The sequence below is a fragment of the Lacerta agilis genome, chromosome 3 (genome assembly GCF_009819535.1).
Source record: "Lacerta agilis isolate rLacAgi1 chromosome 3, rLacAgi1.pri, whole genome shotgun sequence".
NCBI classification, from domain to species: domain Eukaryota; kingdom Metazoa; phylum Chordata; class Lepidosauria; order Squamata; family Lacertidae; genus Lacerta; species Lacerta agilis.
The window spans coordinates 87,529,894-87,601,982 of record NC_046314.1 but is presented as its reverse complement, the minus strand read 5'-3'; the positions used below and the strand labels follow the sequence as shown (position 1 = coordinate 87,601,982).

Genomic DNA, 72,089 nt, shown 5'->3' with positions numbered 1-72,089 from the left:
TCAAGGGAAACTTAGCATCTAGTAGAAGGGGCTGCGGAACCAGTAAGACCAGTTTCTTTTTCCCACCTCACCTGGTTGGATGGAAAATATTAGGCCAAAGGAGGACTGTGTGGGAGACATTTTTGGCTGATGGTGGAAGCTGGAGACACAGAGGCTTGTCTTGCTCTGTGCTAGACCCAAAAGTATGACTTGGGGAATCTCCCTGGGAACCTAAGGGGGAGGCAAGACCTATCAGATGTTCATAAAGTCATAGAGTATAAAGGGGACACAAGGGTCATCTAGTCCAACCCTCTGCAATGCAGGAATCTTTTGCCCAATGTGGGGCTCAAACCCACGACCCTGAGATTAAGAGTCTCCTGCTCTGCCAACTGAGCTACTGTGCTGTGGCCTGCTCCACTGTGAACCTGCAAAGCCTCTTGTGTTTGAAGAATCAGGGGAGTTATCTTCCAAAAATAATAAAAGCCTTTCAGTATATTTCCTGCCAAAGACAACCATAAACCACCAATTACATAACGCTTTTCCCTATCACTCACTTCTGTGTCTTCCTGAGGACACTCGGAGGAGCAGGGTTGGGAATGGCTATCGTATATAAGCAATCCCCATACATCACAAGCAAGCCATGTGATATATGGAGGCAGGCAGCAACTGTGTGGACAGCCTGTCTGCTGGCTCCAGTCATGAGGCAAACTGAACATTATCATGCTTTGGCAGACGCAGAAAATCCAGGGGGAGCAGGATGTGGATCCTGACAGCTAGGAATATCACCTGATACATTTTTTTAAGTGGCCACCACAAAGCAAGCGACAGTCAGAGCTACAGGCTCTGCCAAACCTCTGGAGAAAGGAGGCCCAGAGCCATTTCAACAGCAAAGGTTCAGCATCACAGCAAGCCTCCCTTAAAGAAACATCTTCTCCATCCACACTCAGCAGCATTTAACAAGTTAGCAGACTGCTGCCTGGAAGTGCTTTCTATTGTGAGCTATTTGTCCCCTGGAAGAGGATAGATTTAAAAAGCAGGGGGGGGGGGAAGGTCAGGATAAGAGCCTTGGAAATCCTAAGGGCTGCTCAAATAGAGAAGTTATCCATACTTATTCCCAGCACCAACCACTTATGCTTTGCATTAATCAGAAGAGGGGGTCTGGGAATCTGGTGGTCTGCCTCCTGGACCAACCGAGAAGGTCAGGTCTCCATTGGGAGGGCATCCTCATGCTTTAAGAGCCCTTGGGTTTTTAAAGCATCTTATTTTATTTTATTTTGCCAATTTCCCCCAGCACGTTTGATAGATACAGCCATTCAAAGCAGGGCAATGTTAGTCTAATTTCTTGCCAGATGCTAAATAATCCAGAGTCCCATCATCCAATTATCCAGTTTTCCAGATAACCAGAGTCCCTGGGATCATTAGGACTGTAGGATACTGTCCCCTCATTCAAATGTTTTTACATATAGGGGAAAAGGAGCACGTCTCTGAGACATAACATTCCGTGAGGCACGTAGACTCAATTTCCCAAGAATTTTCTTTTAAAATTGCTTATTATAAAAATTTCTTTAACCTATGTGAACACATACTGCCTAAAATCTACAGGTGGAATTCAGCATCACACCATTACAAATATTCTGTTTGCAAGGTGGACTTATTGACCTGTGCTTCTCCTGATCACCCCCAAGGCTATTTTTGAGGGGGGGGGTTGCAGGGGAGAAAAGCCCCATTGCACAAACAGAAGTCCTTGCACAGGGTTTCCACTGATTCATTATCATCAGTTTTAATTTGTATACTGCCTTTCTATCTTACAATACTCAAGGTGGTTTACAAGCTGAAGAAACAAAAAAATGTACATCTTATAACAATCTAATGCAATACCAAAATGTAATAAAACATAACTTCAAAATAAGCAACCTACATGAAAAGTAACATTCAACAATCATTAGAACAGTATAAAATAATATCAACATATAAAAGTTAAACAGAAATCCACTTAACAGTTACAATAAATAATTTCTAAACTATAATCAACAAAACAACGGCAAGCCACAGTACATAAAATAATATTACTAATTGAGAAGCAGAGACTAGAGGGTGGGGCAAGGCAGGTGGAAGGAGGCCTTGCCTGATGGAGTCTCTCCCCTGGGCTGGTTACGTGAATGAATCCTGCTGAATATCATGAAATGAGGACGGCTAGGATATTTGTATTGTTGGTGTTAGCTGGCAATGTTTGCGTTTTGTTTCCTCTTTGTTATATTTACATTTTTTTACTAGTGGACAGTGATGGATGGATATATAAAAATATTACAGTAATGGGGTGACGTGCTCCAGGAAACACGCGGCTTGACGAAATAGAAGGTGTTGCCACTGCTGCGCTTAGTAGCAACTTCTTTTCAAGTTGTTCATTAAGAAAAGCACTAAATTATGAGAAGATTCAACACCGTCTGGGAGCATCAGACCTGACTCCACTTCTGCACTGATGGCTATTGCTTTAGAAACCAATGCCCATGGTTCAGTGATAAACCACAAGGACAGAAGGAAATCTGCTATTTGAGTCACCAAGTGGACATTGGCTAGGCATGGCTCTCCTTACCTCTTGTCCACTGCATGTCCAAGCGTGTGGAGATTTGTGTCTTCCCTGCACATCATGAGTACGACAGCAAAGCATTTGTTTTTGTGGCATGTACATAAACGTAACACTTTGTGCGGGCGAATCAGCCCACAGTCAAATTAGCCAGAACACAGTCCAATCTAGACGTGGTGATGTTGATGTTGTGTGGTCTTGCATAGTTATAGTTTGTGGGGTGGGGGCCAGAGCTGGATCAGGACTGTGATGCACAGGGTGTGTGGCTTTAATCATTTGCTTCTGCTGCATGCCCAGTGTGAATAATCTCCCCCACCCCACATCCTACTATTTGCAACAAGCAGAAAGGATTGTTTTTTTAATCGGCAATGGGTGCTTTCTTCCCATTGCAAATAACAGCCCCCACCCGTCTTGCACAGTGCTAATCTGGGTCCACACACGGCATCTCTCTGGAGTGTGTGTCTGTAAGAGGGTGGGGTACACGCAAGGCTGAAATGATGTGAACAGCACCACATCTAGTCTGGCTCTGACTGGGACTTTTCAGAAGAATCTGATGTTGCATGAAGTATAGAAGAAAAACGGAGAGCCATTAGGTCAAACGGCAGCAAAACCTAGCCAGCAACATTTGCCCAAGGAGAGCCGAGGAAATGGTGCAACAAGAACTCAGCAGAACAAGGATTTTATTATATTCGGAGTCAGGAAGAGAGACAAGGAAGTTGCTGTGAGCAACAGACTGTGCCAGGACATCAAACAACACATCAGTGAAGCATGATGCATTCGCTACTGGTAGAAGAATCACATGCTGGCAAGTTGGTATTCTTCTCTGTGTTGCTTAAAGAGCAGTGGTGCCTTCTATATTCAGCCTGGTCAAGTCAAACAGAAGCACCTTGGCAACTTTTTCAGTTAGACTATTGCAGTATGTTCTAGGTGGGGCTGCTCTTGAAGACAGCTCAAATCTTCAGCATTAACTTCCCACCAATAGCACCCTAGTCTTATATAGATTGAGCTTGGGTTTGTTGGCTCTCATCCTGTCCATTACTGAGGTTAGGCTGACTGAGAAGAGAAGTAGAGTTGTGTGTCATCAGCATACTGATGGCAACACACTCAAGAACTCCAGGTGACCCCACTCAGCGGTTTCATGTAGATATTAAACAACATAAGGAATAAAACTGAACACTATGGAACTCCCTTTTTGAAGACACCATGGGGCCAACCATTATCTCCCCCCACCACAAGCACAACATCCTGAAACCATCAAAGTAGGAGTGGACTCACAGCCCCTACTCCCAATTCAGACAGTGTCCACAGAAAGATACCATGGTTGATGGAATCATGAGGCCGAGAGATTGAAGAGAATCTTCTGACATAGGTCATCATATTAGGCAACCAAGGCAGTTTTTGTGTCAAAACCAGCATGAACCCTGGTACTACTGGTTGATATAGACCTAAAATATCCATCTTGTTCAAGGCTGTCTGGAGTTGATCCACACTCTCAAGGGCAATGTTCAGGAAGGGGAACAAGCAGGCCTTTAGTTCTGGGTCCAAAAAGGGTTTCTTAAGGAGTAGTATCACTGCTGTAGCTTTCAGGTGGCCTGAGACCAGGGCTTTTTTCAGTCAGAACTCGACAGAACTCAGTTCCGGCACCCCTCAGGTGGGCACCATCACCATTCTAAGAACAAGGGAGGTGTTCATGGTGAGAAAAATATCAAGAAAAATTGCACAGCCTGGGACACTTCTCTCAGAGAGATTAATTATGTCCCTGCCAGATGTTATTAGCCATGAGGGCCAAGGGTTGAGAACACACAATGCCTGCATCCATCCAAGAACCTTGACCACAGCCTTCAGTCTTAACAAGTGAAACTCACCCATTAACACCTGACCAGGAAGTACTCTGGACAGCCCTGCGTGAACATGTTGGTTTAATTTGGCCTGCCTGTTCACAATTTTTATTGCTATAGATACTTCACAGGCCAGAACCTGGGCTGGTTTTTGTGGTCATTTCTTCTCTCCTGAGATCGGTAGTTCAATGATGTGTGTGTCTAGAGATCTCTAACAGCACTCTCTCTAAACTCCAACTCCCAGGATACTTTGAATGAAATCATGACAGCCATATTGGTTTTGTGCTATTTTAAGTTTTATACCATTTTAAGTATTGCAGTGGGTTAGGCAATCCTTTCCAAGTCTACAATTCTATGATTCTAGGGTAGATATGCCCAGTGAAAGGAATGGCACAATGAAAACAAAACAAAACTTGTGGGTGATATTGAACCATAGAATTGTAGAGCTGGAAGGGATCCTGAGGGTCATCTAGTCCAACCCCCTGAAATGCAAGAGTTTCAACTAAATCATACACAGCAGATGGCCATCAATTTCCAAGGAAGAAGAGCACATCACCTCCAAGGTGGAAAGAGTGGTTAAGCTGCAAATAAAAGGAGAAGGTTTTTTTTTTTAACACAGCCCACATGGGCAGCCAGCACTGCAGTAGTCAGTTTGTGTTTATTTTATTAATAGCATTGATATTAGGCAGGTGCCTTGGTTGTACTGCTTTTGACATCTGCTAAAACCCTTTTCTGCTTAAGCAAGCTTACCCAGGCATGCAATTTCATTAGGTGCATTTGTTTTTAAAACCTACTGATTTCATCTATACTTGGATAATTTTATGATGTCTGAAGGATTGTATCCAGCGAAATCGGCCCATTAGTGCAAGGATTTCCACCTGCGCAATAGGACATTTCCTCTTCCCCCATGCACCCCCCCCCCAAAAAAAAAAATTTGTTCTGGAGAGTTAGGGGAACCCCAAGAACAGACTTGGGGAACATGCGGGGAGGAGAATCTTACCACCCAGGGGGGGGGGCAGGGGGGGGGGGGAAAAAAAAAAAAAAAAACCCTGTTGTGTAATAGGATAACTTTCTTTGGATACAACCCAGTATTTTTAAAGTCTACTTTATGGTTATTTTTAAAGGAATAGTTAATACAATTTTTATGTAAGCCACTTAGCGATTTCTTTTGATTAAGTGGTATAGAAATCTTGCCAAATAAATAAAAAGAAAATTTGTTATTTGGACTCAAGCCAAAGCTATTCTCTTCTTCTTCTTCTTCTTCTGCAATCACTCATAGCCAAGTAAGCAGGGATGACAATATACAGAGCGCTGTGACTCTACTGTCCCTTCTCGCCTTCTCTGCCCTGTGCAAACAATATATAAAGCCTACTGCTTCAACTACAGTTTGGATTGTGCTCATTAGCAGATAGTAATGCACTTAAATTTAAAAGGAATGTGCAACTGGAGAGTTCAGTTTGCACACAGGCAGTTTGCACACTTTGGAACTCAGAGAAGACAACCTGGGGTGAGAAAATGAGTACACAGCAGGAAGGCTTTTAAGGGAGAGCTGGCAAAAGAGACCATCTCTTGGATCTGCAGAGAAAACGCAGTTGGATTCCCCTGGAACCAGACAGATATACTCCATTGACCTTAAGCACAGCAGGCCTCTTTTTCCTTTTCAGTTTCCAAACCCGTCTAGGAATACCAAAAACAGCTTCCCGGCCATGCCTCTACAACCTCATCCACTGGTTGTGACGCTGACAATTTCGTTTGACCCTTCACCTTGATCTAAAGCAGATAGCTCAAGATGTCAGGGAGGAAGATTGAAGACTAAACTGAGGCTCTTCAGCGAATTGTCTTTAGATGCAGCTTAAAGCATTATGGTATCACGGATAGCTACTAAAGGTTTTCAATCTGTCAGGTCCAAATTTAATCTGGGACTGGATAGCTCAGTTGGTTAGTGTGGTGCTGATCATGCAAAGGTTGCTGGTTCACTGCAGGGGCCTGGGCTAGTTGATCCTCAGGGTCCCATCCAACTCTAAACTTCTATGATTTTATATAATGCATCTTTTAATTGCATCTCTAAAGTCCTGCTTAATATTCTGAAGGACTTTAAAGGAGACCATTACCTGTCTGCTATTCCGTTTGGTATAAAAGCAGAAGACAGTGATGAAACATCAACCATGTACAATCCATTTTGGTACTAACCCCCGGGTAAAACAGTTTTACATCAGAATAGGCTACATTTTTAACAAGGAAGACTGCTGCTAACTAAGGAGCCAATATGGTGTAGTGGTTAAGAGCAGTAGTCTCGTAATCTGGTGAACCAGGTTTGCATCCCCGCTCCTCCACTGTTTGCAATAAGGAAAGTGATTGGAAAAGGCATAGGAAAAGTGTGGGATAACCAATACTTGAACCCAATACCCTCTAACCTCCCGCAAACAAATCATAATGATTTGTTGTCTGGAAGCTGACATGTGAGACTTTCCTTTGAGCTAGTGTTTTTGGAGTGTGATCAAACCACAAGCCGGAAGAATAATAACCTTCAAAATCACAAGCCAGAAACAAAGAAAACAATTAGTAGCTAAATATTTATCCTGAAAGATGAACATAGGGATACATGCACTTTTAACAATACACCCTAGTGACAATGTGTTCCCACCTGGAAGGTAAAGAGCCACCACGTTTTACCTTATGAAGGTGGTCTTCCCGGTGGAATACTGCCCAACAAGAAGGACCATAGGCTTGTTGTCAAAGTCCGCATCTTCCAAGGCAGGTGAATGAAAAGCGTGGAATTTGTAGTATTCTTCCAGAGGGAGAAGCTTGGTTTTGTATAGTTTTTTAAGACCTCCACTCACAGTCTGATATACCTCCGGGTCCTTCCTTCGCCCGTCGTCATTACCCAGCCAGCTGAACATTTTGCAATTTAGCAAGAAATGCTACCAATCGTTTCTGTCCTGCCTGATCTGCATTAAATGGAAGAAGGTGGTTTTTAAAAAATCAAATCAAATAGATAGCTCTCTAGTGGAAATCTCCAAGGTGCAGAGCTAAATCGATTGACAGTATTCTCTCCTCCTTATCGCTTCATTGCTTGGCCTAGGAGCATAATATAAAGCAAGCCAGGAAAAAAAGGAGGTGCGATTTCTCCACGTTATGTTGCTCTTCAGCCGCTGAGCAGCTATTGCAGAAAAACAGCTGCAGCGTGCAGCTCTAAGGGCAGGCTGAGTTAAAGTCTACTTGCGTCCAATTCTATGATTGTTGAAAATAAGCCCAGAAAGGGGGATGCTTTGCTAAATCAATTGAGTTCTGAGCTCCACTTGCGGCAGGCTTTCCAGTTGAAGGGCGAGGGCTGATGATGAGCTAATCTGCAAAGAATAAATTCTTCTGCCGCAGGACCAGCCAGCAGCAATAGCAGCAAGCAGCCTCTCTTCAAAACAGCTGGCTGTTTAAATGGAAATCGACCGGGAAGCAGGGAGCCCGCCGCTGGAAGTGGGAGAGCGACGGCAGCGGCCCTCATCGGTTGCGCAGATTTGTCACCTCTGCATTTTTCATAGCTTTATGGCCGCTCTCCCGGAAAGACTTGCCGCTCAGCCGCCAGCAAAAAGTCACCCTAGAGATAGAAAGCTATAGAACGCAACACCGCTGTTGGTGGCGGACTCAGCTACACCCAACGCCAACGCCAAAGGCGCGGAGCTGGAGAACGCATTGCTCCGCTAGAGGGCAGAACGAGGATTTTAGAAGTCTCATAAGAAAATACCGCAGGCAGAGAGCCTGTCTGAGGGCGCTTCTATTGATTATACACCCCAAATAACTGTTCAAGGCAGGCAAAAGAAATGACATCTTTACAAACCACATAACCTGTGGAACTCACTGCCACAAGGTGTGGCTTCACGGCCTTAAAAGGGGATTTCTTAAACCAAAGGAGAATGAAAGGGCATCAATGGCTACGAGTCAGAAGGAAATGCATGCTAACTCCGGGATGAGAAAGGGAGCGTTGCTCACCCAGTGCATAGCTGAAGTGTGGATCTCGTTCCCACAGAAGGCAGCCAGAGCCACCAACTTAGATAATAATAATAATAATAATAATAATATAATAATATAATAATAATAATATTTATTATTTGTACCCCGCCCATCTGGCTGGATTTTCCCAGCCACTCTGGGCGGCTTCCAACAAAAATCAGATACAAAAATATTACACATTAAAAACTTCCCTGAAAAGGGCTGCCTTCAGGGATAAAGCAGATAGCTTTAAAAGAGAATTAAGCAAAATCATGGAGGTTAAGGGATGAGTGTTACTAGCCATTATGACTATGCTCTGCAGGGAAGGCCTTTTAGAAGGCCTTTTCAGTGGTGGCTCCCATACTTTGGAACTCCCTGCCTAGAGAAGTTAGACTTGCTCCCTCCTTGTTGTCTTTCTGCCGGCAGGTGAATACTTTTTTGTTCCAACAGGCTTTGAGGAACTGCCTGATTTTAATGAAAAGGCTAGTGCCTGGCTATTCTTCTTGCATTATTATCTGTTGTTTGTTTGTTTTTAAATATAGATTATAGATAGATAAAATGCTATCAATCTTTAACTGTTGTAATGATTGTTTTCTGTATGTTTTGGCTGTTCTTATTTTTTATCTGTAAGCTGCCTTGAGTCGCTGTCGGGGGAAAGGGGGAAAAGGTGAGGCATAAGTAAATATATAGATTCAGGGTTTGTTTTTTAAAACCAGAACTTGCTGGAACTCAGTTCTGGCACCTCTCAGGTGGGCGCCATTGCCATTCTAAGAGAACAAGGGGTGTCATGTTCATGGTGAGTTCCGTCATCTTTTTCTAGAAAAACAGCACTGTATATAATTATCATTATTATTCTTCAGCTGGAGTCAGTAATATCAGTTGCTGGAAACCACAGAGTGTTCAGCGCCTGCTTTGCACAGATCTGGAGTTCTCTGCCATGGTTTTGGCAATTTTTTTGGGGGGGGGGCAGTCTGCTGTATAAAATGTTGAATTGTTTTCTAGCATTCAAAACTATTTCTGTAATGTTTCCAGAATGCTTTCTAAACTATTAATTTCTTAGTGGTTCTGCATTTCATTGACATGTGTTGTACATGTGGCTGGGATCACTGTCATGAGTAATGCAGTTTTAGTCCTTGCTTTGCTTTGCTTTTGTGACGTACGTGGGAGAATGGATTGTGCAAGGACAAGGTGAGCAAGTGTTTGCCCCAGACTGTTACCAATTTTCATTGTGCCTTGGTCCAAATGCATAGGCTCTGACCCTTTGCAGCTCTGTGCACAAAACTTTATCGTTGCTCCTGCTGGGCCTCACTCCAGGTCAGGGAAGAAACTTAATTCAACTCGCATTTAAAGGCAAAGTTACATTTTTCTGAATTCTACAATGCACTTCTCCTGCCAAGGAGTGTGTGTGTGTTTGTATAAACATATGCCAGGAGGAAGTGTGCAAATTAATGCATATACGATTGAAAATAACATTCAAAAACAAATTCCTTTAAGGAAAGTTGCTTTGAAAAAAAGGTGTATATTAAAACAATTCCATACACATATATACATACATACATATATATATATATATATATATATATATATATATGGAAAAAATTATTCTGCCAGGACAAGGATTTTTAACTGCGCAATGGAACTTCCTTGCTCTCTTTTCTTCCTGCCCATAATGCCCCATCCAGGAACAGATTTAGGGTTCATGTGGGAGGCACACAAGGAAAGAAAAGGGTGGAGTAGTTCTATGGTGCAGCTGAATGTCCTTGTGATAGGGTTGCCATAGTTCACAAAGTTGTTTTTCCTAATCTGGACACATAAGTCCTATGTATTTGGACCAAGGCTCAATGAACTTTTTTTTTTTTTGGCAAAGTTGTTGCGCTTTTTTTTTTAGTTTTGCCCATGTTGAGCTTTCTGGGCAAAATCACAAAAAATAAGTTTTTGAAAATCACCAAAAACAATATGTCTGTATTTTCCTGGATGGTTTTTTTTTAAAGCAATTTCTGCCTGGACACTGCTTCTGGACATATATATGGCAACCCTACTTGTGATAGCCATCCTAAATGGGAAAAAATAGAAACGTTGAGAAACCAAAATAGAGGGATTCACCCAACCCTCCTGCTGGGTGCATAACTCTGCCCCATGACCCTCGCTGGACTCTACCCGCAGAGCCACCCAGGTCCCTCAGTAGGTGGCAATTGAGTGATTGTTGTTATTTCTCTCCTTTCACAACATTCTGTCTCTGTTATTCACCTGTATGTGTTTTTCAGCATGTTTCATACTGTACTGTGCTTATATTAATAGACAGCCTTTGGTATCTTTATTATTTATTGAAGGCATTTATATACCACTTTATTATTTGCATTTCCTAGCCATGCACATAAAACAGTCTACAGAAGATGGATGGGACAGTAAAACAATAAAAAAAAATGATCATAAAACCAAGCACTACCTTGACAATGCCTGCTGGACTATGAGCCTGAAGTTCAAGGAGGAGCCTGTTAGGAGGGAGCTCCACAGGTTTGGGCCCACGACACTGACTGCACAGCTTCCATTAGTTAGAAGCCATGTATCTGAACAGAAATGAAATCTAGGAGCTAAATGGTACCTTAAACCAAGGTTATGGGTGCAACAATGGAATGTCTAGGCGCGTTTTTTAATAACAAGAATACAAAGCTGAAAGTAAATGAACTTCAGCTAAAACATTACGTTCATTTTTCACAGAGTCTAGTCCTTCCCCTGCCCACTCCCCTAATATTCTTAAGAGGGTCTCTTCTCCAGTCTTCAGAGAGTAGCTGGAAGTAGGGGGGGGGGCAGAAAAAGTTCCTCTGCAGTTTTAATCTGAAATCTAAGAAGAAGAAGAAGAAGAAGAGGAGGAGTTTGGATTTGTTGGATTTGATATCCTGCTTTATCACTACCTGAAGGAGTCTCAAAGCGGCTAACATTCTCCTTTCCCTTCCTCCCCCACAACAAACACTCTGTGAGGTGAGTGGGGCTGAGAGACTTCAAAGAAGTGTGACTAGCCCAAGGTCACCCAGCAGCTGCATGTGGAGGAGCAGAGACACAAACCCGGTTCCCCAGATTACAAGTCTACCGCTCTTAACCACTACACCACGCTGGCACTGCACCCAGAGCTCAGAAACTGCTCACGCTAATGAAATTCCTTGTCGCATAATGTGCCTAGAACAATGGGAGCTTCAAACACTGCTACCAACAGAAAGTCCCCCACAAATCTCAGTTATTTGGCAGGAATATAAGGGATCGAGTGGTCCTTAAGATATCCTGGACCCATGTTGCTTAGGGCCTAGTAAATTAATAGAAGACTGAACATGGCCTGGTAACATGGGCAGCCAGTGCCAACTTTTGAGCACCAGAGTTATGTGGCGGTGGTTGTTGTTGTTGTTCAGTCGTTCAGTCATGTCCGACTCTTCGTGACCCCATGGACCAGAGCACGCCAGGCACGCCTATCCTTCACTGCCTCTCGCAGTTTGGCCAAACTCATGTTAGTAGCTTCGAGAACACTGTCCAACCATCTCGTCCTCTGTCGTCCCCTTCTCCTTGTGCCCTCCATCTTTCCCAACATCAGGGTCTTTTCTAGGGGATTCTTCTTCTCATGAGGTGGCCAAAGTACTGGAGCCTCAGCTTCAGGGGGTGGGGGTGGTTACGTACCAGTCAATGTTCTAAGTGCAGCCTTTTACACCAGCTGGAGTTTCTGAACCAGGTGTAAGAGTAGCCCTTCATAGAGTGCATTGCAATAACCAAGTCTTGAGGTCACCACTGTATGACTCAGTGCAGCTAGGCTATCCCTGTCTTGGTTGCACTAGCCATAGCTGGTAAAAGGCACTCCTGGACACTGAGGCTACCTGAGCCTCAAGTGACAAAGGTGGACCCCAAAACTATACACCTGTTGTTTCAGAGGGAGATCAACTCCATCTAGGACAGGCAGAGGACCAATCTCCTGGACACTGGAGGCACCCACCCACGGCGCCTCCATCTCCCCAGGGTTCAAGCTCAGCTTACTTGCCCTCATCCGTTCCACAACTGCATCCAGGTGTTGTTCCTGACCATGCTCAGCCTCACCTGACTCAGATGTTATGGAGAAATAGAGCTGGACATCATCAGTGCATCTCCCCATAAACCACAATGTCTCCCGACACAGACAGTGAGGTATATGCATAAGTGCATTCCCTCAAAACCTGAGAGTGACTAACTGCTTCGTCATTATCTGCTTGAAGAAAGAGCCTCGCTACCTTTACCAGCTTCTCAAATTAGTCACCTAGGAGGAAGTAGATAAATTTTATAAAAATATTTTCTCGTGTAAGTTGTTGCGCAGTATTAGTAAAATTGGTTTAATGTCTACAAATGTGGCGTTGTTAAAAGGGTTGCTGTATTTTGAAGGGTGGGGAAAAAAGGACGCTGTGACTCCATTCAAAGCAAATAAATGCAAATTGTCTCAAATTCTACCCCTGAAAAAGAGGACGTGTGCTGGAAAAAGAGGACACGTGGCAAAAAAAATAAGTATAATTCCTACTGCTGCTGTATTTCTACACATCATTTTTGGGCAAGCTTTCACAAGGCAGCTTACAACACACATAAAAGTTTAAAGCAATGCAGCAATGATTTTTAAAAATACAGCACCCAATAAAACTGTATATTGGGGATGGGAAAAGAAATTAAATCAACAAAAAGCCTGGCAGAATAAGGCAAGTGAGAGAACTATGCAAAGTTCTTGGGATGGTATATTGGGCCCATCACAGAAAGGGCCCTGTCCCTGGTACATACCAATCTGATTGCTCTTAATGGGAGCTAGAGCAGCCTTTCCCAACTTTGGGTCCTCAGGTATTGTTGGACTACAGTTCCCATCACCCTGACCATGCTTGCTGGGGGCTGTAAATCTGTTGGTTAGAGTGTGGTGCTGATAACACCAAGGTTGCAGGTTCGATTCATGTATGGGACAGCTGCATATCCCTGCATTGCAGGGAGTTGGGCTAGATGATCCTCAGGATCCCTTCCAACTCTGTGATTCTGTGACCCACAGTTTGTGGAAGGATAGGGCACCTGAAGCCAGTTGTAGGACCCATGCTGATTTCCATGGGCTGTAGTCAGTGCAATGAAACCAATAAATTTAACCAAATGAATTCAGCCAGAGAAGCTATTTGTTTTACTTGACAAATGATTTTTGGAAATGCTGGAACCTGAGTTTTCCATTTGCAACTTATTCTTACCTGCTGCAAGATTTCTCTTTCCACATAGAGTAGTGTAAACCCCCCTCCAAAAAGTAATGCATATTAAACAAAATGTCTAAGAAGTAATTGGTAGTAGTAGTAGTAGTAGAAGAAGAAGAAGAAGAAGAAGAAGAGAAGAGAGGAGTTTGGATTCGATATCCCACTTCATCACTACATGAAGGAGTCTCAAAGTGGCTAACATTCTCCTTTCCCTTCCTCCCCACAACAAATACTCTGTGAGGTGAGTGGGGCTGAGAGACTTCAAAGAAGTGTGACTAGCCCAAGGTCACCCAGCAGCTGCATGTGGAGGAGCGGAGATGCAAACACGGTTCACCAGATTACGAGTCTACCGCTCTTAACCACTACACACCACAGGCCATATTGCCCTCATAACAGCAGCAGCAACCAAGGCAATGCCTTTTATTGCACTGATTAAATTGCAGAATGAGAATGCAGTAATCCCCTACAAGGAAGAAGAGTTTGGATTTGATATCCCGCTTTTCACTCACTCACCTCTGTGAGGTGAGTGGGGCTGAGAGACTTCAAAGAAGTGTGACTAGCCCAAGGTCACCCAGCAGCTGCATGTGGAGGAGCGGAGACGCGAACCTGGTTCCCCAGATTACGAGTCTACCACTCTTTTTTTAAAAAAATTTTTTTATTAACTTTATTGCATCAATACAGAAGAAAAAGAAAAAACCACTAAAATAGAAACATTAACTAAAGAAAAATAAAATTTGAAAGTTACAGATTGAATTCTTCCTTAGGTAAAACCTCAAGATACATACAAATAATACATTCCAATATACCTAAAAAATAATACAAACCCACATAATAACATCCAATTCAATATTCAATATTCATATAAATCAATTTCTACTAACCTTTAGCAATACTTCTTTCTTCCGTTCTTCTGTCCATTCTTATCTATTTCTTTTATATATTACCTCCTCCTCCCTCATGGCTTCCACTTGTCACCATCCCAGGAAATCGATCTATCTCTTCTTTTTTTACTACTCTGATACTCTTTATAATCCCTCTATTCTATTTCCTTCTATCTTTCCTTTTTAACTTTTATTCACAATACAGAGTGTCTAGAAATGGAGCCAGCATTTCACAGTGGGGCATTGCTTTTTCAGGTATTCTCCAAATTTCCCCCAGTTTTGTTTAAATTTTTGATCACTACTTCCTCTAATTTTAGCAGTTAATTTAGCGAGATCAATATAATTAAATAATTTTCTTGCCAATCTTTAATTCCTGGCATTTCTTTCTTTTCCAATATTGGGCTATCAAAGTTCTAGCCGCAGCTGTAGCATAGTGGAAAATTTTTCATCTTGTTTGTTTAAAAAATGATGAAATATATAAAGAAAAATCCGGAATTATTTTATTGGGAATTTTGGATGGAGAAATAAACGAGTCTACCACTCTTAACCACTACACCACACTGGCATTTGGGGCTTATTAGTTTAGAGAAAAAGCAAGCAGGAAGTGATACAAGTTTATACCATGTTCATATTTTTATGTGCGGGGTCTTGGCCTCAGCTGATGTGCAGATATGTGGCAACTGTCACAACCTAGTTGACTTCTTCACATGAAAACAAAACTCTAGTATTTTGTGTACTGGGCCCAAGTTAAATAAGCCCATCCATCATGCTGTGGCAAGAGGCGTTTCTGTCCACAGAGTCACCTGTTTACACTTTAAGGTTTGGACGGAAAAACAAGCCATAAACAGAGAAGGAAGTGCTCTTTCTTTTGGGCAACAGCTGTGTCATTTTCTGTCAAGCTGCCAGGTCCTTTCAGGTAAGATATGTGATTGATGCCAAAAATGCCTACTGTTGCAACACTTTCAGCAAACCGATTCCGTTAACATTTACCTTCCTTGAACTTTTGCTGGTAGGTGGAGATTCCCTGTTAGATTTGCATAAGCAGGATGTACGTACACATAAATATTTAGATGAGAGAAATCGCCGGAGCTTTACTGCCAGTAAGGGCAACAGATAAGGTGCCACTTGAGACTGAGACTGCTGCTCTGCTAGGATTTATTGCTAATCTCTTGTGAACAGAGGAAAATACTTGGAATAAGGTAAGATGTTTCAATGTTCTTTTGTGCTACAAAAACCAGAAGTCTAGAAATTGGAGCTGCGTTGCTTTTGATAGTTTAGATTTAAAGATGCCTAGGGCCCAATCCACCAGTGGAACTGAAATGGTTAAATTTAAACAGATTATTGTCCAGTTGAGTTGCCCATCAGCTTAATCCAGAAACCTATTTGGTTTCCACCCTATTATCATTATTGGCATCTTAAATGCCAATTATTTTATTACATACAGTCTGGTGGCTGGCTTCCTGGGCTTTTATACTAAACAAGGTGATGGAGAAACTTGCTGGGATCCTCTATCTCTTTAAAATTTGGCAAATCAATTAGACGTGTGTTTCTGTTTGAGAGATGGTCAGGATGAAACACTGGAGGAAGTGGATTTAACACTTTCCGCTGCAGCTATTTGGGAAAACTATATATCCGTGTAAGCTTCCCTAATGGAACAAATACCTTGGGGGAAAGTAAACATTATGGGGGAAAGCTGGACATGGGTATGAAGAATGTAAGCACCTTCCAACCTGTGTTTAGATCTCATTGATTGACAGATCTTGTATATCCTTGTATATTTCCCTAATTCGTATGAACGACAGATATGCCGCATACTTTGTTCATTTGATTATCTAGCTTAATTTGGTTTGCAGAGTTCTCCCTGGTATTCTGACCCTTCTTCATTTTGTAACTGTGCTGGATCATTTGTTTTCACACGTGACTGTTGTATATATTACTACCGCCCCCCCCAAACCCACTACTCAACATAGTGTTTTTTTTAACAGTGCAGTCTTAGTGAACAGAATAACAAATTGTTTGAAATGGCCGGAATAATGGTAGTGGGTTTCTTTCCGAAATTATTTCGTACGTAGAATACCCAGGAAATGAAACAAAATGAATGAATGCCCAGGAAATGAATACCCAGGAAATGAAACAAAAACTCCCGCTTCTACTTTCAGTTCTTGCATTCTTCCAGCTGTTGTTATATTTGTGTTTCACTGGCACAGTTGCCTATTAGGGAGGGGTAGGTCTGAGTGTACAGGAAAGTTGTTTCAATGAGGACAAAGTAAGTGAATTGACTGGAAAAGAGAGGACATGTTTACCACCTCAAAAATTAGATGGGAGAATGTTTTTAACTGCACAGTAACTACTTTTAAAATGTTTTTAATAGTAGCTACCTTTATATGTTTTTAATTGCAATTAGTGTTAGAATATTTTAACTGTTTTATAATTTTTGATTTCTTTGTTTTTAAATTGTGCATCTGTTTGCTGCCCTGGGCTCCTTGGGGAGGAAGAGTGTGGTATTATTATTATATATTGATGATGATGATGATAAGTAATCTGTTACAATATGGGATTTTAAGGCCTGGAGGCATTTATTTAAGCAGTTTTATACCTCTTAGCCACAATAGTCTCGAAGCAGTTTAGAAGGATACAATACAAATTGTTTTTGCTTTCTTTGTGTTAAATTGTGCATTTGTTTGCCACCCTGGGCTCCTTGTAGAGGAAAGGTGGGGTTTAAGTTCAATTATAAATAAATGAATAAATAACCTGTAACAATATGGGATCTGAAGGCCTGGATACGTTTGTTTGTTTGTTTACTTAAACAATTCACATTGCTATCTACAATGTCTCCAAGCAGTTCAGAAGGACGCAATACAAAAAGTAAAAACCCTTGGATAGTTCAAATAAAGACTTAATATAATTTGTTTTATGATATGAACAGTTTTGGTATCATCATTTATTTAATTTATTTAAAGCATTTCTATATCCCTTCCTGCTGCAAAAGGAATCTTAAGTAAACAAACAGATCATGTCAAAATATCAAACAGATACAAATACACTAAAGGCTGACATTTAAGGCAGCATACGTTACAGAAATACAAGATATTATTTTCTTGAAAATTATAAAAGAAAATATTTGTGAAAGATAGTCCTTGGAGCACCCCACAATTGCCTAACCTTGACTCCCATAAGGTTCAGGTCGGGGGTCACAAGCAAGAGACTTTAGCCAGGTGATAGAGGCAAAACACCAGCTGTAGACCTGATCTTTATTGTTGCAACGAGACTTTCCACTACCACAAAGACAAAGAGCCAAAAGCCCCGATCAATAGTTACATCAGGTTTTCAAAAGTTTCCCAAACCTTCCCATTATGCGTTTCCAGAAGCATCATCAATATATCATAGATATGTCACAGAACAGGTGTGGTCCAGGCATGCCCTGTCAATCAAATATAGTCTTTCACATTTAATCCATCACTGTACAAAGGAAAGTACAGTGGTACTGTGGCAGTATGAACGTGATAATGTGAACCCCTATAAATCATTGAATATGCTTCTAATAGAGAAGTTATAGTAACCTGTCGCTTTAAGAAACTGATGATTTGGCAAAGATGCCTTCCCCACTGGGACAGAAGGACAGCCAAAACATCAGTCACAAAGATACAGCTCATAAGCAAAACATAAGTTGATACATGGTACAAATGGCTACATGTAACACAGGTTCCCAACATGCATACTAACACAATGTAACAGATCACGGTGAGAATCAAAGTTTAGTTAGCAATGTTTATTGCACATGTGTATTAAACATGAAATGAGGTAATGGTGTACATGATTGGTTAAAATTGAAATTCTTTGTTTGAAATGTTATAAATACCCCTGCCCGGACCCTTGGGTGGGGTTGCAGTTTTGTGAAAAGATTGACTGTAACTTATTGCTTTGCAATAAACAACAATGGACTCCTAACTCCTCTTGTTTTATTGGCTTAACTCAGAAGATAAGCCATTTTGGCTTACAAAAGTACCTTGGTTCTCAAATGCCTTGGTACTCAAACGACTTGGAATCAAACACTGCAAATCCGGAAGTAAGTGTTCCGGTTTGCGAACTTGTTTTGGAAGCCAAACATGCTCCATTTGAGTTTGAGTGCCTCACTTCCATTATGAGTGCCACATTTCCGTTTTGAGTGTTATGCTGAGGTCTGTCTGGTTTTGCTATTTATTTTGCATTTTTGTGGCTCTTTTGTTTTTGTTTTTGTGACTGTGTGGAACCCAGTTCAGCTACTGATTGGTTGATTCTGTGACAGCAGTGCGTTTTATTGCTTTCATTTTATGATCAATGGTCTTGTTACAGAGTAAAATTCATGTCAAATTGCTGTTTTAGGAATTAATCCATTTTGCATTACTTTCTATGGGAAAGTATGCCTTGGTTTTGGAACGCTTTGGTTTTGGAATGGAGTTCCAGAACAGATCAAGTTTGAGAACCAAGGTACCACTGCATTTACAATTGCTTGGTCCCTAAGTCAAGTCAAATGCACCCTCTGTCTTGTCCGGTCTCCATCCCACTATAGGGCGGTAGGCATTGTGATTCCTTGGAGAGGACCTGGGACATGACTGTATCTCAGAGATCATGGTGGGCTCACTCACCCCTCCCCTTAACTCACTTACCTGGGCCTTAAATGCCACTGGAACTGAGAAGATTGATATGAGTGATTTCTTAGGAATTTCTTTAAAAAATCCCATTGAGCCAGTAAAGGTAAGGCCAGTCGTGTCCGACTCTGGGGTTGCGGCGCTCATCTCGCTCTATAGGCCGAGGAGCCGGCGTTTGTCCGCAGACAGCTTCCGGGTCATGTGGCTAGCATGACAAAGCCGCTTCTGGCGAACCAGAGCAGCGCACGGAAACGCCGTTTACCTTCCCGCTGGAGCGGTCCCTACTTATCTACTGCACTTTGACGTGCTTTTGAACTTCTAGGTGGGCAGAGGCTGGGACCAAGCAACGGGAGCTCACCCCGTGGCAGGGATTCGAACCTCCAACCTTCTGATCAGCAAGCCCTAGACTCTGTGGTTTAACCCACAGCGCCACCTGGGTACATAGATACATTTATCAGCTACATTTGGTATTGACGCTTTCCCTGCTTTCCTTTGTTGGAGACATAGGGCTCAGCCCAGGAGTCTGAACTCCTGCAAACTGGGCTTGAGCATCCCTTGCATGATACAATGCTTTTGCTGTTCATTTTGCTTGACATTAGGGGCTGCCATCAGGGGTCTGGAGCTTCTGATTTTGGCAGGCACTTTGTGAATGGAGTTTTGAACCTAAATGAATGAGCTTTGGGTAATGTGCAGCGAAGACCCCCCTGTCCTTGCCCCAATGTGAGGCAAGGCTCGGGGTTGGGGTTGGGGTTGGGTGGGGCGCCTCTCCCGTCCAATTTCCCTGCAACACATTGCAAATGAAAACCAAATGCAAAAATATGAGAAAACATCCAACATTATTAATGACTCGGCAAAAAGAAGAAGGAGAAAAAAAAGAAGTTGCACCCACATTCCTCTCGACAAAAGTTCTTTTCTTGTTGCAAAGCCATTTTCATTTTGATGGAAAGCTGGTGTAGAAATCTTTTTAAAAATGCATTTATTTGACAATACCATAAATCTGGCTGCTTTATCAAACAAAGGCAAGTCCAAGGGAAAGCTTTATCCTGATGCCTAGGGGTGCAAGAGGCAACTGAGCACTCCAATAATGTTATTTTTTGTTTCTGGTGTATTCCCTTAACATCCAGACCTGGCTATTGTCAAGAGACAAGAACGCTGGGTGAAATGGTGCTACTGGCCTGACCATTTTAGTGGTTATCCTGTCTTTTGGTTTCTGGCTTCCGGGGAAGCTGCTATTGTGCCACAACAATAAATTTAGCTCATTGACAACAGCAATAAATCTGTCCGAATTGTTTGACTTGCTTAATCAGTAGCCCAGTTTCATGAAGCCACGGTGCTGTCACACAATGTTGTATATTTGATGCAGAGTTGCCTCCCAAATAGTCAGTATTTCATTATGTCCTGTGAGGCATTTTTACAGTTTGACGTCTAACTTGTTTTCATTCTGTGTCACAATAAATCACGGCTCCTGAGGATTCCCTCTTCCGCCACCCTTCTCAACCCTCCCGCTACATGGATATTGCCCAACAGAGGCATACAGTTAAAACATACAGTTAAAACTCTCTGTTCTCAAACCCAAAGAAAGATTGTTTGTCACAATAATGTTTCAAATTTATTTATTTTTAAAGGAACAAATCTTTTTATTATTTGTATTTTGTCATGTGCAAGTAACACGAAATGTTCTCATCTCACTTACCTACCTGGCTGGCTTTTATTTATTTCAATAATTAATAATATAATAATAATAATAATAATAATAATAATGTTATTATTTATAGCCACCCATCTGACTGGGTTGCCCTAGCCACTCTGGGTGGCTCCCAACAAATATTAAAAACACAAAAAAGCAACATCAATTTATACATTGTTTTTAAGGTATGTCCAAGTATTTGGATTTTAAAGCTAGGATATGATATATATAATATATATATATATATATAATCCAGAAAACAGATTTTAGCTGTTAGAGGCAGCCCTGTATTGGGACATTTTTAATGTTTGATGTTTTATTATGTTTTTTCTGTGTGTTGGAAGCCTGGGGCAAACCAGTCAGATATTGATTCATTAGAACAGGACCAGTTTTTTCCCTTCCCATATACAATCTAGCTTGTTTGATTAGAGATTGGCTTTGCCCCTCATCCACATTTCAGCTAGGAAATATGTAGAAACTAGGAAACCATTTTCTGGGTTAGTGGCACGGGATATGATGGCATAGTTGCTGTCACTTAACCATGCTGGGCTTGGCCAGCTTGCTTGAATCATCCTCACTGACTACTCTGCGGTTTACTTCAGTGCGGCACATTTGCAATGTGGCACAGTTGTGGCTTCCCTGAAGCTGCTCCGGTGACGTTTGAATAACAGATTGCTTTAGAATCCTAGGGAGCCGTAATTCAAATTTTTAAAAAAGGCCCAGCACCAGGTTTTTGGGGAGCCCTTTGCTATGTTATTGGATAGTCTCCTGCTAAAGCAGACATGGGGAACCCCAGAGCTCCCCGTAGGCCACACCCCTCCTCACTGGCTCTGCTTCATATCCTTGTTTTCTCATCTGGCCGAAATGCATCCTTGAACTCTGGTTGACTCTTGCTTGTCTGAATGGATGGGAGAGGGAGCTGTGCGAGTGTGTGTAGAAATTTTGCAAAGGTAAAACATGACATTCACCGCTTCACACATTTTTTTCCCCCTTGGCCCCATCCACCACTGATGTCCAACACGTTACCCAGAAGGGCCTTGGTGACTGCTGCCTCACACCCAACACACATAGGCAGAGGTTTTTATGTCGAAGTAAGAAAGGGATCTTTATTCAGAAGGTAACAGTGGACAGGTTTGACGGTGGACTCAAGAGTCACAATTCAGGAGCACAGGGATCAGACAAGATGTTCAGGACTGGACAGAAGCCACTAAGGTTCCTCAAGAATTGTCACTTCCTGCCCACCAAGCATTTAAAACGAGGCATGAGGCACTTAACTGGTGAGACTTACTTGCTTTGCGAGAATGTTGGGATTTCAGGGCAGGTAGACCTGTTCCCACCAATGGAGAGCAATGTCTAGTTCTAGGACACAAATTTGTCCCTCTTCTGAGGCCATGCCCCTCAACTGTCCCAATTTGATCAGGAATACAGAAGCCATCCCGACTCCTGATTGGATCTCAGAATGTCCCATTTTTGGGTCTGGCGCGAGTCAGCTGACTGGCTGCCGCGAGTGCTCAGGACCAAAAAAGAAGCAACCCAGTTTTGATCAGCAGGATGTTGGAGGGTGTGGCGTTCATACAGAGCCCCCGGTCGTTTCACGGAATATTGACCTGTACACCAATGCTTTATTCTTTTGCTGCCACCAACCAGGTTTTCTTCTGGTGAAATACTGAGTCTCAGTCAGGTTGTGAAGATTAAAGTTTATTGAAGAACAAACAAGTTTTAAATATGTTTAGAACCGTTTCTCAAATGTGCACCCTTAACTAGATGCCACACTCTTCTCTCTCAGTTCTATCTCTGTCTCTCACTCTAACTGTCACAACTGCTATATTTGTCTTTTATTCGCTCTGTCTGACTCTGACTCTCCTATCTCTCAGTGGTAAAACCCCTGGGCTGAGCCTCAAAACAGGTAGGCTCCGCCTCTGAGCTTTCTCATTGGTCAATCTACATTAACCATTCCCACCCCCCTGTACAAACATAATCACAAGGAATGGGCAAACGCCACAGAGGGTATGTGAGACTCTGTTGGAAGGTGGTGATGGGGGGGGGCAGAGCTGGCATCCCTGCTCCCCCTTCTGAAGTGGTTGAAATTGAGGCACACCGCCCCCCCTCCTCTCACCCCAGTTCCCACTGATGTTTGGCATCACGTGAAAGAGATGTGCATGCCTCCTGATGTACATGCATGTTCAGATGTATGTGGCCCCTTTACCTTGATGCTCAACATGCAGACGGCAGGGGGAAGTGCAGGGGCAATACTGGGTTGTGGTCCTGTTTGCTGTTCCCATGTTCATGAATTCAAACAGTCCTGCATCTGTATTGGAATTGTTTTTGGCTGGTTTTATTGCTTTGCTGCTTGTGTGTTTCCCACCTTGGGCTCCTTTGGGAAGAAGGGTGCGATATAACATTTAATAGTAAGAATAATGAGATACACTTCCCCTCTGGAAGTTGTTTTAAGTTGCCCATAGGAATGTGAACTAACACAGGACCCGCCTTCTCTGGTCCAAGGGCCAATATCTTTTCTACATACAGTGGTGCCTCGCAAGACGAAATTAATTCGTTCTGCAAGTTGCTTCGTATTGCGAAAAAATTCGTCTTGTGAAGCACGGTTTCCCATAGGAATGCATTGAAATTTAATTCCCATAGGAATGCATTGAAATTTTCATCTTGCGAAGCATGACCATAGAAAAATTCGTCTTGCGAGTCACCTAAAAATCACAAAACCCTTTCGTCTAGCGAGTTTTTCGTGCACGAGGCATTCGTCTTGCGAGGTACCACTGTACATCCTAAGTATAAAAAGGGTGATATTTACTATTAGTCATAACCCTCTGTGCCTAGTTACAGGTAGGTAGCCGAGTTGGTCTGCCATAGTCGAGAAACAAAATTTAAAAAATCCTTCCAGTAGCACCTTAGAGACCAACCAAGTTTGTTATTGGTATGAGCTTTCGTGTGCATGCACACGAAAAGCTCATACCAATAACAAACTTGGTTGGTCTCTAAGGTACCTCTGTACCTAATTACAGTGCACAATAACTATCAAGTATGTGACAGTTTTTTACCTGATTATATCCGTCAAAGTATTTCCTCTAAATTTTTCCTCTAAATAATCAGGTAAAATTAAGAAAAAGCGGACGAATGATGTATCTTGTAAAACTAATGTAGTGATGGAGGGAAGTCAAAAAAACTCGGCGGAGGTTATGCTACTTTGTAAACCATATAGAATGACAATAGTGTACTTTTGTTATGTTTTTCTTTTGTTCTGTTTTAAAGATGCAAAAACAATAAAGAAATTTAAAAAAAAGTATGTGACAGTTTACAGATGCACAAAGGCACACACTGTGATGATTATGATCAAGTCCAAACAAGAAGCACTTCTTTTTAATGAGGGCTGGGTTCCTTCCAAGTGCTGTAAAATGAGATACTCACCCATAAATTTATTAGAAACATCCATTTAAAAAAAATGGTTTAGGTCTTGATAATTTCTGGCAAAAGCCAGACTCTTCAGGTCAAAAATGAAATGGAACATACATGACCCTACACGTACAGCTGCTGCTAGTAATGCAAAATCTATTTATAATGCATTTGGGGAGGGAAAAAATAATAACAATAATAATAATGTAGATTTCTTACCTACCCTTCACTATGTGGCCCCAGGCTGGGTTACAACAATTAAAATCCTTGAGGTTACAACAGGATTCATAGAATCATAGAGTTGAGGGTTTTCTAGTCCAACCCCCTGCAATGCAGGAATCTTTTTGCTCAACATGGGGCTCAAACCCACCACCCTGAGATTATGAGTCTCGTGCTCTAGCAGGTGAGCTATCCCAGGAACTGATACTTGGAACTAACATAGTCAAGAGTCGAAACAAAATAGGAAATTCTTTCCAGTAGCACCTTAGAGACCAACTGAGTTGTTCTTTGTATGAGCTTTCGTGTGCATGCACACTTCTTCAGATACCTGAAGAATACCTGAAGAAGTATCTGAAGAAGTGTGCATGCACACGAAAGCTCATACCAAGAACAAACTCAGTTGGTCTCTAAGGTGCTACTGGAAAGAATTTCCTATTTTGTTTCAACTATGGCAGACCAACACGGCTACCCACCTGTAACATAGTCAAGAGTGTGGGGGCGCCGGTGGGGAGTTTGGAACTGAGTATTAAAACATCCAGCAGCTAAAGTAGAACACATGCTTAATAAATAACCAGTCTTCTTTACTTTGCTTTTTCTTAAAATATTCAACTTCTTGGCTATATTTTATGGAAAAGTTGAATATTTTTAAGGATTAGCAGACACATTCTATTTATTTATGATCTAAAGAACTGTAATTTTTGTGGGGATGCTCTTGAGTTGTGTGCCAGCTTTTGCTCGTTGTACAGATGCCCTTTACTCAGTAACAGCCACACTCCCTCTCCAAACTGACCTCTATAGGCTCCTGCCAGTATAGGTCTGTTAGCTTGTTCCGCTCCCTGCAATATAATTGTGGGTTGGGTTGGAAACTGGACTAGTAATACCTATGATTTAACCAAACGTGATCTCAGCAGCAGCTGCCAGCCAGCAGTTTAAAAGTACTCCTTGTACAGCCTAGAATTTTCCTCAGGATATCCTTATTGTATAATATTCAACATTTGGAGGCAACTTATTTCCTTGGCAGGGGCAGGGGCGGGTAATTTATCCTTACGACAACCCAGCGGGGTAGGCGATGGTGACTGGCTGAAGATCACTCTGTGGGCTGAGTAAGAGCTTGAACTGAGGGCCTCCTCCCAAGTCCTAGGCTGGATCTAGACACATCAAAGAAGCGTTTCGGTTAAATGCGCTGTAAACTCGTACAGGGAAATCCGGTTGCGAAAGATGGGACTCCACAGCGCCATCTGGTGTCACAGTGTTATATCGCATATACAATGCATATAAAACACATTTTCTTTACCTATCTAGTGCAACACTCTTAACTACTATGCTGTAAATACACCTCTTGCTTTTTTAAAATTTCATACCTAGGTTGTGATGGTTGGAAAGAGATAGTTTGCAGTTCAGGCCATGATGGCTCTGCTCTGCCTCCACGGTCAGAGGCAGTAATGCTTCTGAATACCAGTTGCTAGAAGCCAAAGGCAGGGCGGGGGATCTCTTGTGTTCAGGTCCTACTTGGAGGTTTCCCATAGGCATCTGGTTGGCCACTATGAGAACAGAATGCTGGACCAGATGGGCCGTTGGCCTGTTCCAGCAGCCTCCTCTTATATTTCCTTTCCCATGAGGTGTCTGATTTCTCCACAATGACACAGTTACATCCCATGTGGATTACTGCAACGTACTCTACGTGGAACCGCTTTTGAAAAGTGCTCAGAAACTTCCACTGGCTCAAAGAGCAGCAGTCAGATTGTTGACCGGGGCTGGTTAGAGCGAGCTTGTTACAACAGCTCCGCTAGCTAGTTTCCGGGCACAAGCCAAAGTGTTGTTTATAACCTATAAAGCGATGGCTTAGGTACAAACGACCTGAAAACCCATATTCACTCATGTGAAACTGCCTGGGTTTAGTTACAGGTAGGTAGCCGTGTTGGTCTGCCATAGTCGAAACAAAATAATAATAAAAAAATCCTTCCAGTAGCACCTTAGAGACCAACTAAGTTTGTTATTCAGATTCTGAAGAAGTGTGCATGCACACGAAAAACTCATACCAATAACAAACTTAGGTGGTCTCTAAGGTGCTACTGGAAGGAATTTTTTATATGTTTGCCTGGGTTTGGAGATCTTCATGGGGCCCCTTCTCTCAGACCCGCCACCCTCACAGGTGGGGACATGGGAGAGGGCCCTCTCGGTGGCAGCTCCCACAATTTGAAACTCCCTCCCTAGAGAGAGAGACTGGTTCCCTCCTTGCTGTGTTCTGCTGGCAGGTGAAGAATGTCTTATACCAACAGGCTTTGGAGAACTGACTGGTTTTAAATGAAAGGGCTGGTGCTGTGCTATTTTTATTGTAATTATCTGTATTTTTTTAAGCAGATGAGAGAGAGTGTGTTAATTCTATCAGTGTTTAAATTGTTTTCTAATGGTTGCTTCCCGACCCCAGCAATGTTTTTAGCTGTTCTTATTTTTAATGGATTCTTACGATTAGTTCTGTGAGGATCGCTTACACTGCCAAACCACTCACTGGTTCGTGTATACTTATGAAATAAGTTCATCTTTCTGCAAATCCAGCTAGCTTTATAAGACGTATAATCGAAAAATAACTTAGTTTAGTCATTAATGCTCTATCCTGTACTCTTTTGATTCACATTGCTGACCTTTTACATTGTTTCCCATAGGTGCACGTTGCATTGAGGAAGACTTTCCTCCTCAGAAGTAAGCTAGAACGAAATATCCCGTCTCTGTAGGGACAAATCCTGTCAGGTTCCCTTGTCCACCTCTGCCATGCCTCTTTTGCCTTTCCTGCACCCATGGAGGAAGAAGAAGGGTCGTCTGTGGCCTCCGTGCGAAGAGGAGCCGCTCAGAAGCCCAGCAGTCTTAGCCAGCAGAATTACCAACACTTTGCTGGAGGAATGCTTGAAGAAGGGTGCCTGTTTGAGGATGAGTTCTTCCCAGCCGATATTAGGTCCATTGGAAAGGGACCTTGCTCCAGAAACTACCTCCAAGGTTGCTGTGGAAAAGACCACTGGTAAGTGATGAAAATTTACGTAAAGGGTTGGTTTGGAGAGCTGCACGCCACATTCTCAGAGGGATTGATGGGTGGCCTGTGGCTCATGGGTAGAACACATGCCTTGTGCATAGAAAGCGTGAATCAGGCTGCATTTGACAACACCTAAGACACACAGGGATGGATAAGCAAACAGTAGCAATTTCTGCTCCCGTTTCTGTTGGTATTCTCTGACATCCCTACTTTGCACACCAAGGGAGCACTTTGTACAAAACTGCCATTAGGCCATAGGGTGTTATTCTCACAGTGGTTTTTACAGGCCTTGTTTTCCATTGAATGGCATACCGTCCAACATCCTGCTGATCAAGATTGGGATGCTCGGTTTTTGGTCCCAAGCTCTCATGGAAGGTAACTGACTCATGCAAGGGCACTGGACAAAAAATATGGGACATTCTGGCATCCAATCAGAAGCCGGGATGGCTTCTGTAATTCTGGGACAACCAGCTCAAATTGGGAAGGTTGAGGGGTATGACATGGATGTATGAAACCTTCTGGCTTGGCATTTCCTTTTAAGACGGCTGTTTTCTTTTAACCTTTCAGGAACTGCATAGGACCCCAGTGTTTTACACTTCGAACAAAAAAAGGCTTGCTCTGTGCCAAGGAGTGATAGGTAAGGGCCTTTGTCTGTGTGTCACTTTGGTGCACGAGTATCTCCTGGAATCCTAAACCCACTTACTAGGGAGTAAACCCCATTGAACACAGGAAGATCTGCTTCCAAACAAATATGCACTGGATTACTCCTTGGGTTTTCTGCTGTATTTTGCACAACATTGCCTGTTCTCAGGCAGACCCCTCCCCAGCCCTCCTACCTGAGACACCAGATTGAACATCAGACCTCAATCCATAAGCAGCTAGACAGAACCAGCAGAGCTAATCTAACAATACAATTTCTACATTTGTTGCTTTTGTTTATATTTTATGCATGCTGGAGTGAAGTGAATTTAAAGAAAAACCCCTCACTCATGCCCTGTTGGGTTCCAGGCCAAACATTTCAACACGGATATTTGCATGGATGGAAATTGTGCAGCGGCAGAATAAAATTTTAGGTGCTGGCACATAATTCCAAAGTGCTCTGTTTCATGGAAGGTTTGCTCCCTAATCTAATTTTAAGTGCAATAAAGAAGTGGCAAATTCAGCCTTGAATGTGAAATCAGGTCTGCATAATAAGGGAGGCACCCAAACAAGCCTGTTCTAAATTATCCAGTTATAGTACATGCTAACAATATAGTTAATAAATATGCAAATTTACATTGCTTAAGTTCTCTGAAATAGGTTTGTATTTTATTCTGGTTTTATACTTGCTTTTAATGTTTGCATATAGCTTTGTAAGTTGCTTTGGGTCACTCCTTATGAAGTTAAAAAAGATGGATAAATGCTAATAATAATATTAACAATGCTGTTTACGTGCAGTTATTTTATGTTGTCATGTTTTGAATAGAGGACTGCTGGTTTCTGGCTGCCGTGGAAGCGTTATCATTTCACCCAGATATCTTGTCTCGGGTCGTGCCCACGAACCAAAGCTTTGAGAGGAAGAAGTATGCTGGGATATTCCATTTCAAGGTATGCAGCATCACCCTCTGCAAAGTTGATATGGCAAAGATCTCCTAAGGTGCTTTCAGGTTTCGCTGTTTTCAAGTGGGATCCAACCCATGCTGTCCGATTTGGGTTGTGCAATGACATTCATAGATATTCTGAACATTCATACGCAAAACCACCTTTGTGAGATGCAGCGCCTTGTGTCTGAATTTGAGCTATCCATTTGTGGCCATTCAATGAAGTTCAGTGCTCCTGTTTGAAGCCAACGCCCTTTCCGCGTTTCGAAGCCCACGCCCTGATGGCGCAGCTGGGGCTTGTATGATCCGAGCTCTTCTGCTCTTGTTTTGCTCTTTTTGTCTCTGGTCTGCTTCTCTCAGTCATCCATCTATCACGCTGAAGCAGTAAGTGGGGGAAAAAATCTCCTCATGCTTTCCTAAAGCACCATCTGATGGGCCGATGATGACTCAGCGTGAAGGCATGTCAGGGCTATAGCTGAGTCATGGTTTCAGTCCTCTCTTTAAGAATGGCTTCTTAGAAATGTGATCACCCGCTGAAGAAGATTCATGCCCTCTTTTCTTTCCCAGTTCTGGCATTTTGGCGAATGGGTTGATGTGGTGGTCGATGACCGACTGCCAGTAAACGAAGCTGGACAGCTTGTTTTTCTCACTTCCGTTTATAAGAACCTGTACTGGGGAGCTCTTCTGGAAAAGGCTTATGCCAAGTAAGTGGGCCTTCCTGCATTCCACATTGAATCTCGCTATAAAATGGGGTCCATACATATATACGTATGTATGTGTGTGTAAATATGTGTGTGTGTGTGTGTGTGTGTGTGTATACACACATATACAGTCATACCTCATGTTGCGGCTGCTGTGTGTTATGTTTTTTCGGGTTGCGCTCTGCGCTGAACTAGGAAGTACCAGAATGGGTTACTTCCGGGTTTCGGTGCTCAGGCATGTGCAGAAGCGCTAAATCACACTTTGCGCATGTGCAGAAGCACTGAATTGAATCATGCGCGTGCGCAGACGCAGCGGCGCAGGTTGCGAACACTGTGGGTTGTGAACACACCTCCCGCACGGATTGCGTTCGCAACCTGAGCGTCCACTGTATATGTGTGTGTGTGTGTGTGTGTGTGTGAACTCAAGGACTGCATTCCCTTCTGGGCAACCTCCCAAGGGCCACAGGCATAAAGGTGGGTGGAGCCAGCATGAAAAGTGGGCGGAACAACTAATGTGAATTTTACCTTTGTACGGTAGGCTAGTTTCCACACCCACCCATCAGCAGGAAGCATGATCAGAGTTCAAGAATGCATTCCATCCAGGCAAAAACACTCAAGGAGGGCTGCATAGGGGGCATGGAGGGCCACACTTGGCCCCTGGGTCTAAGGTTCCCCATCTCTGCCCTATTGCGATAATCAATAGAGTGTCATATATCTAAAATGCTTGGCATATTTTTCTTGTCAGGCTGTGTGGCTCTTATGAAGATCTGCAGATTGGGCAAGTGTCAGAAGCTCTGGTGGACTTCACAGGTGGAGTTACTATGACGATCAAGCTGTCTGAAGCTCCGCCTGACCTCTGGGATATCATGACAAGAGCAAACTACAGCAGATCTCTGATGGGTTGCCAGACACAGCCATCCAGGAGAGTGGCAGATAAGGGATTCAGCGTCCAGGTCAGTTTATGTGGGGAGAGGTGGCTGGAGCCACATAAGGCTTTATAGATCAAAACCATCACTCTGAATTGGGCCCAGAAACTATGTAGTGGTCAATAGAGTTACACCAAGATCGGTATTAAATGTTCAGACCACCTTGCCCCAGTCAGCAAGTGAGCTGCTGATTTTTTCACCAGCTGCAGTTTCTGAAGTATCTTCAAAGGCAGCCGCATGTATAACACATTATATTAATCCAACCTAGAGATTACCCAGTGAACTTCTATGCCAAGCATGGATACTAACCCATCTGTCCTCGGCCAAAATCAATGTACTATTGACTACGTTGGGTTTCATTTTGCTGATATCAAAATGGGAAACAGATTTGGCCCTTTCCCAGAGAGAATTCCCTCCTATACACATTACTACCATACTTTTCCATGTGTAAGACGCACCCATGTATAAGACTCTTTTTTGGGACTCCAAATAGAGAAAATGGTGGGAGATTGCCCAGACTTGTTGGGCTTTTTTGGGTGGGTGGGTGTGTGCCAAAAATTGCTCACCTACAGGAACGCAACAGCCAATTAAACGCACGTCGGCGAAGCCACCAATCGTCTGCATGCTTGCCAAAAGCAAGCACCAATCGCCCGCCCAATTGCCGCAGCAGCCAATAGCCAGCGGACCTTGCAGCACCCACCAATCACCCGCAAAAACGCCACAGACAATATCCTGCTCGCGGCAGCCACCAATCACCCGTCCCACCTCTCCACTATCCGTGTATAATTTAGCACAATATTTTAATAAAATAACCTAGTATAAGATGACCCCAAGTTTTTAGCACAATATTTTAATAAAATAACCTAGTCTTATACATGGAAAAATATGGTAAATCCCCCCTAATATAGAATATGGCCCTACCGAATCTTAATTGCTATTGTTCCAATATAGTATACACTAACTCTCTTTTTCAACTATTTTTTTTGTCCGTCTACTCTTAACCTAATTCAATTAGTCAGTTCTGTCATATAATCAGTTCCATCATACAAGCCATATGTCACACCATACTTAGCAGCAAATCAATGGAAGGTGGAGAATGGCATTTCTGATTCTGGTGTATCATCAGTTTCACTTCTGTTAACAGATGGATTGGCATTCTCCTTTACTATATACTGAAGGTACTGCAATACCACTTACTGGTCTCTAGAAATATTTTGATGAGTCTACTAAAACATTCTCCCCAAAAGCTTTCAGCATTAGGCAGTCCCACGTAACATGATATATATTTGCTTTCGGGGATGTTTCTTGCAGAAGCACCTAAAGCTGTTTCGCTTTATTATGCAGCTTCCCTTTTGACCCTCAGTCTTTCATTTTGACAGAAGGAAGTGTCTCTCCATAGCAAGCACCATCTTGTAAACCTCTATTTCTGTGCCTCACCTCGATAATCTGTTGTTTTTCTTTCCTGAATACTTTTCTTTATATGGAAGGTGAGTCACCCCCTAACGTCAAAATAGACAAAGCAGGAAGTTTGCTGAGGTGTTTAGTGCAAACTGAGTGGGAATTACAGTAAGCCCAATGCAAACCACTCCTGCTGTTGCTTTAGTTTTCATATACTGAGTAGCATAAAAATGGTCTAAATAAAGAAAAAACATTTGATTTGCAAATGGGCCCCACAGGGTTGGCGCTCCTTAGTTTACAGCATAGCTAAATGTTTTTATGCCCTTCTCTCCAGCGAAGAACAGTCCTGTCGAATGGATTAGTGTCTGGCCATGCCTACACTGTGACTGGCATTCGAAAAGTAAGTTCCACTTTTTTTGTAGTTTCAGCTATTGTTTTATAATCAACAACAACAACAACAACAACAACAACAACAACAACAACAACAACATTATTTCAGGTTGAAGCCTCGGCACTATTCTCCCATTCCTCCATGCCAAGGCAGTGCCCGTAACCAGTGTTTTTTTCTGGTGGTACGCTGGCGTACGCATACCACTACACATTTTGTGAATCTAAGTTTGGCCTCATCGAGGGGCAGTATTTTAATATGAATAGGAAAATGAGGAGTACTCCTAAACATTTTTTTTAAAGAAAACAAGCACTGCCCGTAACATTTTGCAGTTGTAGGTGAAATTGAACAATGGCACCCTGGATGGATCTGGAAACCCCTGAGCCTTGTAGCTTCCTCTGATAGCCCTTCAAACTGGGCACAGTAAAGTAGGACACAGGGCCACCCTAACCACGAGGGTGGTTCTCGGTCCTCAAGTGTAGCAGGTATATGGCAGTGGTGACAGCTCAGGGTGTTCAGGGGAGAAAGTCTGAATGGTGCAGCTGCTCTGTCTGAACATGAATGCCACTGATCTTGGATCAGCCTTCCCCAGCCAGCCCTCCAGATGATTTGGCCTCCAGCTCTCAACATCTGGAGGGCACCAGGTTGGGGAAGGCAGGTCCTACAGTCTCATAATACCTTGGACAAAAGGCAGGGCCGTAGGGTACATTTGACACACACTTCTGCCCTTGCTTTAAATATTATCAGGCCTTATTGAAGATGATGAGCGCATCAGAATGGTTTCTTTTTCCATGAGCTGTGCTTCCTTTTAATGGCATGAATAAAACATAGAGGATAATAGCTGGGCCCGTGTGTAAATCAAAGACTGTAATTGATTCATGAGGCTCTGCTGACAGCGAGGCTCACACGTGCATGCTAAGCAGAGCCGGGTTTGAAGCTGAAAGCAGGTCTGTGGAAAGGGGAAGGTTTAGGAGTTCAGGGTTTTCTTCCATAAAATGCAGCAAAAGGTGACCTGTCTCTGGTCTACGCACCTTTTAACTCTTGCCACTTGCATGTTTAACCCCAGTTGGGGAAATGCTGATAAAGTCCCCTGCTTTTAATCATCAACCATGTACAAACAAATATTCTTTTTATGGCAGGGGTGGAGAACTTGTGGCCCCCATGTGCTGCTGAACTGTAACACCCATCATCCCTGACCATTGTTAAAGGAAGCCGCCCCAGAGGAATGAGTGTGCATTAGCAATCACTCTGTTGTGTAGCGTTGAGTTTTGTGTTGTTGTTGTTTTTTGCTCGTTGTCGATTTTTTTCACTCCACATTGGTAGTTTGAAATCTCCAGCGTATTTTGTTTCCCCTTGGGTGCCTTGTATGAGCTCTTTCGGGAGAGGGGCAGGGGGAATATGACCATCTTTTTATTACTCAATCTCTCAGCAGCTTTTGATAGCCTTGGCTGTGCTCCCCTCCTGAATTGCCTGTCTGGAATAGGCATTGGAGGCACTGTATTGCAGTGGTACCTTTACTACCTGCATGGTCCAGTCCACAAAGTAGTATTAGGGGAGTTCTCTTTGACTCCCTGGCAATTGTTCTATTTTGTCTCCAGTGCATATCCATTGGGAACGGTCGCTGGGATTTTTTTGAGCAAGGCAATGTTCCTTTTATCGGTGTGAATCTGACCAAATATCAGAGGGAAAAGCACTGTCTTGGAGGCACCAGGTTGCTGAGCACCTCATAGGACAAAATTGGCTCCTTGAATTTGTACCTGGCAATGTTTTTATATGTCACCAGAGCAGCTGGGAGAGGAGGCTGTAACCCCGGTTAAGGCAATCTGTTTTTTTGTTTCTGTACAGGTGACTTTGAAACACGGACCCGAGAATTTAGTGAGACTGAGAAATCCCTGGGGGAAAGTTGAATGGAAAGGAGATTGGAGTGACAGGTGCGTTTCTGAGCAGAGAGAGAGAGAGAGAGAGAGAGAGAGAGAGAGAGAGAGTTTATGGTTTATAGAGATGAACCCACAGCGCCACCTGCAGGCAGATACTGATCCCAACAACTGCATGAGATGTGAATATGGCGCTGTAACACTGAGAAGGGCAAGCCAAGTGGACAGAGTTGAGCTTATTTATTTTATTTCAACAATTTATTTACCACTTAATTACAGTTGCCTCTAAGACTTGTACAGGAGACTCAATTCAATAAAATTAAAAATGAGTTAATACAACAAAATAAGAAAACATACCCCCCAAAATATTCCTGAATATTCAAGGGAAGCATCATAGCTTGGTAGTAGGGCGTCCGCTTTGCATGCAGAAGGTCAAAGGTTCAAATTCCGGCATCTGCAGGTAGGATGGGAAATGATCCTTGCCTGAAATCCTGGAGAACCACTGCTGTTCTCTGTGAGCAGTATTGAGCTAGATGGGTAAGGTAAGGTAAATTGAGCTAGATAGACCAAGAATCTGACTCTGTATAAGACATCTTCCCACATTCTCTGGCATCATTATTTTTTGGGGTGGTGGTCACAGTTTGTATCCCCCTCCCCTGCAAGAAAGGTGTCAAGTCCAGGGCATTCCAGAGGCTGCAAAATTGTTGCTGATTTCCAGGGGCGTATCCAGGATCAAAACGGGGGGGGGGGCAAGCCATGGTCGTTCAGGTTGTGACATTTCAGCACAGAAAAGCGAATGAAACCAAAATTTTAGGGAAATTATATATAATTATAGCAGTGCTTTATTACGGTAGTTATTACAATTATTTGCTGGAATTGTTTTTTTTAATTCTAGTTACATGTCTTATACCAGGGGTGGCCAACTCCCAAGAGACTGTGATCTACTTTCAGCAGTGATCTACCCCCGTTTCTGGGGGTTCAGCTCAAAGTTGTTGACCTTTTGGGGGGATGAGGAATGCCCCGTTTTTTAGGGGTTCAGTTCGTTTTTAGATTACTGACCATATTATGTAAACAGCAAACAAAAACAGCTTCAAAAAACAGAAAAACTCCCCCCCCCAAACAGAAAGCCCCCAAATGGCTGAAAAACTCAGTTTCCTAGGATCCTCAGCCATCGCAACTCACCATGCAAGGGAACTGTTTCCAAAGCTCCTTTGCAACGATCAGCCAGCGCAACACACACAGTGGCCGGCTGCCGGTCGGCAGAGCTCAATTGTTATTTAGATTTTGGGAGGGGGAGAAAGACCGGTAGTTGAGCTTTTTAGGAGAGCTTTTTTTCCTTTTAGGCTGCCAATAACCATTTAACTACCGGTATTATTATTATTTGCTTCGGGGGGGGGGGCAGGTGCCCCCTCCTGCCCCCCCTTGGGTACGTCCATGTTGATGTCAATGCTTGCGGCGTCAGCAAAACAAAACTGAAAAGCCGCAGGGGAGAAGAAAGCATTGTGCTGTGGCAGAGCAAGCCGATCGGGCACCTGGGGCGGCACATGTGCCCTGTGCCCAGGGGCAGGGCCAGCTGCCCGCGGGGTGGGGCGAGCCAGGGCAGGATGCTCCGCGGGGCCTCTGAGGAGTCTGTTTGCCTCCTCCCACTCAGCCACCCTACAGCTGGGGGGAGGCGGCGGGTGGACCGTTTGGGGCAGCGTGGAGCCTGCGTGCGCCCAAGTCACAGCGTCACTCCCAGGAGAGCCGTGTGGCTCGGGCGTGCTGCAGGCCCCGCGGTGAGTGCCACCAGGCATTTTGTCACCCCCCTCAAGGGTGACACCCAGTTCGGAACGCCCACACTGCACCCCCCTTCCTCCGCCCCAGGCAATGTGCTCTCACCACGGCTGATGGTGAGGTCAAACCCTGACCAACGGTTGGAGAATTTCTTCTCCCCACTGCTGGCCTATTCTGCAACAAAGCCAAGTGGGTTCCTGTTTTAAACAAAGCTCTTTTCTTCCTGTCCATTTAGCTCTGGGAAATGGGAGCAGCTCAGCCCAAAGGAGAAGATTTTGCTGCGGAAGAATGTTGACGATGGAGAATTCTGGTACTTTAATGAAATTGCCTCTTTGCTTCTCTCCCCTCTGCCCCCAGTGCAGGGTTTCTCAAATGCCTATAGAATGACTGCTCAGCAAATTGTCCCATGACTAGTGCTTCTTCTTTTTTCCCCTCCTGGGGGGTACGCAGGGGTACGCACATCCCTAAACATTTTGTGAATCTAACGGGAGATTTTTTAAAAAATAGTTTATTCTCTAACACGGTGAATCATCAGTTCTGTTGCTACCCCTGATGTCCATGCTACCCCTGATTTTGTCCATTTACTGTATTTATTTTCCCCGATTTGAAGTATAAAATGGTGATTTTCTTGAGTCAAAATGAGAATACCCCATAACATTTTTTTTAAGAAAAAAAGGACTGCCCATGACCCTCCCTGCCTCTCCCCTGTTAGTAGGTCAAATATACATATGGCATAGTTTTAAGTGGAAAGAGACACTGTGGGTATTGATGAGATTTTCTTCTCTGTCATGTATTTAGAACTGGCAAAAAATACTTCTTGAAAACCTTAATTTCTGTTCACTTAGGGGAAAAAGAGGTGGCATGCCACATTCACACCAGTTTCTGGGAATTGCAGGTGGGTTGGGTCCTGTTTGTGGGATTCCCAGTGGCATCTGGGAAGATGCTGGACTAGAATGGCCATTGGGATGATCCAGCAGCGTTTTCTCAAGTTCTTATGTTCACTGCCAGCACATTCACTCCTTTGCGGCTAAAACACTTGCATTTGAAAAGGGAAGCATTCTCCCCCCCCCCCCAGAACTGGCGGGTTAGTTGCTGCTCACAAGCAGGACTTCCAATGACGGTGGCCACCCTGTATCATTTATCACCAGCACCTTAATGTTGGAGGTATGCCCTGATCCCTGCAAACATAGACGCTCCATCTGGCTATATGGCATTGTCTCTAATGAGTCCAGTTTGCTGTGGTATTTTAAATAGGCATACCTCTAGTGAGCGGCTTTTTATAAAACACAATTTTGCAACATAGAGTGCTCCCTCTTCAAGATTCTGGTTGTTCCAATTTCTCTCCCCTCTCTGATATTCTGTTTTTATATCCTAGCAGTTATTCAGCATTTCCAGGACACTGAGCACTCTCGGTCCTCATTGCATTTTCTTTTCTGGGAACCAGGGTTCTTAAGCTCCCAAGTTCTGCCGATATACTTAGTTGTTTTGGCTACATAAGCAATGACAATCACAGGCTGTGCAACTGAAATAGAGGGAGAAAATGATAATAACAAAGGTTGTGTGAGTGTGTGCAGTGCTACTGTTTTATTCAAAATGTACACATTTTTGCATGCCATTTCCCCCAACGTAACACATTTTTGTATGTTATTTTCACCAATACTGTATCATCATTTTTTTAATGCACACTTCCCTCCTGATACGTATACATTTTTGTAAACGTCGGTTGCAGAAGTACGTCGCAAAATTCAGTTAAGTGCAAGTTTTGAAGGATAGCAGTGTTTCGCTTCACATGATGTATCGGAAAGTGTGAATTTGATCATTTCACCTGGGATTGCAAACTGAAATTAATTTCTTCTCCAACCCTGCCTGGTGTAGAATGCAGTTGGACTTGTGTTGCTCCAACCTATTCCAATTTTAAAACTCCCTCAAAAGTGAGATTAAGCTTTGTTTAAAAGGTTTCATTGTGAAGTCTGAAAATCCACATTTTCCGAAATGGGGACATGTGCACACCCACAGCCACACGTTGAAGGATACAAGTGATTCAGTTTCTCATGTCACACCATTTTGCCACTAGGTGGCAGTGTTAACACACAGTGCCGTTCCTCCTCTTCTTGGGCTCCCAAACACCCCTCTGCTAAGAATTCTTAGCGGTTATCTTGTCTGCTCCTCCTCCTCATAGTGCTGCTGCTTATTGGTAATTACTAAAAGTAACCCAAGGCAATCGCTGTCGTCCTATAATGTGTTTGTCAGCAGTCACATGCTTCGGCAAATCCAGTGTGAGAATCGGGAACCTGTGGACCTCCGTGCGCATGATGAGAAATGGGTCACTTCAGAGGCCACACGCATCCGTTCTACGCTCAGAAATTTAAATTTGAAAGCAGGACTGAATAGCTTTTCTGAGATCAAAGGCCACATTCCCTTCTGGGTCATATGCTGAGGGTGGGCGGAGCCAGAGGAAAAAGTGGGTGGAGCAATGAGCGTGGGTTTTGCAGTCGGCTGCTTTCTATGCATGCTCACACACCCACTCTCCATCCAGACAAGCAGGAGGCACTATTGGAGTTCAAGGACAAAGGCTAGGCCAAACGGGAGGTACAAAGCAGAGCTAGTGAGTGGTGAGGCCTTGAGAAGAAGGGATGTGGCTTGTGAAGAGTCCAGAGGGCCAGATAGACCCCACCTCTATTCTGAAGAACATGGAACAGGAGCTAGGAACCAAGGAAGGTGCCTGGTACTGCGTCAGATCATGTGCTGTCAGGGGAACTTCCAGAGGCAGCGGAGAGCAGTCTGAGGTGGAGGGAGGGACACTTGATGCTGAGAGTACCCAACACTGCCTGTGGACCCCAGAGACATCTTGTGGAAGCAATAGGCAGAAAGAGAGCTCAGTGTTGGAGGGGCTGTCAGACGCTCCTGGGTCTGGACACCTACCGAGCGGGTCAGGGACAGAGGGGGAGATGGTAGTTCTGTCGCCCCAATTACGTAGGGGGCTTAAACGGAAGGAAGAAAGGAGGAGACTTGGGGTCTCCAAGTTTCTTTGCTGGAGGCGCTCCAGAAAAGCGCCACTTCCGGGATCAGAGAGTGACTAAGATGGTCATGGAATTTCGAGCTCTGTCTTGTACATATCTGTATAATAAACTGCTGTAAATATACAGACCCTGAGTCACCGCCTTTTTACTCATGAGGAGCACCATGAACCCTTACATGCGCCATCTAGCTCAGAACGGCCAATGGCTCTCCAATATTTCAGACAGGAGCATTACCTGGACATGCCAGGGATTCAAAACTTGGGACAGGAAACCTGACAGCAGCCTTAAGCCTTAAAGGAAAACAGAAGATGCGTTAGCTTCAATGTCAGTCCTAAGCCAGGATAGACATTTGACTCTGTGTCTTTGTTATTTCTTCTTTTCTCACAGGATGTCTCTGCAAGATTTCAAAACCCATTTTGTGGGCCTGATGATCTGTAAACTGACTCCTGATCTCCTGAGTAAGGAATTGGGGAAGAAGTGGACGTGCTCAATGCAGGTTGGCAAATGGGTCAAAGGAAGCACAGCAGGGGGCAGGATGAAGGCGCACAAAGGTGAGGTGCCCCTTAGGGGAATGTTACTTTTGAAAATAATGTGCTGGCATAATGAGCTAAGCACCTGCTTTTCTGAGCTAGAGGCTCACATGTTTGCATCTCGCACCTCCAGCTGCATTTTGGAAGAATCCCCAGTACTTGCTGAGAGTTCTGCAAGGCAACGGGAGCAAAACGTCCTTTTACTCCTGCAGCGTGTTGGTGTCTCTGATCCAAAAGCGCAACAACCATCACCGGAATCGGATGCCTCATCTCCACATAGGCCTCTCTGTCTATAAGGTTGGTGGAATCTTGTCGCTTTCCTGCTGGAACTGTTGGGGTAAATTGTCCTAAGCTGGGGCAACCAAGGTGTGGTGCCCTCTAGATGTCATCGGACTCCTACTCCCATCACCCCCGGACAGCAAAGCTGATGGTCAGGGGATGATGGGATTCGTAGTGTAGCAAAATCTGGAGGGCACAGCATTGCCTGCACCTGCCCTAAGCTGTTTCTCCAAAGCCCCTTAAAAGAAAATAAGAAGTTTCTTCCTAGCAGGTACAGATTTCTTTTGCTTAATGTGAACAGAGAGGGACCTTGACCTACCAAGGGAGGCTGTGAATCAGAGGTAGGAAACAAACAAGGAAAAGAACTGGGCAAGTCAACATCCCATGTAGAAATGATGCCCTCCATCCTAGTTCTGAACAAGGCTCTCTTCTGCTTCAAGACTCCCCTGTGAGGTATTGGACTATTACAGGTTCCATCATTCCTGGCCGTTGGCCATGGTGACTGGGTCTGATGGAAGTTGGAGACCAAGCACATCTTGAGGATCACAGGTTCTCCACTCCTCTACCTTCAATAGATGTCTAGAACAGCCTTACTCAACCTTGGGTCCCCAGATGTTGTTGGACTACAACTCCCATCATGCCTAGCTAATCAGGGATGATGGGCGTTGTCGTCCATCAACATCTGGGGAACCAATGTGGAGAAAGGCTGGTCTAGGAATTTCAGCAAGTGTAGCTGCTGAAGTGAGTCAGGATCTCTGCCCCCCCCACTCCCCTAGGGCTTTTGACATTGTCTCCACCACCACCTCTGAACCCCACCAGGAGTCAGAGTGAATTCATCCTGCGGCTGTTCTGCAGGAAATGCTGTTGTCCGTTTCACCAAGCCACCCATTTGTAACCTGGACTTCAGCAACCTTACCTCCCCAAGGTGCCTAGAATATGGGATAAGTTTTAAAATAGGGAGTTCAGTGCTTTGATGACTGGTGGCCCTTTTGACTGGTTCAATCAACTGTAATTTTCAGTTGTAAATTCCACTTGGAATTCTCTGGCTGATACATATTCTTCTTTCTTTTTTCCTAGGTGGGCCAGGAGGTACGTATATAGTCCCGTGTTGCTTGTTCACATATTGGCCGTGTATTCTTGCATATGCTTCCTTCCTGCTCTTTCCCCCCTAGACAGGGTAGGCAAGAACAGATGCAACTTCTGTGTGCTTACCATAGCCGAAATTCTGATCTGAGTGCAATCTCAGTTGGGCTGGATTTAAAATCTTTTAAGTTGGAAAAAAATTGGATATTTGAAATGGTATTTGTGCCAAAATACTGAAATGTGTCTCCCTCTCTCTCTACACACACTGAGTCACATGCACCCATTGCTGGGAATCATATGTGTGCAGAGAGCTTTTGCATTCAGGCCCTGCTTGAGAGCTTCCCAGGGGCATCTGGTTTTCCACTGGCTGGATTAGATGAGTCTTTGGCTTGAACAAGCAGGGCTCTTCTTTGTTCTTATTAGGTGCTATGGGCTTTGCACTGACTTTGTGCAAGTGGGAAATGCCTGCAAGCTGCACAAAGTGTGCAGCCCTGATAAATTGGGCATACTGGTTTCTTTGCGCCTTCCACCCTGGCTGGAGGTTCATGTGCACCCATGCCGGCTTACAAGCATGGGAATTGGATTTGCACCACGATCCTAATCGTCCCTGCTGGGAAGTTACCGCTGCTGAAATCCTGTGTTCAGGGTATATTGGAAAATCCCAAAACCTTGATGCTTTGTATTCTGCAGAACTTTGAATTTCTGTTCGCATGTGAGTGTTTGGGCATGGCTTTCCAAACTCCGTTCAAAGCTAGTGTGTCCCATTTTCTTTTCCACCTATTTTAGAGAAGCTTCTTAAGGCATTTAAAAAAAAAAAGATTGTTAATGCCGTCGCGACTCAATGCATTTCAAGATAATGCATTTTTATGGCTTAATTAAGCATTAATGGTGGTGTGTTCCTGAGCTATGCCCAGAAGCAGTAGACAGGGCTGAGTGAGAAATGGTTTTATTATATTTCCCTTTTAAGCCCCACAAAGTATAAATCCCTAGGGGAATTCGCCCACTTTTTTTTTTAGCTCATTCTTTGGCATTATTTGCAGATGCCACTAAATCGATGCTATCATTTCTCTTTGCCCATTGCATACAGTTAAATGATGGTGTTCCCAAGTGCCTTTGTCTCAGATATTTTTGTTACACCGCCATCAAATTCAAGTAGATGTTATGTCAGGGAAAGAGCTGCCTATGAAATGTTTTTACCAGGACATAAAACCAAGAATTGGCAACACACTGGCTATATGCTGATGTGCACTTGAGCCATGTGATGTGCATGGCAGATGGGAACAAAGCAGTGGCACGATTAACCTGCATGGGGACTAGAGTTTGGCTGATGCTGGTATATCCCTTGCTACCTTGGTCTGGGTCCATTTGCATCAAAATATCAGCTGAGACGCCTCCTCTGATTTTAGCAATGTCAGGACAATAGGACCAGGTCATCAGAGAAACTGTGAATCTGGCCTACGCCAGGGGAAGCTGGCATGGTGTCCTCCTGATGTTTTTGAATTCCAAACTCCCCCATCAGCCCTAGCCAGCATGGCCAATGGTCATGGATGTTGGGAGTTGTAGTCCAACCATAGCCAGAGGATCACATGTTGGCTACCTCTGGCCAAAGCTTTTGCCCAAGCCCAGGTGGCCCAAACCATGGGGGGGGGGGGAACCCTGCATTGCAGGTGTTGGACAAGATGACTCTCATGGTCGCTCCCAACTCTACAGTTCTATGATTTTCATGACCCACATATTTGGCTCTGTATGGTCTCAGATATGCTGTGGTTTGAAAGCCCAGCCTGTCATGCTGTGAAACCAGTCTAGTTTCTACCCAAAGGCGCCAGAGGCTCAGGATCAACAGACTGGTTGAGCCTACTTGAATGCAGCAGCGAAGCCAAAGTTGTTTTTCTCTTGTCTGGAGCTTTGGACCAATTGGGAGATAACACTTTTACATCCAGGCTCATTGAAGATCAGAGCTGGAGTCTGCTTGGAAGTAAATTCCAGACTTGTATTGAGCACCAAGATTAATATAGTGAAGTACAAAACCAAGAGCAGTTTTAACATTGGAAATACAATGAATCACTGCATTGACTGAGGCATAAAAGCCTTGCATTTAATATATGATGCATTCAAAGGGGCAACCCCACCCTCTTAGGAGATGACAGATTGCTGCATTAGCAGGAGAGAAATACAACCAAAGAGAGAGCAAAAGTCTTCCTGCAACTGCTCTTGTGGGCAGCAAAGTCCGCCAGAGAGCAAAATGTCAGAGCCATTTTGAGGAATGGCCAAATCAGGAAGGCTCCAGAGTTCCTAGCCAATGCAGTTATTGACCGTCTTCATGTCCGGCCTTCTCTCATCCAGTCGCTAGTAATGGGAGATGCCTATTAACAGTGCAATTTTGCCTTCATCATCATGCCTTAATGGGATGATGGGGTTGTCAAATAGAGGCCACAGCTGTAATTCTATTCTAAGCCTACTTGCGGAGAAGTAAGCCCCACTGAAATCAATGGGGCTATTTTTCTGAGGAAAATTGGTTGCTTGCGTCCTTGGGTTTTAGGACAACATGCACAAGGGGTATGCATCATCAATATTTGGTCCACTCTGATGATTCTGTGTGGCCTGGGTATAATTTTTCTAATAAAGGCATTCTGTAGAATTATCATTGGTTCCCCACTTTTTCCAGTCTATGTGCAGGATGTGTGCCCAGTAATTTATTTTAGTATAGATTTTAATAGCCTTTGTATGCCACCTCATAATGTGAAGAGTGGCTTACAAGAAAAGCAAAAACGATTTTAGTAACTTGAAATGTGAAATCAAATGCTACATAAATACAACAAAAGAGGTTCACAAAATTGAATGTAGATTGAAAAATGGAGAAACCCTGTGTTATTTAAAAGGCCTGGGGGAACAGAATAGTCTCTGCTTGGCATTGAAAAGACCACCAAGATGGCACCAAGAGAGCCCCACCCCGGGAAGGGTATTCCATAAGAAGGGTGCCACAACTGAAAAGGCCCTCTCCCTGGCAGACACCTGCCTCACTTTATTGGTGGACACACCCAGAGCAGGGCATGTGAAGTGGATCTTAAGGAGCATGGAACAGGAAGTAGCTTCACAGGATCTGAGTGCTGGGAGGAAAAAGGGATTTGTTGTTATCATGTTCCGGGCAAAATATTAGCATGCAGGCATCCCTCTGCTGTGCCTTTAGACAAATTCAGGCACCCATTGTTTTCAGGGTTGCCTCTGCACTTTCATTATTTCTAAACAACATGGATGTGGTTTCTGAGGACACATTTAGCATCGCATCTATTTTGCACCTTCGAAAAGGGATGCTACCCCCCCTACTTTTCATATAGTTCAGAGGGCACAAATATTAGCTCGTTCCCCTCCATGGGACTCTTTACATGACTTAAAAAAACAATAATCACCAAACAGTGTGCACTTTTTGTAAGTTTCTCTCTCTCTCTTTCTTCTCAGTACCATGACCTTGATAGAAAACTGCCGGCTGCCTTCTTTGTCTGGAATATGCCCCTGAATAGGGCAGTCTTTGTAAATGACCGTGAAGTGACTCAGGATTTCCGGCTCCCACCAGGGGCCTATGTCATTGTCCCAGCCACTGCAGAACCCAACCAGGAATCAGACTTCATCCTGCGGGTCTTCTCCAGGAAGCACAGCCTTCAGTAAGTCCTCCGGTCTTGCTGTGCTACAATCATTAAGGGGCGGGGAGTGTGTAATTTTGCCAGAGGGAAAAGCTGGTGGGGGGGGGATATGTAGTTTGCCCTACCTTTTCATGACCATTGGTCAGGGATGATGGGAATCGTAGTCCAGCAACTCCCTGGCTTCTGAATCCTGGCCTATACCACTGTGAACTGTGACGACGACAACAACAACAACAACAACAACAACAACAGCAATGTCATAGTTAATAGTCGTTCCATATTTGTGGAATGCTCTCCCCAGGGAGGCTTGCTCGGCACCTTCATTATACACCTTTAGGCGCCAGGCAAAAACATTCCTGTTCAACCAGGCCTTTGGCTGATGGACCTCCAATGTTGTGGCAGGAGGGTTCTAGGTTTGTTTTTGTTCCTATTTTTAGTAGGAAAAATGTGCATTTTGTGTTTTTTTGTATTGCGATTATATGTTGTGAACTGCCCTGAGATCTACGAATAAGGGAAGGTATGCAAATTTAATAAATAAATAAATAACAATATAATATAATAAGTTTGGCCAAACTGCGAGAGGCAGTGAAGGATAGACGTGCCTGGCGTGCTCTGGTCCATGGGGTCACGAAGAGTCGGACACGACTGAACGACTGAACAACAACAAATATAATAATATAAATCCATTATTAACCACTGTTTGTTCTTTTATGAATTAGTTACCCGCTCTTCATTGCAAGGTCCCAGGGTGGGGTACATACATATTAAATAGCATTAAAGCAGCACTTAAAATCATAATTAAGCAACACAAAGATGACTACAGTGCAGGAATGTGGTGTGGGAGTGGAGGCAGGGGCAGTGGGCACATAGCTTAATCTAAAATGACTCATTTGCTCCAAGAAAATCCCATGGCATCTTGTCTTACTGGCAAAAAGAGTTCAAGACTATTGCCAGGGCTTTCATTCCCAGCCACCAGTTGTCTGGCGACACCAGTTGCAATGGACTCATAGACCATCAATGAAGCTCAGAGACCACAGTGTGTTACATTCTTCAACTTTGGGTCCCTAGAGGTTGTTGGACTACAACTCCCATCATCCCTGGCCACTGGCTAAGCTGGCTGGACATGATGGGAGTTGTAGTCCAGCAGCAGCTAAGGGCTCAAGGCTGCAGAACAGCTACGGGCCTGTCAACTTTGTAAAAGCAGATGGCTCCACAGCTGTACCAACACTGGTGGAAGCAGCAATGTTCGTGGGGAGAGCTTGATCCAGAAGAAGCATTGTATGGGACAAAAGAAACATTTCTGCCTTCCCTCCCCCCTCTCACCTTGTTGCACTATCTACACCTCTCATTTTACTTGTTAAAATTTGATTTCAGTGAATTGGGTGGTGATTCCAGCTGTGTCCTTTCAAAGGTGAGTTGAAGAACTGCTACAGGGCTTGACTTGCTTCTCTCCTCTATTCCTCTGTGCTGATGTGCGATCCTCAGCAGAGCTTCCAGGGTGGGGAAACAAATCAGTTGAGTACGGTGGGCTAAGCTTGCAAATGGACTTTTATTGCTGGCCAGCTTCACTTAGAGGCCTGAATGGCAGGATGCAAATCTGGAAATGTACACTGTAGGCGATCCCTGCTGTGTGCTTTTAAAAGGGGAGAAGAGGTGTAACTCACTTTGTTTTTTTAATGTTCAAACAGCGCCACAAGGGTATGTTGATGTCGTAACTTATGGGAAGTGAACGCGCTTCCTTTGATTGAACCCCAGCAGCTGGCAATTCATCCTATCAAGAGAAAAGACTGAAGAATACATAAGCCAAGTGGATGCTCGTTCTCACGGCATCTTGGGAATGGCATTTACTGAGTGGGAGCTCTGATCTCAAAAGTCAAACTCAAGACTCTGTGGCTGCGGGTGTCTGTTCTTTCCCCCATAAACTCTTTTAAATTGGCATGCAGAATTGGACTGCAGAAAGTCAATTTTTCTATGATACATTTGACTGGCAGCTGTTCTCTTCCACTAAACCTCTGTGGGTCTAGTGCAGGCATCCCCAAACTCCGGCCCTCCAGATGTTTTGGACTACAATTCCCATCATCCCTGACCACTGGTCCTGTTAGCTAGGGATCATGGGAGTTGTAGGCCAAAACATCTGGAGGGCTGCAGGTTGGGGAAGCCTGGTCTAGTGGCTTGGGCTGATGATCCACTGCAATCCTTTACCTAGCATTTCCATCCTGCTTCTGTTCTGATTTGTTGTTGTTGTTTGCAGGAAATAATTGATGAACATGAAGATTGGGAAGATTTCTTCACTAAGTACTTTGATCAAGTAAGTCTGCCTATAGAGTCCGCCAGAGGGAATAACCAAACTGCCCTGTTCGTGTTAGTTTCCATGAAAAAAAAATTGTAGGTGAGAGAGAGAGGGAGGGAGGGAGAACCCTACATTTTGGAAAGCATGCTGATGAAAGCCCATCAGACAGTGCCTATAGATCACTGGACTCCTGTGGTAGATCACTGGTAGATCACTGGCTCAACAACTTTGGATTCCCTTAAAAAAAATTCATTTATGTTTTTGCCTTGCACCCCCCCCCCAAATGGGGCTTTCCTTCTCCCTAAAAAAGGTCAACAACAACTTTGATCTGAAAGCCTAAAAAACGGGCCTTCCTCCTCCCCAAAAAAGCTTAACAACTTTGACCTGAACCCCCCCAAAAGGGGGTAGATCACTGCCAATTTTTAACTCTGTAAGTAGATCGCAGTCTCTTGGGAGTTGGCCACCCCTGCTATAGAACAATCCTGCCACTATGGTTTGACTTGATTTGTACAGTGGTGCCCCGCTAGACGAATGCCTCGCTAGACGAAAAACTCACTAGACGAACGGCATTCGTCTAGCGAAAGCTGCCCCACAAGACAAAAAAGTCAATGGGGCTGCTTCGCAAGACGAAAAGTTTTCGTCTTTTCTTTCGTTTAGCGAAAGCGCGGCTGTCATTGCCGCTTCGCTAGACGAAAAGCCCGCTAGACGAAAATTTTCGCAGGATGAATTATTTTCGTCTAGCGGGGCACCACTGTATATATTTCCAAACATATATCAGCTCAACACCACTTGAAGGAAGGAAGGAAGAAAATTGGGACAAAATAATAAAGCCAGTTGCAAGGTTCACATGCAGGTAGAGATTCTCACGATAAGCTTTTAAGTATGAACATGAGCCAGTGTGGTGTAGTGGTTAAGAGCGGTAGACTCGTAATCTGGTGAACCGGGTTCGCGTCTCCGCTCCTCCACATGCAGCTGCTGGGTGACCTTTGGCTAATCACACTTCTCTGAAGTCTCCCAGCCTCACTTCACAGTGTTTGTTTTGAGGGAGGAAGGGAAAGGAGATTGTTAGCAACTTTGAGACTCCTTAAGGGGAGTAAAAGGCTGGATATCAAGTCCAAACTCTTCTTCTTCTTTTTCCCTGATGACCATAGGCACTGCTGATATCTTATGAAAATGCCTTGACTTTCACAGCTGATCTGTGACTGCAGCTTCAAAACTCAGTTTTCTATGTGATGCATCCATTAAAAATTACGGTCTTTTGAATGTGTAGAACTTGAAACATGCAAAGCTTGGGTTTTTCTATAATATCTTGTCTCTCTTGCTTTAGTATCCTGAGATAAATGCAATCCAGCTGATGAGGATTTTGAACAATGTGGCATGGACGAGTAAGTATGATCTGGACTGCGGAATGCAGCATCACGTATGAACACGGACCCAAGTGCAGAATGGCAGTGAGGGTTTTCATTATGTAGCTCAGTCTCCACAAGAGATGGGTACATTTCTCATTAGGCTCTGCAGATGGTATCGTGTCAACCTCTATTAATCGTGTTTAAATGATAACATTTTCATACTCTTAATTATAGCAGCTCTATCACTTTTACTTTCTGGGGCTCAGTTGCTTAGGAATAAAAGTCAAAGAAGTCTTTGCTCTCATGTTCTGCTGGTGTGCTCCGGTAATAATAATAATAATAATAATAATAATAATAATAATAATTTATTTATACCCTGCCCATCTGGCTGGGTTTCCCCAGTCACTCTGGGTGGCTCCCAACAGAATATTAAAAACACAATAAGACCTCAAACATTTTAAACTTCCCTAAACAGGGCAGCTTTCAGATGTCTTCTAAAAGTCAGATAGTTGTTTATTTCCTTGACATCTGATGGGAGGGCGTTCCACAGGGCGGGCGCCACTATCAAGAAGGCCCTCTGCCTGGTTCCCTGTAACCTCACTTTTCGCTAGACACCACAGAAGAGGTGGTTTTGCAGGGCTGGAAGCTGGATGCTAGTAGTTAGAAGACAGTGAAACAGACATCAAGTATGCAGCAGTTGCGTATGAGGGAGTTGGAGGGGCATCGCCACCCTGCTGCTGGTGGTGATAAAATAAGTTTGCTGGGGTGGGCATGGGGCAAGGCACTGGTGAGGTTGTGGTTCTGTCCCACCAATCCCAGTGGACACCATTAGAATTGTTGTAGCTCCCTTACGGTTGTATCAAAGAACTTTGAAAGCAGGCATATCCTTAGGCAATGACTTATCACCCTCTCCATTAAGGAAGGAGGCTGCAACTACAGTATGATTCAGGGTACTGATCATCAGAGTCCTTCATGACACCCCCCTGTGACTTTGATCTTGAGCCTGGGGCACAGCTTGAATTCCCAAGCTGTGAGAGCAGAGAACTATCTTCAGGCACCCCAAATTCTCCATTAACAGAGCCATCCTTCCTTACTATTTAGCCTTTCCCCTTTGATGTCTTCTTGTGTTATAATTCCTCTGGCGTTCCTCTTCTCCAGGATGTTCCCTATGGCAACTTCCCCTTCCATTATAAATGCTTTCTTTTTATTTTACTTATTTATAAAATTCATTTCCTGCTCTTCATCAAATATGATCTTAGGGTGGGCATCAAGTTCAAATACAATAAAAATGGAACCACAAAATACAGTTGAAACAAAAACAAACAGGTATAGCTCCAGAAAAAAACCTAGGTGCATTATTTTTGTTGAATGTGTTTCCAAAATTTGTATATACTATGCACCCAGAGAGTCAGTGTGGTGTAGTGGTTAAGAGTGGTAGACTCGTAATCTGGTGAACCGGGTTCGCGTCTCCGCTCCTCCACATGCAGCTGCTGGGTGACCTTGGGCTAGTCACACTTTTCTGAAGTCTCTCAGCCCCACTCACCTCACAGAGTGTTTGTTGTGGGGGAGGAAGGAGATTGTTAGCCGCTTTTAGACTCCTTTGGGTAGTGATAAAGCGGGATATCAAATCCAAACTCCAAACTCTTTATCCCTAGTTGTTACCATATCTTTTCACTATTCCAGTCTCTGCCCAGCTCCCCCCCCCACCAGTCCTGCTTTCCCGCCATGGGAAGCCTTCTTGGCTGACTCCCTCTCAGTTCAAGACACTGCAAACAAACCAACAAACCGGCCCCTCCCACCATATTTCATTTAGGAAGGCTTTTGGTTCTGTAGTATATTTAGATTTCTTTATTGTTCACTCTTTCCTGTGAATGTTTGTGCCATTCGTATTGTATTCAGCGTACCCTAAAAACATTGGGCAGACCAATCCTAGGGTGGACTGCCAAGGTGTGGAAGAGCACATCCTGTGCTGCAAACTGCAGTCTTTCCAGTTCCCTGCTGGCTGGGTTGGAAGGTGGTGTTGAGGAGTTGCTGTTACTGCATCCGTTCCAGCCTGGCACAGCAGAGAGTGCCAGGCCGGCTTCTTCTACGACAGAAAGACTGGAGTAGGATCCAGCAGATCCATGACTTACCCAGCTCCACCATTGCTCTGCTGCTGCAACATCCTGTTTGGGGCCCCCCTGCTGGCTGTTGCCAGTGGGAACACCCTTGCCAAGAGTGTTTCCTCCGTAATAGTGGGGCCTCCGTAACAGTGGAACCCTCTGTTGGTTGAGGTTAGCAGGTGGAGCTGTCTACTGGATCCTAACCCCCACCAACAGCATGAATAGAGGCTGGCGACTGCAGACTTAGGTTTAAAAAAGGTAAAGGGACCCCTGACAGTTAAGTCCAGTCGTGAACGACTCTGGGGTTGCCTGGCTCATCTCGCTTTACTGGCCGATGGAGCCGACATTTGTCTGCAAAAAAAGATATATAATAATATGCAGCGAAATTTTATAATGTCAAATAATATGCAGCGAAGACAGCATTCCGGATCAGTACACTGTTTCGGTAAAATCTTCTTCAGTTCATAACTATAAAGAATAACAAAACAGAATATATACATCCAATCAATCATATAAAGGGTCATATAAAGGATAATGCTCAGCATCAACAAGAGTCCAAAATAATATTCAGAAAAATAAAAATATAGTCAGAAAAATTTTATATTGTTAAGAGAAATAAAAATCATACCTTAATATACATGCTCCTTACATGGAGTAGTGGTCATGGCCGTATGTAACCAGTACTACCTGACATGGAAAACACAGAACCTAATATACACAAAATCAACCATGGGTGATATCATTTGTCTGCAGACAGTTTTTCCGGGTCATGTGGCCAGCATGACTAAGCCGCTTCTGGCGAAACCAGAGCAGCACACGGAAATGCTGTTTACCTTCCTGCCGAAGTGGTACCTACTTTGACGTGCTTTCAAACTGCTAGGTTTGCAGGAGCTGGGACCAAGCAATGGGAGCTCACCCCATCGTGGGGATTCGAACCGCCAACCTTCCGATTGGCAAGCCCTAGGCTCAGTGGTTTAGACCACAGCGCTACCCACGTCTCATAAAAAATAATGCATCTCATAAAAATAATGAGCACCGTGAAAGGGCAGCCTGATTCCTTATATCCCTAGCCAATCACCGAGCTCTTGGGGGGTCTCTTTGTTGATGGCTAAGATGCACATCTCATATCTACTAGAAATCGTGCATTCAGTGTTGCAGGACCAAACCTGCAGAACTCCACCCCAGCTTAGACCAGCACCCTGCCTGCTGAACTTCAGGTGCATGGCAAATACTTTTTTCTTCCAGCAGGCATTTTGTGTTTGATTCCATGATTTATTTATTTTTTTGTATTGCTTATTCTCTACTTGGTTTATTTTGATGTAAACCGCTTAGAAATGCTAACTATTAAACACGATGTAAAGGTAAAGGTAAAGGGACCCGTGACCATTAGGTCCAGTCGCAGACAACTCTGGGGTTGCGGCGCTCATCTTGCTTTACTGGCCGAGGGAGCTGGCGTACAGTTTCCGGGTCATGTGGCCAGCATGTCTAAGCCGCTTCTGGTGAACCAGAGCAGCGCACAGAAACACCGTTTACCTTCCCACCTGGAGCGGTACCTATTTACACTTTGACGTGCTTTCGAACTGCTAGGTTGGCAGGAGCAGGGTCCACGCAAGGGGAGCTCACCCCGTCGCGGGGATTCAAACCGCCAACCTTCTGATCAGCAAGCCCTAGGCTCTGTGGTTTAACCCACAGTGCCACCCACGTCCCTAAGCACTATGTAAATGCCTCTAAATAAATGAATGGCAAATATGGGTTCCAAGAAAGCCCAGTCCTATTTTTCCTGTGGGCTGTTCTGCCTCCAGATACGCACAGCTTACAGACTGAGCATAGCCAATAAACAAGGTAGACGATTCCTAATTTATAAATGGATAAGATCTGAAACTGTTGACGCTAATGAGATAAAAGCTCTTGTGGCACAGGTTCAGAGTAAACAGAAAGCAAAACAGAACCTTTGTCTATTCAGGGTTTTAGCTTCTTTTAAGACTGAGGGTGCGATGGCTATTTTATCTGTGCTCGAGTATCTTTCCAAAGTAACCCATCAGGCACCGGGAAATCTATAAGGAAACTAACCAGGCTGTGCTGCTCATCTTTTATTCTTCATAGGCAATCAATTTTAAGGCTTTCATTTCCAAACTTTACAGTGCATGATTCATATTTAATAAACAGGGCTATAATGAGATTAAAACATTGTCGGTTTCTGTAGAGAAGGGATCGGTGAGTTATGAGCCTGTTGCCTGCTCCATGGAAGTCTGCAGGCAATCTATAATCATGATTTGCAACAAGATTAGACTCCCTTTCTGTTCCATTTCTTGTCATTCGCTTATCGCTAACCGAGGCTCGGCTCTGTGTTTTTAACTCGTCTATCTGTTCGGTCTCCTAAGAGAGGCAGAGGACACAAAACTCGTCAGATTTATCCCTGGTTGTCGTCTATTGCTGCTAGTCAAGCTACACAAGGGACAAATCAAGCAGGAAAAGGCAAAGACAGGCTTCTCCCAAGGTCAATCAGACACACCCGCCTGTGCACATTTCCTTGGGATTGCATGTCATTGAAACTGGCGGACTTGAGCCATAGCCTGGTTTCTGTTCTCGCTGACATCTGCTGTAACAGTCTGTACCAGAACCTTTGTGTCTATCTCTCCTGTTGTAGGCCCTTGCTGGCAATGCGCTCTGTTCCAAAGAGGGCTACCATTACCACTTGGGACCCAGATATTATTCTGCTTGTGGATTTGCTTTGTCTCCCTATTCTCATTCAATTATACTTTTTTCCCCCTTTCCAGAGCTTCAGAACCATGGCCTGAGATTTAGCCTGGATGCCTGCCGGGGTATATTGGCCCTCTTAGATGTATCCTGCCTTCTTGGTTTAACTGTAGCTGTGCCTTGGTGTTTGCCTGAACACACAAATGTCTATCTGTGGATGAGGGGCAGGTGGCAGACTTTTCCCATACTGAGCTGTGAATGTCTGCAGGAAGTTTTGACCTGTTTTTAGTTGAACGAGACTGGGGACCCTGACAAAGCGGGGGCGGGGGGGGGGGATATTGCAAGATGTTCCAGTCCTGTTCAAGGAAAAATGGCCTGCAGACCTTCCATGCTCAACACGGGAAGATTAGGGACTGAGAAACAGGGTGAATTAAAGGGTGGTGTCATGGATAGATAGGGTTTGCATGCCCTATGCCCCTGCTTTAGTCCACAGGTATAACCCACACATGAATACTTGGTTCTGTCGGGCAGATAGCAAAATAATTGACCAATGCACTGAAGAAGGGGGTTGCTTTCTTTTGACAGTTTCCAAATATTGAATATTTACATATTCAACTCCTTTGAATTGTAGGGAAGTAGAGAAATGGGAAGGAGAAAGGCAGTGTGTGCAGGCAGAGTCCATAGGGCTTTCCGGGAGATCTCCCATCCAGGTGCTGAGCAGACTCAGACCAGCATAGCGTCAGTGAGATTGCTGGATCATGTCTCTCTAGACCAGACCCTGAGACCAGGGAGTGACGGTCTCCTTGCTCCTGAGCAGTACTGTCTGAGTTTTTGACATTTGTTTTCCTCTTCCCACCTTGTCCCTTGTCCCTACCTATTAGAATGTAGGCCTGCAGGTAGGGTGTCTTGTTTTAATTTCATGTAAGCTGCTCTGGGAGCCTTTTTGGCCGAACAGCAAGGTACGAATGCTATAAATGGATGGATGGATGGATGGATGGATGGAGAGTTGTTATAGTCTGGGTGGTTTTGCTCACCTGGCTCCCTCACACCATTGCCTGCTATTGCCCCAGAGTCTTATTCCCATTTCCTCCTATTGAACATAATATTAAAGCTACAGACCTTGGAAAGATTGGTAGTCTAGGGATGGGCTAAGGAGAGAAGGCAAGACTCCTTCTGAGATCTCCAAAGCATGCCAGGCAACCCAGCTGAGACCTTAGGAAGGATGTCAGGTGGATGTAAGGTATCTCTTTGTAACCAAGGCTGTGATCCCAACCCTGGGAGTAAATCCCATTGAACTCAACAGAACTTACTTCTGAATAGACGCAGTTACAATTGTGCTGAAAGTTGCCCTTATAAAGGCTAACTCTGAGTAAACAGTGTATGCGCTTGTTTTAACTCTCATGAATACACAGTCCATAGTTTGCTTTGTGCTGCCTTTGAAGTTAATGAGAAAATGCTCATTGATTTTAGGAAAAGGAAGAGTAGCCCCTGGGGCAAGGTTCAAAGACCTCTTGAAATCAATAACGTAGCTTTGACTTTGGTTGCATTAGGCGCTAGGTCACATTTTTAGTGGAAGTACAAAAATCGAGAAATTCCCCCGGTGGCTTCTCTACTTTTAATCCAAAGTCTTTGACTTCGCTGCTCTCAGGTTGGTCTAATCAGAACTTTTCCAGGTTCGCTCATTCTCCCCCAGCAACAAACTTCATTTGAATATTGTACACCTTGACTGCACGATTCAGTTTAATAACACTGGCACCTTGAGCATTCAAGAATTCAGATGCCTGTGGAAGAAGCTGCTTCAGTACCAGGTAAAGAAGTGTGTGTGTGTCCCAATATGACAATTGAGTGGGTGGAGATTCCATGGATAAGAACCTCATTACTTTCTCACCATTTTTTTGAAACTCCTCTAGTACTGGAGTTGAGAAGGAGGCAATAGGGGCAATTGCTTCCTTCGTCTCCCAGTTCTACTGCTGGTGCTGGCATAGGGAGGAGGAGTGGGGAAAGGGAAAGCACCATGCAGGTACCACTGCCACTCTGAGGAGGCTGAGCCACCCCCTCTTTAAAATACCAGGGTGGCACCAGGTGAAAACCATGCTGGGCAGATAGGCATTGTGACCTGCCTCCTCAGCCTCAAAGCTGTGCTTTTTCTGGAGATCCCTGGGGTCCTATAATTGCCAGTGGTTGAAAAAAGAATTTCCTATAGGTGAGCAGGCAAGGATGCTGTGTGTGTCCCCACCAGGCTTCTGCTAAGTCACAAGCAACTAATAAATGTTAAGCTTAACCTGGCCCCAGGTTCCTCCCCACCCAACCACTTTTTTGCTGTTTTAAAAATGCTGCCTAACAGGGGTATGGACAGAATTCTACCCTGGCTGCCAGACATTTTTGTGGCATCCAGGAAAAAAAGGTTTTTTGTTTTTTTAAAAGAGCTACTGTCAAGCAGGCAACATTTGGGGGGGGGGGGGAGAAAAGGAAGGAAAGAACCCACTGCTAGCCACCACAGCCAGCTTAAGCGCCTTCTCCTCCTGCCCAAATCTTTCATGCAACAGTCCTGCTCACACGCCAGAAAAAAAAGCAACACAGAACCACCACCCCATTTGCCACCTGAAAACGGGAGTGGCAGAGTTAGGAGTGCCGTTTTGAAGTTCAAAGCTAGCCGAAATATTTGAACAGGAAACTAAATCCTGCAACCTACATAAATTAAGCAAACAGGCACAATCTTTATTGTTGTGCATAATTTAGTCTACTGTTTTGCACACGATTGCTGTTTTATTCTGCTTCTTCTAGGCATGGGCCTCTGTCCTGCCTCGAAATTGCTCCCTCCCCATTGGGGGATGGGAAGCTAAAGGTGGGCGAGGAACGTGAGCTGCATCAAACCTGAACCAGATGCTCTGACACTGAGCTATGACCTCCCCCACCCCCACCCCCCCTCTCTCTGTGTGTGTTTGTTTGTGTGTAGTCATGTTCTTAGCTTGTGTCCAGGTGGGCAGAAAGGTAGCCAGACAGACACAGAGAGGCAGATACGTTTCCGATGGTCCTATCAATTGTCCATCTGCAGCAAAATGGATAACTCTGTTGTTTTGCTTTTTCAGGCTAGGCAGTCTGCCAGCATTGTCTGCTTCCCTCAGGTGGCAACAGGACCTCTGCACCCTTTGCACTAAATGAAGACAGGCGTGGCAGTGGTGCCGGCATAGCCAACTGAGGGGTGAATGGGTTGGTGTGCCCTGCTTACTTAGTTATCTTCCTCTTTAATTTTTTGTGACAGGCAGTTTTCCAGAAAAATGATATTCATCAAACAGGAACCTTGGATCAAGTAGAGCTGCAAGCATCTGTGCAAGAATTAGGTAAGGAAAAAGGAAGAGTTTTGTTTTTGTAGCAGTCAAGCTTGCAGACTTCCCCCAGGCATTTGGGTGGCTTCTGTGAGCTAGTCTTGTGTTCTTTGGTTCTTATGGGATCCAGTCTGACTTCCTTCCAGAAAGAGCTGCAGGTTATAAATCAGAGATGAGGACCCTGTGACTCCCCAAGTAGAGCTCCCATCAGCTCCAAGCCTGTGTGGCCAATGATCAAGGATGATGGGAGTTGTAGTCCAGCGACATCTAAGGGCACCACATTGGCCCTTGCTGTAAGATATGCTGGGCATGTGCTGAAGCCTTCTGTGCTGGACTGATGCTGTGATATAGATTACATATTCTTCCTAGGTCAGTGATGGAGAACCTGTGGTCCTCCAGATCTTGTTGGGCTCGCATCTCCCAACAGCCCCAGCCAGCATCCCAATGGCGATGGAAGCGGTAGTCCAACAACATCCTCTAAAGGCAAATTTGAGCAAGAAAACATTGTCTCAACACAGTTTCCAGCATTGTCCCATCATCAGGTTATCTGTTTGGTTGCAGGTTGCTCTGAGTTGCCGAGGGCAAGACAAAGTGGCTAGCAGATTTAATAAATAATAATTATCCCTGATAAGGGCTTGGAATCCACCTCTTTCTACCAGCTTCACTCATGGGATTCCCATTTATCCATAGAGTGGCGTCCTAATTAATCTGATGTCCTGCTACTCACATATGCTATGTGTCAGTCAAGTAGTTAGTATATAACCCAATGCAAGCAGCACAGATCTGTTTTGCCAGATCTCTGAATTGTCACACATTTTAGATCAGACCAGATAAACTGCACGCTCAAAGAACACAGTAGCAGATTCATTAACCTACACTGCTCAGACCTGTTTTTGGAAATGTAAGTTGTTTGTCCCACTAGATTTTTCTCAAAATGAGCTGAGTTGAATCTGATGATTAATTTTCAGCCACAAACTTTTGGCTCTTCAATAATTACGCTTGATTCAAAAATGGCTGTAAGGTAAATGGTGGTAAGGTGCGGGGAAAGCAGCTTTGTTAAATGAGATTAGTACAGTTCACAGTGACGCTGGAGCTGGAGCTTAATTAACTTAATTTAGTTTGAAACTAACACATAGGAAGCACGATAAAAGTTACACTTTAAAACTGTATACGAAAAGAAATGAAATTAGAATTCGTTACAATTCACTTGCTACACCGTATGACAACAATAAGCCAATCATCACCGGAAGCGTAATGCAATTAAAAATACAGCATTTTGAACATCAAATTAACAAACTTTGTGTGATTAAATTAAGAAATGCATTATTAATTGATTCGGTGCGCTTCCATCGCATATTCCATTGCTCTTCATGTAACAGATGCTTAAATCCCAGTGATTCTCAGCGCTTTACTTTCATGTGCTTCATGGCAGTAATTTCTTAATTGATGGCATGCAAATTTCTGTGTGGTTCTGGTGAAGGGAGGGATGGCTTCCTGACTGAAGCACAGTTGTCTTCCAGCATCATCACTGCCACCATTTCCGCTGTCTTCATATGTAAGGCCAGTGTGGTTAGTCAGCCTATGACTGGCAAGAACCAGGTTAAAATCCCCACTCAGCCATGAAGCTTATTGGGTGATTCTAGCCTGTCGCTATATTTTAGTCTCTCCTGCCCCACTGAGTTGTTTTAAAGGATTCAAGATGGAACAATATCAATGTAGTAAATAATATAACTAGGACTATCCACAGTCGAGTCCAACTTTCTGCCCATGGCAGTGCCTGGGTTCTGTCAGGGTGCTGTCAGCGGCTCCTGGCTGGTTACTCAGGAAAGTATAAGGACAAGGAAAAGTTTCTTACCGTCCTTTTTTATTTCAGTCTTTACAGAGAGAGGCTATAGAACCCAGCCTCTTGGATAATGGCCTTGTCCCAAGTAAATCTCCGCCCCTTGTCTCTCCCACTTCCTCATTCGTCATTCTCATCATCTCTTCTACGGGTGCTGCTACGTGCCTTCTGTCTTTGAGCTCTTTGCTCTCCTACTTTTAAGGCTCACCGGGTTCTGGGAGATGGAGGGTCGGGAATACTTTCTAATGACATTGTGTCAGCCGGGTGTTGTTCCAGCTCTCCCCTAATTTCCCAGCTTTTCCCCTCACCTGCCTCTGAGCTGCTATCTCCCTCAAATGCCTGTTGTAAATCTATATTGTCTTTTTCTTCCTCCTCCCTGGAAGGGTCAGGATGGGGGAGAGGCGGTCTCCACCATTCCTCCTCTGCCGAGTCCCTGACAGTTTCACACCCCTCTGATTAAAAGCACCATGGGGTTTTTGTAGCCGTAAGAATGAATGACCAGTTCAGCCACCATAGGTGCTAAATGTTCAGCAGCATTCTCACCAAATGTGAGTTAAGTGTTCTGCACTGGGGTGGGTGGGGGGGGGGGAAGGTGGATAAAATTAAATAAATGAAAAACTGTCCAGAACCATTTGCACTGTGATTGTATGTGGAAAATCTGAACAGTAAGCCTAAATGTCTTTGGGGCCTTTCTTATCTTTCTAAAGGAGTCTCCCTCAGCAATGAACTCTGCAAGCTGCTGGTCATGCGATATGGGAACCCTGGCCTCAACATCACCTTTGAGAACTTTGCCTGCTTCATGCTGCGTGTGGAACTCATGATGGGTGAGGAGGCAGACGACTATTTCTGTCTATTTCTCTCAAGCAAAACTGGGTTTCAGTCGCAAGTCCTCTGTCTGTAACATAATGACTGTCTTTGGACATTAAGGAGAGAGCAACACTGTGCATTTAAAGCACACTCAACACACTTTCAAAGCACATGACTTACCCCCAAAGAATCCTGGGATCTTTAGTTTCTTAAGGGTGCTGGGAATTGTAGCTCGGTGAAGGGGAAACCACAGTTCCCATTATCATTTCTTCCTTTTGCAGAGGCCTTTCACAATACGAGTAAAGATGGCAAAGGAATATATCTTCAAGAGTCCGAGGTAAGGACACACACCTTATTTTCCAGCTGTAGCACAGCGCCATCTGTTGTGGAAAACCGGGTCTCCTGTTTAATATTTCAATCAATGGAGCACCTCATTGGTTGTATAACTCTTTTTTTAATTAAAATTTTATTAAATTTCAGTTTTAACTTTATCACAAACAACATATATCCATATCATTCATATTACATTCCCTCCTCCCTTCTTCCCTGGGCTTCCCCCAACTCCCGCCCCCCCCCTATTCAACACTGCTATATCTGATAATTTTAATATACTATTTTCTTATTAACAATATATCATGCTACTAACATTGTCAATGTTTATTTAAATCCTGCCATCAAGTCGCTGGTCTTCTTCTGTTTCTTCAGATAGTCTATAAATGGTTCCCATTCTCTTTCTTCCAATTTTGTGCTATTAACATTCTCGCCACAGTTGTAGTATGCATATATAAAGTCCTCTTCTCCTTTGGAATATCTTGCCCTAGAATGCCTAGCAAAAATGCTTCTAGTTTTTTTACAAACGTATTTTTAAACATTTTCTTCAGTTCATTATATATCATTTCCCAATATTCCCTCACCTTTTTACAATCCCACCACATATGATAAAAAAGAGCCTTCTACCTCACATCTCCATCATTCTTTCTTTTCATTTTTGTACATTTTGGCCAACTTCACCGGTGTAATATACCATCTGTACATCATTTTCATATAGTTCTCTCTTAATAATATGCAATCAGTAAACTTCAAATTCATTTCCACAATTTTATCCAATCATCCAGTTGTATATTATGTCCAATGTCCTGTGTCCATTTTATCATTACCGATTTTACTTCCTCATCCTTGGTTTCCCATTCCAAAAGCATATTATATGCCTTTTAAAATAATTTTGTATTTTGTTCTATCACCTCCTTTTGGAATTTGGTTGTATAACTCTCAAGTGATTGCAGCGATTGATTGACAGGACAATGAAACCCTTGGGTCAAGAGCTCTTCCAGGAGCTTGGCTTCCTAGGTTCATTTGTGGGGATGGAGGATAATTTTATACAGTCCACATTATAAAGCAAACCAACTTAGTCTGCAGCTCCAGAACTTCCAAGTCAACCAGAAAGCAGTTAATAAGTGGATTGCACACTTCTTTGAATTTTGCAGTGTGCACTAAAATATATCTATTAAATGGAAAATGCAAAACAACAACAACCCCAAAACACCCTTCCTATTTTAGAGGGAAATTTGTACAAAATGCATATTTTAGGTATAATTTAAATGCATATTTTTTTTGTTTATTTCTTATAAAAATCTGCAATGAATGGAACAAACTTATTTTTGAATATGTACAAAACCGTCAGAACAGAAATAAGTTGATTCATTCATATCTAGAGACAGAGTTACTGAATGTTTGAGCTCAGAAGGGACTACGCTAACTACTGTGAAATACACCAGGCACGCCATATCTGGGAACGATAGCAAAGTCTGGGCCACAAGACCAGAGCTGCTCCTGCCTTACAGGTCTTCCTGAAGTTGGCTAGGTTGATGGCAGAATTATCATAAGAGGAGGCCTTGATGGAGATGCCCTTCTTCCTTGTTGATGGCAGTGGTGGTCCTGCCTATCTTGGTCTTGATGGACCAATAGATAGATATGCCCCAGGGGCGCCCACCTCCATGGACCAGGTCCTGTGATGGAACCAGTAGCAATGACTAGGTCAGGTATAACAGGAGATCATTTCATAGGCTAGCCCCTAGTGCAGTAGAGCAGGATAAAACCATTTTAATGCATTTCTCCTTGGTATTTGGCAGTGGATGATGATGACTCTCTATTCATGAAGTAAAGCAAAGGAGAAGAGTTGAGCCAAGCTACCTGGACCCTTCACAAGGACAGAAGTGACATCCTTTTATCCATATACGGGGACATTTTGAGTCCAGCTTTGTGACTCTTGTGGAATCTGGAAGAGTTTCATTCACTGGGAGCAGCTGCATTGATGTCTCTTGGGACTGCTTGTGGGTGCAGCATGGGCTATGGCCAGAAATCATAAGGACATGCTTCTAGCATATTGGCACAGGCTTCTTTAAAAAGCGCTTCCCTTAGAAGAAGGAAGGGGGAACTGAGTTACTGATCAAGCAGCTGGGTGACAATGAAGACTGTGGTGTCAAGTCATGTGTCATTTCAATTCGTTGAGGAATATCTGCTGTTAAACCAGGATGGGATAGTTATATGGCTGCAACAAGGAACAGTGAGCAAGTGAACAAATCGAAGTGGCCTAAAGGGCCTTGCAGCAGCTCATTTCCAAGATGCACTTGCCTGAGCTGTAAGCTGAGCTGTGGAGGCACTGCTTGCCATCTCATTGTGGCAGCTCAGACAGGCAGTTACAAGAAACAGGGCCTTTTCAGTAGTGGCCCCAAAGCTTTGGAATACCTGGTAGAGATCTCGCTGGGCTCCTTATAAGTGTCTTTTTAGGTATCTGTTTCAACAAGCTTTGAACATCTGATTGATCTTATGGGCTGCTACTTTTAAAAATGATACGGTTATCGTTGCTAAAACACTATTTTTGGGTTGTTGTTTTTAAAAATGAGTTTTTATTATATTTATAATTTTGCTTATTTTTGTATTTATTATTTTGTAAGCCATTTTGAGAGCTTGTAATAGAAAAGTTTGGATAAAAATGAAGAACATTTATACTGACAGTACTTCAGATTGTCTGCAAAGGTTAGGGTCCACATGTCCTTTTAGGTTATTATGGAGTCCTCCCTTTGTTTCCAAGCTTAGCTTTGAACATTGGACGGCACTCCCCAAATTCCTTTCTTCTCCGTTTGCATTTCCATTTGGGGCTGGAGTAAGTAGCTGGCCTACTTAACCGTACAGTGTGTGTGTGTATTTATTTATTTATTGCTGTTTTTAATTACTCATCATAAGCTTATCGGATAGGGTAGGATAATGAAAACAGGTATGCAAGAATCTGTGCAGTCCTTTGGGATTTGGCAGAGATGGTCACAAGAACTATAGTTTGCCACTTTCTGTTGTTTCCTGACGAGCAGACCACTGTTATCCGATATTTTTCAGCTGAGGTCGGTGATAAAATTGCTATTCAGCTGCCACTGCCTGCACATGTTGCTTTCAGAGCAGAATCAGGGCCAAAACCTCACCCTGCAAAACTTTTTTTTTAATACAGTTTGTAATGTATTGCACAGGTTATGAAGGAAACTATGAGATAGCTCAGTGAGACTCTTAACATGGGTTTGAGCCCCACGTCGGGCAAAAGATTCCTGCATTGCAGGGGGTTGGACTAGATGACCCTCGTGGCCCCTTCCAACTCTACAATTTATGTGAGTCTCTGATTCTATGGAAATGGCTATAGCCAAGTATATATGTTCCATTGTGCTCCAATCATTTTACGTATCTGATATTTTTACACGTTTGTGCATTGCCTCCTTTTAACACAACTATGTGTGATTGCAGCATTATTGTGTGACTATTGATTATTCATGCACCCTGAAGGATCCTTCTTTGCTGGTTATTCAATAAAGTTTTTATAACGCTAAGTAGCGCTGAGATGTGTGAAAAGAGGTCTTTGTGAACTCATTGTACGCCTTCACTCGTACAACGCAAACTCCGTTCTGCGGATCCCAAGGAAAGTGTTCTTGTCATGGTGCTTTCCTTGACATTTTTGAAAATATTATATATCTATAGAGAAACACTTCCAGAATTCTGAAGATATTACTCCTATTTTCTGTGTGCGTGGTGGGAAACAACACACAATCTATCGGGGGGGGGGATGCATTCATTTATATTGAGAGCTACTTCTACGCCATCACACTTTTCACTGGGCACATTAGCAGAAAGAATTACAAGGACACCCCTGTGCAGCTTGAGAGCTGGATGAGAATTCTTTCATGGAGACAGAAGAATGATGTGGAAAGCAGAGCATACAACACAATGAATAGAGAAGGCAGGCCAATATTGCAATTCATAATATAGAAATCAGGATTGATTTGAGGATCTAGCCCCCAAATTGTCAGAATACAAAAGAGTTCATCTTGTGTGTATAATACAACTGGAGGAATAATAAAGCTTAAAATGCATATGGAATTTGGTAGACTCTTGTATCCTTTTGCATGAGGTCGATTTTTAGGCAACTTCAGTGATCTACAACTATTGAATTTATTTATTCGGCTGTTATTTGCATGGCCAGGAGTGATAGGAATCTAGCAACATCTAGAGGGCAACAGGTCCCTCCTCCCTGCACTATGGCTAAAGTGTTGGTGTAGGACTTGGGAGACCAGAATTGTACTCCCCATTCAGCTATGAAGCAATAGGGTGACATTGGGCCAGGCATTGTCTCTCAGCTTAACCCGCCTCACAGAATGGTTGCGCTAAAATGGGGAAGAAGAAAGCCATGCATGCCACCTTATGCTCCTTGCTGGAAGAAGAAGAAGAAGAAGAAGAAGAAGAAGAAGAAGAAGAAGAAGAAGAGGAGGAGGAGGAGTAGTAGTAGTAGTAGTTTGGATTTGATATCCCGCTTTTCACTACCCGAAGCAGTCTCAAAGCGGCTAACATTCTCCTTTCCCTTCCTCCCCCACAACAAACACTGTGAAGTGAGTGAGGCTGAGAGACTTCAGAGAAGTGTGATTAGCCAAAGGTCACCCAGCAGCTGGATGTGGAGGAGCGGAGACGCAAACCCGGTTCACCAGATTACGAGTCTACCGCTCTTAACCACTACACCCCACTGGCTATCAATTAATCAATCACCACACTGGCTATCAATCAATTAAGGGGACTATAAATTAATAATAATCAAATGAATAAATTCAAAGTGGCTTTTTAAAAGAAAACCCAGCTCTTGTCACTAGTGCTTATTCAGACAAGCTTCTGGACTGGGTCCTTTCCACATGCTGCTTTTATTTTATTTAGAGATATCTGGCCCCCCACCCCTGCCAGATATGCCATGATTGGAGAAAGGCTGATTTTCCTAGCGAGTAGCTTTTTGCAAAATGAAATGCTAGAAAAGGACGGGCTCCCTCAGCTTTCGCTTCCTGCTGCGTCTCACACTGGATTGCACCTGAAAAGGAACCTTGCCAAGCTTGAAGTTCAATTTATCAGCACAGTCAAGATTGATTTGTTACACCACCAATGCTGAGGAAATGAATGTCTCCATTCGGTTCCCATCCAATCCCAGCAGATCTTTGTTTTCCTCAGGTCACCTGTGTAATGTAAGACGCTGACATTCCTCAGATAAAGCAGGGAGCGGCGGTGGGGGGGGGGGGACTTCAGCAAAATACAAATTAACTGCCTGCATCCAGCAAATACATTACCAAAAATTAATGCTGGTTGGAATGTGAAGCGGAGCCCCGATACAACCTGTGCCTGGCAATGAGGCAACTGCAGCTGCATGATATGGGCGGGGGTGGGGTGGGGTGGGGTGGGGGTGGGGGTGGGGGTGGGGAGCAGAATATGCAAACTACTTTAAAGGGCAGTATTTGAATTAAAGCCAACAGGAACATCTACATTTTGGCATTTTGTTCACAAAGGCCTTTGACGCTCGTTAGCTGATTTGTTATCGCCACTCTGTATAAATATGCTCTTAGTTCAGCTGGCTGTTTTTAAAATCAAATTTATTAATATTATTGTCGTCGTTATTTGACTGTTGCTATGTTTTGAGATATCTAATACTATCGTTAGCTACCATGAGTTCCGTTTCATGGAATAGCAGGGTACAAATTTGTTTATTCATTTATCTATTTATTTGTTTATATACTGCATTTTTTGGGGGGGGGCAAAACCATTAATTTGTTTGCAAAAGGGTACATTCAGGTGTGGAGAAAATTACATTAACTTTCCTGATTTAAATTCGTGCTTTTGCCACATTTTCTACTTTTACTTTCACACTACAATACCTGTTGTGGCCTTGTAGCCCCCAATTCTGTCACTTTACTCCTGCGATTTTCCAGGTTACGGAGGTTGCAAATGGATTCCCCCCCCCCTCCCTGGAATCAAATACTGTAATATGGAAATGAGTGCTAAATAAGCACTATATTCCACTAGTTTTCCAGAAGTTGCTTTTACATGGTATAAAAGCTCAAATATATTGTGGAAGTTAGGGAAATGGGGAAATGCAGTAAACCGCTGTGTGAATGCAGCTAGAGTATAATAAAGTACCGGTATTACAAGTCATAATCAAAATACTTTAGGAAGGTCCACCATTTGAAACAGTACAATTAATAACTGAACTTTATCACCCTGAACAAAGAACAGAAGGGGCAAGGTAGCTCAGTGGCAGAGCATCAGTCTGAAGCCCTTGAGGGTAACTGCCAATCGATGTAGACCAGGGGTAGGCAACCTAAGGCCTGTGGGCTGGATGAGGCCCAATCACCTTCTAAATCCGGCCCATAGATGGTCTGGGAATCAGCGTGTTTGTACATGAGTAGAATGTGTGCTTTTATTTAATATGCATCTCTGGGTTATTTGTGGGGCATAGGAATTTGTTCACCCCCCCCCAAAAAAAAATATAATCCGGCCCATGGTCTGAGGGACGGTGGACTGGCCCATGACTGGAAAAGGTTGCTGACCCCTGATGTAGACAATACTAAGCCAGATAGACCAATGGTCTGACTCAATATAAGACAGCTTCCTTTGTTGCTATGGGTTTGTGCTGGACATTTAAAATATCTAACCAATGAAGCATGCCAAATCTCTCACAAGCCAGTGTGGTGTAGTGGTTAAGAGCGGCAGACTCGTAATCTGGGGAACCGGGTTTGCGTCTCCGCTCCTCCACATGCAGCTGCTGGGTGACCTTGGGCTAGTCACACTTATGTGAAGTCTCTCAGCCCCACTCACCTCACAGAGTGTTTGTTGTGGGGGAGGAAGGGAAAGGAGAATGTTAGCTGCTTTGAGACTCCTTCGGGTAGTGAAAAGCGGGATATCAAATCCAAACTCTTCTTCTTCTTCTTCTCTCTTTTTTGGAGGGGGGGGGGAGATACTCCAGAGGGTTGGATAACTCCTTTTTCCTGTGATGTCTCTAGATGACAACAGGCAAAGTCTCTTCTGAAGATCACTGATTTGTCCTCTTGTGGGGGACGGGGGTTGCTAGGTGTCTTGGTCCCAAATAGTTTAGGGTTTTATATGTCAGCAGCAGAACCTTGAACTTGGCTTGGTAGAAATAGGCAGCCAGCGCTGATCTTTTAAGCATATAAAGTAAAAATAAAAATAAAAGGTAAAGGACCCCTGGATGGCTAAGTCCAGTCAAAGGTGACTATGGAGTTGCGGTGCTCATCTCGCTTTTTAGGCCAAGGGAGCCGGCATTTGTCCACAGACAGCTTTCTGGGTCATGTGGCTAGCATGACTAAACTGCTTCTGGCGCAACAAAACACGATGACAGAAATCAGAGCACACGAAAATGTCGTTTACCTTCCCACCACAGCAGTACCGATTTATCTAGTTGCACTGGCATGCTTTCGAACTGCTAGGTTGGCAGGAGCTGGGACAGAGCAACAGGAGATCACCCCGTCACGGGGATTTGAACCACCAACCTTCTGATTGGCAAGCCCAAGAGGCTCAGTGGTTTAGACCACAGCACCACCAGCATTATATGACATATAAAGTGTCAAATATGCATGACTAGATGGCACCACTCAGTAGTCTACCTGCAGCGTCCTAATTGCAGGTTCCTAACCAGGCACAACTGCAGCATTTTCATCACCCACATTAAAGTTTCATTTACAAACAAACTGGACGCTATAAGGAAAATACCAAAGGTCTGACATCCTACCTGAAGAAATTGATGTGAATTAGATTCAGGACAAACAGGACACTTCATCCCACAACACAAGTTGGACAAGAAGAGGCTGTTGAAGGCACCATCGCAGAAGTGAGGTTGTGGGGGGAGCTGGGACTTCTATGTTCATTTCTGGATCCATGTATTTTAAATGGAACCCCATTTATTTATTTATTTTTAATAAGAATTTATTGGCATTTTTTCCTTATAACAACATACACCCATATCCACACCTACATTTATACACATACAAAACAAATACAATTATAAACCAAATACAAACATTGCCAGGATTCTTCTTCTTATTTAAGCATCTCGTAAAAAAAAAAATTCTATTTCTGAATCTTGACGGTTGACTTCCCCTACCTTTTCACCTTCGATTTTATACCCCTGATCTACTTTTTAACCTCTTCTAAAAATTAAACACAATTATATATATAGAATTAGACAGTCATCTTAATCATCTTAGTCTATAAACTTAATCATCTTATACTAGATTTACTAGCAATACATCATCATAAATCTTCACAAATCGTTCTTATCAGATCTACACTATCTCCTCTGTTCTTTAATCTGCTGCTAATAACATAAAAACTTCAAATATCTCCTTTCTTATTAAGAAAAAACTACATACAGCTAACAGTCTTCACCCTCCGATTTCAGAATGCCATAACAGACCGTTTTAGATTTTACTTAATACTTCACCCCACTCCCCCTCTATCCATTATCTTTCTCCTAGTGACGCCAGAACCAAACTTCCAGTTGCCTTCTTTTTCCAAATGTCCACAGATCCAGGCACAGTTCAGAACACTCCTTGCAACGAGCCTCAGGGTATCCATCTCATCTTCTTTCAGCTGCTCCGTTTCTTTATACTGGAAGGGGTTAATTAGCTAACCTATATATTTACCTGAATGTATTGTTAGTCCAGTGAATGTATTAAGTATAAAAGTGCCCCTGTTAAGCTTTTCTGTATGAAACTGCTCTGTAAAGCTGTGAACTTTGATCTGCATTGTACTTCTCTCTGGCAAGCTTTGCCTTACTAAGTGTCTGGAGATAAGAACAGCAGACCTTACGCAGAGAGTACTGTAGCTGTCCTTGCAGAGAGGAACTGTTGTCTAGGTCAAGAGATAGGATGGCCTTGCTGGAGTGCGCATGAACCAACTCTGGCTAAATGTTCTTTTGCCTTATATGTCCTTTTGCCTTATATGTATAACAGGAAATGTACAACAGGAAATGTTCCTTATATGGACAAGAGGAAGTTTTCCGAAGGTGGGGGGAATGAGTTGGAAAACTGTATAAGAACTGCTGGTAAACTGGCTAACTTTTGTACTTGCTTGGCTATCTAAACACCGAAGTACCTCTGCATGCAGAAATTAAATCTTTCTCTCTCTGAAGCCAGAAGCCTCAGGTTTTTTTTTCCCATGTTTTCTCACCGGGCGCAACAATGGGAACCCGTAGGGGCAAATAAGGCTCCATAACGTGGTGCATTGGCCGGGAACCCTTCGCTGTTCCCCGGGATTGAGAAAACAGGGAGTCCGAGGCGTCGCTGCACAGCAGAAAAGGCTCTCCTGGTCTGGCGTTTGCTGGCCCCAAGCGCGCTTCCTGCCTGTTTGTGGGAAGGGACCTGCTCACCCCAGGGGGAGAGCCAAACTGCACCGTGGCGACGGGAGAAAGAGAAAGCGGCCGCAAGGGGGGAAGGGAAGTAAGATCTGCAGAGGACAGGTAAGCTCCACAGGGGGAGCAGCTTCCCAGGGAAGGGGAAGCGCAGGATGCGATCGATCCTGCAGCGGCAGTGTGTCGTAGAGGGCCGCCGCTAAAATCCGGTAGTGTGCAAGTGGATTTGCCACCGGAGCCTGGCCGTGAGCCATAGAGGGCCGCCAGGAGCCTGGCCGTGAGCCATAGAGGGCCGCCAGGAAGGAGCCAGCAGAGAGCAAAAGAGTGCCGTTGGCTGTGGGGAAAAGAAGGGGGGTGCCCTCTCTGAGGAGAGAGAAGGGGGTTAAGAATTTTTCAGAGAGAGAAGGGGGTTAAGAATTTTTCTGTGATTTTACTCTGTGCATGGTGAATGGTGTGTGGGGACGCTCCAGTGGATGTATTGAGTGAATGAGACGCAGGAACTCAGTGTCCCTAGCGAAGCGGAGAGTGTGTGCATGAGAAAAAGTCTGGTTAGGTGGAAGGAGTGTCCCAGGTTGAACCTGAGCTTGCTGAGATGGGGAATTGGATTTTTTGTTGCTGTGTAAAAATTTATGACTTGTAATAATTTTATGAACCTGTTGAATATTTTTCCTTCAGTATGTGTGTGTTGTATGAGTTCTGTGTTTGCAGTGATTGTGCAGTGTGATTTTTGTGAGTTTGTCTGTATCTGTAGTGCCTGTGTGTGTGTGTGTGTTGGTCCCTGCTTGAGGCTTGCATTCATTCTGGAAAGGTGGGGCAGAAAGCAGCCCTAAAATGTGTGTTCCCAAACTCTGTGTTCCCAAAATTGTTTCATTTTTTGCTGCATTGCCAACGAAGTCTGGGAAGTCTGTTTTTTCCTTGTATATGTGGCTGCACAATTTGTATTTGTTGTTTTGTTTTGTTGTCCCTTCAAGGAATCTGTTTGAATCCCAGGGTTAGGTGAGTGTGTTTTGGAAATTGTTTGTGTGCCAAGGTATGTCCCTTCAATAGAATGGGCTGTAAAAGTATTTCTCTGCAATGTTAAGGTGAATGTAAAAGTGTGTCTGAAGCATTGAAAGGAGGGCTGCTCTTGCAATCAGGAATGTTTGTTAGTTTGTTTTTAAAGCTGGTACAGTCTTATTTTGTTTCTTAATTGACCTTTGGTAAAGCAATGAGAGTGGGGAGATGGACAGAAACAGAGAGAAGCCTTAGTTTAAACAGCAAGGATTTTTCTCTTTGCAGCAGTGAATCTTGCAAAGGAAGGGAATTTGCCACCCACAAGGGGGGAAAGAAGATTATGTCTTCTGAGCAGTTTGATTGTTTCCAACAGAAGTTGATTAGAGGGGAAAGCTTTATTTTATATCCCAGGTTTTAAGTTTTTCAGGGAAGGTTTTGAAACAGAAGAAATGGCTTCTTGGAAGAAAGTTATTTGGGAATGTAGATGTAGGTTTGTGGGATGTGTAATGAAGGAGAAGAGAATGTTGAAGTAGAATGGGAAGGGGCTCATGGTTAGCAACTGACAGTGTAGCCCTGACAGTGTAAGTTAGGATTTGGAGTAAGTTTGAACCACAGGAGGAAAAGGGGGCAGAAATTTTGGAATGATTGGAAGAAAAATTGATGATAAAGTGAAGATATACATATCACAGAATCATAGAATCATAGAGTTGGAAGGGACCCCAAGGGTCATCTAGTCCAACCCCCTGCCCAGCAGGAAACAATATTGAAGGCAATACACCACCCTCCATGCCAAGGTTGCAGAGCACATCTAGGGGGGTGAATCCATTGTCCAAACCATGGAGAGGACCGCCAGGTTGTTGCCATGGAAGCGTGAGACAATGAGAGAGGCCTGAAGATGGCTCTGCTTCAGAGGTGGTAGATATATAGTAAGCCCTTCAAAGATTGTTTTAAAAAGACAGGAGTTTTTCCTATTGCCTGTCCATAATTTGTTGTTACCTAAAAGAAACCTGAAAATTGTCACTATTTGAATGAGCACATCAAGGGTTCAACTCCATTGTCCTAATGAAACACCGTTGTGAGGAGTTAGCAATTTTGCTAAGCTGGCCGCCATGTGTGAGATGATGAGAGTGACCAACCGATGGCTCTGAAGCAAGATAAATAGGCCAAGTTCTATTCTGTCTGACAACCCAATTCTGTCAGAATTTGTTCCCTACTGCCCTGTTTCCACCTTAAGTACTCCTGAGGGTCAAAAATAGGTTGGTGGTGGTAAGTTAATTCTTGGACACGAGGTCCTGATAGGCTTGGTGAGGTGATAAGTAGAAAATTAGGTACTAAGGATCAATGGCTGGTGCTTGGATGCAGGAAACAGAAGAGGAGGGAAAGTTAGTCTCTGATATGGCTGTTGGAACTGGTAATATAATTGGGATGGAGAAATGGAATATTAGGAAAGAGAAGACAGTAAGGAGAAAATAGCTATACCCAAATACCCTAGATTATTTGTACAATGTTATATTGGAGAAGATTAGTTGCTATGTAAAAGTTTTTTTAAAAAAAGGAGAATGTTCTGAAGGATGTCAAGATAGTAAGAATTGCAATGGCTCTAGTAGTGTGTCTGAAAGTGATGTTGGAGAAATGGATTTTATTTGGGGAAAATTGTATCTTTCTGTTCCCTGACATTAGCAGAGTTTTATGTTAAATTGGTCTGAAATTGTGGTGATGTTAATGATGATAGTGTGTATGATTGTATTGTGTATTTGTTTATATTTGTGTGTATTCTAAGTTTAGAGTGTTTGCATGGATTGGAAAAATGAACTAAATTATTATTCTGGGCCAAAGAAGTAGACCAAAGAGCTATGGGATAATTATTGCGGAAGAATATTGTATTTCGAGGAGATAGTGATCCGGCATGGTCAGTAATATCTTGTGAGTGTATGGGAGGCTGTCCTTATTTGATTGGGTTATTCTAGCTTGCCTCCAACAGGGAGGAGGACTGAGGTGTGATCAATATCGATACCTGTGAGGTTAATCTGTGAGGCAAAAGAAAGGCAGGAGGGGCCCAAGACACCACCCTCCAAGGGCAGATATAATCTCTGTAACTATCTCCTATTCTTTTAGCAGGTGCCCTAATGCCATGTAGCTTTGCTAAGCCAGTTTTATCCCTATGCAGCGACTCTGAAACCTAAGTGGCAAAGATCCTACACAGTCTTTATGACAACACTGCCAGTGGTGAAAGTGGCTGGTGTCCGCCTCCTCATGTAGAGACAGGACCTGCCACAGTGTGCTGAAACATCCTTTGAAGCTGAAGATCCAGGGAAGCAACAAAGGCCAAGAAGC

The 72,089-nt window shown here is 43.7% G+C and overlaps 2 protein-coding genes across 2 annotated transcripts in view; one reads left to right on the top strand and one right to left on the bottom strand.

The window, feature by feature from the left end:
* EHD3 (EH domain containing 3) overlaps window positions 1–7,349 on the bottom strand; it is a 20,250-nt gene extending 12,901 nt beyond the window's left edge. The window contains exon 1 of the mRNA XM_033144638.1: window positions 7,075–7,349. Within this exon, the coding sequence (XP_033000529.1) occupies window positions 7,075–7,301 (227 nt within the window). The 5' untranslated portion in view covers window positions 7,302–7,349. The remainder of the gene's footprint in view (window positions 1–7,074) is intronic.
* A 19,918-nt stretch (window positions 7,350–27,267) lies between these two features.
* Window positions 27,268–61,928, top strand: LOC117044156 (calpain-14-like). Its single transcript, XM_033144637.1, is given in 23 exon segments — window positions 27,268–27,382; window positions 27,385–27,437; window positions 28,017–28,086; window positions 28,915–29,036; window positions 29,597–29,733; window positions 30,476–30,643; window positions 31,676–31,679; window positions 32,389–32,454; window positions 34,288–34,373; window positions 36,325–36,399; window positions 39,497–39,660; window positions 39,773–39,936; window positions 40,996–41,007; window positions 44,458–44,660; window positions 46,014–46,050; window positions 46,891–46,947; window positions 48,257–48,314; window positions 53,158–53,222; window positions 54,817–54,885; window positions 56,340–56,418; window positions 58,951–59,067; window positions 59,332–59,387; window positions 61,180–61,928. Coding segments are annotated over 23 exon segments (1,950 nt in total). The 5' UTR covers window positions 27,268–27,321; the 3' UTR covers window positions 61,207–61,928.
* The last annotated feature ends 10,161 nt before the right edge of the window (window positions 61,929–72,089 follow it).